The sequence below is a fragment of the Oncorhynchus kisutch genome, unplaced genomic scaffold (assembly GCF_002021735.2).
Source record: "Oncorhynchus kisutch isolate 150728-3 unplaced genomic scaffold, Okis_V2 Okis06b-Okis10b_hom, whole genome shotgun sequence".
Taxonomy (NCBI): domain Eukaryota; kingdom Metazoa; phylum Chordata; class Actinopteri; order Salmoniformes; family Salmonidae; genus Oncorhynchus; species Oncorhynchus kisutch.
The window spans coordinates 2,785,292-2,846,239 of NW_022261983.1; the positions used below are offsets into that span (position 1 = coordinate 2,785,292).

A 60,948-nucleotide genomic window follows, 5' to 3' on the forward strand; every position below is an offset into this window, starting at 1 on the left:
GGCGAAAGGTACTTGGAGGGAGGGAGGGAACTGGTAGGGAGGCAGGTACGGGGAGGGAGGGATGGATGGAGGGAGGGAGAGAACTGGTAGGGAGAAAGGTACGGGGAAGGAGGGATGGAGGGAGGAAACAGGTTAGGGCGAAAGGTACGGGGAGGGAGGGAGGGATGGAGGGAGGAGAGAACTGTAGGGAGAAAGGTACGGGGAAGGAGGGATGGAGGGAGGAAACAGGTAGGGCGAAGGTACTTGGAGGGAGGGAGGGAACTGGTAGGGAGGCAGGTACGGGGAGGGAGGGATGGATGGAGGGAGGGAGAGAACCTGGTAGGGAGAAAGGTACGGGGAAGGAGGGATGGAGGGAGGAAACAGGTAGGCGAAAGGTACGGGGAGGGAGGGAGGGATGGAGGGAGGGAACTGATTTGATTTGCCGGGGATGGGCAAGAAACACTACAGTTATAGAACACCGGGGTTGAGAAAACAGTAAAAGGGAAACTACAGTTATAGAACACATGAGGTTGAGGAAACACTACAGTTATAGAACACAGAGGTTGAGAAAACACTACAGTTATAGAACACAGAGGTTGAGAAACACTACAGTTATAGAACACAGAGTTGAGAAACACTACAGTTATAGAACACAGAGGTTGAGAAACACTACAGTTATAGAACACAGAGGTTGAGAAACACTACAGTTATAGAACACAGAGGTAGATAAACACTACAGTTATAGAACACTGAGGTTGAGAAACACTACAGTTATAGAACACAGAGGTTGAGAAACACTACAGTTATAGAACACAGAGGTTGAGAAACACTACAGTTATAGAACACAGAGGTTGAGAAACACTACAGTTATAGAACACAGAGGTTGAGAAACACTACAGAGGGAGGGAGGGAGGGAGGGAGGGAGGGAGGGAGGGAGGGAGGGAGGGAGGGAGGGAGGGAGGGAGGAGGGAGGGAGGGAGGGAGGGAGGGAGGGAGGGAGGGAGGGAGGAGGGAGGGAGGGAGGGAGGGAGGGGAGGGAGGGAGAAAGGTACGGGGAGGGAGGGGACTGGTAGGGAGAAAGGTACGGGGAGGGAGGGAGGGAGGGAACTGGTAGGGAGAAAGGTACGGGGAGGGAAGGGGACTGATAGGGAGAAAGGTACGGGGAGGGAGGGAGGGAACTGGTAGGGAGAAAGGTACGGGGAGGGAGGGAGGGAACTGGTAGGGACAAAGGTACGGGGAGGGAGGGGACTGGTAGGGAGAAAGGTATGGGGAGGGAGGAACTGGTAGGGAGAAAGGTACGGGGAGGAAGGGATGAAGGGAGGGAACTGGTAGGGAGAAAGGTACGGGGAAGGAGGGAGGGAGGGATGGAGGGAGGGAGGAAACAGGTAGGGAGAAAGGTACGGGGAAGGAGGAAGGGATGGAGGGAGGGAACTGGTAGGGAGAAAGGTACGGGGAAGGAGGAAGGGAACTGGTAGGAGAAAGGTACGGGGAGGGAGGGAACTGGTAGGGAGAAAGGTACGGGGAGGGAGGGGACTGGTAGGGAGAAAGGTACGGGGAGGGAGGGAACTGGTAGGGAGAAAGGTACGGGGAGGGAGGGAGGGAACTGGTAGGGAGAAAGGTATGGGGAGGGAGGGAGGGATGGAGGGAGGGAACTGGTAGGGAGAAAGGTACGGGGAAGGAGGGAGGGAGGGATGGAGGGAGGGAGGAAACAGGTAGGGAGAAAGGTACGGGGAGGGAGGGAGGGATGGAGGGAGGGAACTGGTAGGGAGAAAGGTACGGGGAGGGAGGGATGGAGGGAGGGAAGGAACTGGTAGGGAGAAAGGTACGGGGAAGGAGGGAGGGAGGGATGGAGGGAGGGAGGGAGGAAACAGGTAGGGCGAAAGGTACGGGGAGGGAGGGAGGGAACTGGTAGGGAGGCAGGTACGGGGAGGGAGGGACGGAGAGAACTGGTAGGGAGAAAGATACGGGGAAGGAGGGATGGAGGGAGGAAATAGGTAGGGCGAAAGGTACGGGGAGGGAGGGAGGGATGGAGGGAGGGAACTGATTTGATTTGCCGGGGATGGGCAAGAAACACTACAGTTATAGAACCCCCTGAGGTTGAGAAACACTACAGTTATTGAACACAGAGGTTGAGAAACACTACAGATATAGAACACAGAGGTTGAGAAACACTACAGTTACAGAACACTGAGGTTGAGAAACACTACAGTTATAGAACACAGAGGTTGAGAAACACTACAGTTATAGAACACAGAGGTTGAGAAAAATTACAGTTATAGAACACAGAGGTTGAGAAACACTACAGTTATAGAACACAGAGGTGGGAAACACTACAGTTATAGAACACAGAGGTTGAGAAACACTACAGTTATAGAACACAGAGGTTGAGAAACATTACAGTTCCAGAACACTGAGGTTGAGAAACACTACTGTTATAGAACACAGAGGTTGAGAAACACTACTGTTATAGAACACAGAGGTTGAGAAACACTACAGTTCCAGAACACTGAGGTTGAGAAACACTACAGTTATAGAACACAGAGGTTGAGAAACACTACTGTTATAGAACACAGAGGTTGAGAAACACTACAGTTATAGAACACAGAGGTTGAGAAACACTACAGTTATAGAACACAGAGGTTGAGAAACATTACAGTTCCAGAACACTGAGGTTGAGAAACACTACAGTTACAGAACACAGAGGTTGAGAAACATTACAGTTCCAGAACACTGAGGTTGAAAAACACTACAGTTATAGAACACAGAGGTTGAGAAACACTACAGTTATAGAACACAGAGGTTGAGAAACACTACAGTTACAGAACACTGAGGTTGAGAAACACTACAGTTATAGAACACTGAGGTTGAGAAACACTACAGTTATAGAACACAGAGGTTGAGAAACATTACAGTTCCAGAACACTGAGGTTGAGAAACACTACTGTTATAGAACACAGAGGTTGAGAAACACTACTGTTATAGAACACAGAGGTTGAGAAACACTACAGTTCCAGAACACTGAGGTTGAGAAACACTACAGTTATAGAACACAGAGGTTGAGAAACACTACTGTTATAGAACACAGAGGTTGAGAAACACTACAGTTATAGAACACAGAGGTTGAGAAACACTACAGTTATAGAACACAGAGGTTGAGAAACATTACAGTTCCAGAACACTGAGGTTGAGAAACACTACAGTTACAGAACACAGAGGTTGAGAAACATTACAGTTCCAGAACACTGAGGTTGAAAAACACTACAGTTATAGAACACAGAGGTTGAGAAACACTACAGTTATAGAACACAGAGGTTGAGAAACACTACAGTTACAGAACACTGAGGTTGAGAAACACTACAGTTATAGAACACTGAGGTTGAGAAACACTACAGTTATAGAACACAGAGGTTGAGAAACACTACAGTTATAGAACACAGAGGTTGAGAAACACTACAGTTATAGAACACAGAGGTTGAGAAACACTACACTTATAGAACACTGAGGTTGAGAAACACTACAGTTATAGAACACTGAGGTTGAGAAACACTACAGTTATAGAACACAGAGGTTGAGAAACACTACAGTTATAGAACACAGAGGTTGAGAAACACTACAGTTATAGAACACAGAGGTTGAGAAACACTACAGTTCCAGAACACAGAGGTTGAGAAACACTACTGTTATAGAACACAGAGGTTGAGAAACACTACAGTTATAGAACACAGAGGTTGAGAAACACTACAGTTATAGAACACAGAGGTTGAGAAACACTACAGTTATAGAACACAGAGGTTGAGAAACACTACAGTTATAGAACACAGAGGTTGAGAAAAATTAGTTACAGAACACAGAGGTTGAGAAACACTACAGTTATAGAACACAGAGGTTGAGAAACACTACAGTTATAGAACACAGAGGTTAAGAAACACTACAGTTATAGAACACAGAGGTTGAGAAACACTACAGTTATAGAACACAGAGGTTGAGAAACACTACAGTTACAGAACACAGAGGTTGAGAAACACTACAGTTATAGAACACAGAGGTTGAGAAACACTACAGTTATAGAACACAGAGGTTGAGAAACACTACAGTTATAGAACACAGAGGTTGAGAAACACTACAGTTACAGAACACAGAGGTTGAGAAACACTACAGTTATAGAACACAGAGGTTGAGAAACACTACAGTTATAGAACACAGAGGTTGAGAAACACTACAGTTATAGAACACAGAGGTTGAGAAACACTACAGTTATAGAACACAGAGGTTGAGAAACACTACAGTTATAGAACACAGAGGTTGAGAAACACTACAGTTATAGAACACAGAGGTTGAGAAACACTACAGTTATAGAACACAGAGGTTGAGAAACACTACAGTTATAGAACACAGAGGTTGAGAAACACTACAGTTACAGAACACAGAGGTTGAGAAACACTACAGTTATAGAACACAGAGGTTGAGAAACACTACAGTTATAGAACACAGAGGTTGAGAAACACTACAGTTATAGAACACAGAGGTTGAGAAACACTACAGTTACAGAACACCGGGGTTGAGAAACTACAGTTTGCACCCATCTCCATTTATCCAGCTGTGTCTCATCCTGAACTAATTTCCTTGCTCAGGGACTCCAAAAATACTACCCTCCTGAGAGTTAAGCCAATAACCATCTGGTCCCTTCCTTCCAAATGAACAGGTAATTCAACTGCCTACTATCTACTGTCTATCTGTCTGTGAGCCACTTACATTCCTCCCAACACACACACACACACACCACACAGAGAAACACACACACACACACACACACACAGAGAGAGAGATAGAGCGAGAGAGAGAGACACAGACAAAGACACACACATGAAACCATCCATCACTCCAACAATATGCCCCTAGTGTTATTTCCTGGCTGACGTGATGGTGGTGTTCATTAAAGTGTCTGTTTGATTTAAAACCAGTCAAGAAGTCATGCGTCATTTATAGGGAAGGCCGTTTTCAAATGTCATCAAGGCATCTTGTTGCGGAAGACAAATGCCTTGTAATTACGGAGGTAAATGACAAAAGTGTACGGCGAACAGGAGTGAACGGAAATGAAGGGTAGCGCATGTCACACGGTGATCAGCTCCAATCGGTTTGGAATGCAAAGCATGTTATTAAGGTGAGTCACCCTGACTCCCACCACGGGTAGACATTTAGGCGTGTATGATCCTGTGGTGTTTTTCACACAATGTAATATTCTTTGCTGGCGCTGCGCTGTGTTGATGTATTCTGCCTCACACCCAACCCCTTTCCAACCCCCAGCCCCAACAGTGTGTCTTAATGAGCAGCTAACACATAACATCAGTTGACTGTGTGGCTGGAAACCTGGATAAATCCCATTATGCCTCACTTTCCTCTGGGTCACTAACAGCCCCTAATCTAACAGGAGGATGAAGAAATGTGGCCTGTCTCCAAGGACGCTTGCTGTGTTCTACAGGAGCACCATCGAGAGCCTACTGCCGGGCTGTATCACAGCCTGATACGGCAACTACACGCAACACACTGGCCAATAGCTTCTAACCCCAGACCTTCACTAGTCAGCTACCTGAATTTCACTGTACCCTGTAATACATCTGTAACCCTGTACATGTGACTATTAAATGAATCTAATCTAACAGTTTAACCACTGATCAAAACATTATGGACTAAATGTTCAATTCCTGTTGCTGCAGGATTATTTTTGCTGTGACAAAATAGGTCAGATTATGATCCTACATCTGTCTGCAGTGAAGTCTATAGCCACCAAACACAACTGGATCCACAATTCCACAGATTGTGGTTGAATGGTATGCAGCAATGCATTGAATGACAGCAATTGTCCCAGTGAATTTCCTCCTTGAACAAGACCATATGGCCATCTAATCGAACACCCATTCACAGGCAGTATTGAGTGAATACTGGCCTGAACATAGTGGAATAGTCACTTCCAACACTGACAATGTTGTAATTATTCAAAGCCAATGCAATCTTTATACTTGCACTTAAAAATAAACGTATTATCACATCCATATCTGTAACCTTGAATTATTTACATAGTAGCACATCCCCATGGCTTCCACAGCTGTATTTAGACAGTTCCCACTCCACAGCTGTACTTAGACAGTTCCCACTCCACAGCTGTATTTAGACAGTTCCCAATTCACAGCTGTATTTAGACAGTTCCCACTCCACAGCTGTATTTAGACAGTTCCCACTCCACAGCTGTATTTAGACAGTTCCCAATCCACAGCTGTATTTAGACAGTTCCCAATCCACAGATGTATTTAGACAGTTCCCACTCCACAGCTGTATTTAGACAGTTCCCACTCCACAGCTGTATTTAGACAGTTCCCACTCCACAGCTGTATTTAGACAGTTCCCAATTCACAGCTGTATTTAGACAGTTCCCACTCCACAGCTGTATTTAGACAGTTCCCAATCCACAGCTGTATTTAGACAGTTCCCACTCCACACCTGTATTTAGACAGTTCCCACTGCCTGTCTTTCACATCCCCATGTCTTCCACACCTGTATTTAGACAGTTCCCACTGCCTGTCTTCCACATCCTCATGGCTTCCACACCTGTATTTAGACAGTTCCCACTGCCTGTCTTCCACATCCCCATGTCTTCCACACCTGTATTTAGACAGTTCCCACTGCCTGTCTTCCACATCCCCATGGCTTCCACACCTGTATTTAGACAGTTCCCACTGCCTGTCTTCCACATCCCCATGTCTTCCACACCTGTATTTAGACAGTTCCCACTCCCTGTCTTCCACATCCCCATGGCTTCCACACCTGTATTTAGACAGTTCCCACTCCCTGTCTTCCACATCCTCATGGCTTCCACACCTGTATTTAGACAGTTCCCACTCCCTGTCTTCCACATCCTCATGGCTTCCACATCTGTATTTAGACAGTTCCCACTGCCTGTCTTCCACATCCTCATGGCTTCCACACCTGTATTTAGACAGTTCCCACTGCCTTTCTTCCAAGTGTGAACGACTGAATGTAGTACATCTAGCACATCCAGTTTAGCGAGTCAATTCACACACCTCTGTTGGACTAGCGAGTCAATTCACACACCTCGGTTGGACTAGCGAGATTCACACACCCCGGTTGGACTAGTGAGTCAATTCACACACCTCGGTTGGACTAGCGAGTCAATTCACACACCTCGGTTGGACTAGCGAGTCAATTCACACACCTCGGTTGGACTAGCGAGTCAATTCACACACCTCGGTTGGACTAGCGAGTCAATTCACACACCTCGGTTGGACTAGCGAGTCAATTCACACACCTCAGTTGGACTAGCGAGTCAATTCACACACCTCGGTTGGACTAGCGAGTCAATTCACACACCACCTCGGTTGGACTAGCGAGTCAATTCACACACCTCGGTTGGACTAGTGAGTCAATTCACACACCTCGGTTGGACTAGCGAGTCAATTCACACACCTCGGTTGGACTAGCGAGTCAATTCAAACACCTCGGTTGGACTAGCGAGTCTGAATTTTTGTTTACGGAAGGCAATTTCCTAAACGGGGGTGCTGTGGAATTATTCAAGATACTCTTTGAAGAGGCGGGATTTCAGATGTTTTTGGAAGACGGGGCAGGGACTCTTCAGGGGGAAGGTGGTTCCACCATTAGGGTGCCAGGAAGGAGAAGAGCTTGGACTGGGCTGAGCGGGTGCTGACCTCCTGTTGGGGTGGGAGGGCCAAGAGACCAGAGGTGGCAGAATGGAGTACTCAGGTTGGAGTGTACGGTTTGAGGAAGGGAGAGACAGTTTCTCTTTCTGCTCCATAGGTAAGTACCATGGTCTGTATTGGATGTGAGCTTCGACTGGAAGCCAATGGGATGGGCTGCGGAGTGGGGTGACATGGGAGAACTTGGGAAGGTTGAACATCAGGCGGGTTGCGGTGTTCTGGATAAATTGCAGGGGTTTGATGGCACAAGCAGGGAGCCCAGCCAACAGCGAGTTGCAGTAGTCCAAACGGGAGATGACAAGGGCCTGGATTAGGACCTGCGCCACTTCCTGTGTGAGGTAGGGTCATACTCTATGGATGTTGTAGAGCATGAACCTGCAATACCATGTCAGTGCTTTTATGTTTGCAGAGAACGACAGGATGTTGTCCAGGGTCACGTAAAGGTTATTTGCACTCTGTGAGGGGGACACTGGAGTTGTCAACCGTGATGGAGATGTTATGGAGCGGGTAGGTCTTCCCCGGGAGGAAGAGCAGCTCTGTCTTGTCCACACTCACACACACAAACCAGCCTCTCTCTCTCTCTCTCTGTGTGTCTCTGTCTCTATCTCTGTCTCTGTCTCTGTCAATTCAATTCAAGGGCTTTATTGGCATGGGAAACATGTGTGTGTGGAAACATGTCAACTTGCCAAAGCAAGTGAGGTAGATAATATATAAAGTGAATATATAAAGTGAAATAAACAATAAAAATTAACTGTAAACATCACACATACAGAAGTTTCAAAACAATAAAGACATTACACATGTCATGTTATATATATACCGTGTTTTAACAATGTACTAATGGTAAAGGACACAAGATAAAATAAATAAGCATAGATATGGGTTGTATTTACAATGGCGTGTGTTCTTCACTGGTTGCCCTTTTCTCGTGGCAACAGGTCACAAATCTGTCTCTGTCTCTCTGTCTCTGTCTCTGTCTCTCTGTCTCTGTCTCTTGTCTCTTGTCTCTGTCTCTCTCTCTCTCTCGCTCTCTGTCTCTGTCTCTGTCTCTCTCTCTCTCTCTCTCTCGCGTGCGCTCTCGCTCTCGCTCTCTCTCTGTCTCTGTCTCTGTCTCTGTCTCTGTCTCTGTCTCTGTCTCTATCTCTCTCTCTCTCTCTCTCTCTCTCTCTCTCTCTCTCTCTCTCTCTCTCTCTCTCTCACCTCTCTGTCTCTCTGTCTCTGTCTCTCCCTCACAGTTAAACCTGTCTCTCTCTCTCTGTCTCTCCCTCACAGTTAAACCTGTCTCTCTCTCTCTCTCAATTTAAAGGGCTTTATTGGCATGGGAAACATATGTTAACATTGCCAAAGCATGTGAAATAGAAAATAAACTAAAGTGAAATAAACAATCAAAATAATAGTAAACATTACACTCACAAAGTTACAACAGAATAAATACATTTCAAATGTCATATAATGTCAATCATATACAGTGTTGTAATGATGTGAAAATAGTTATAAATAAACCTAAATATAGGATGTATTTACAATGGTGTTTGTTCTTCACTGGTCGCCCTTTTCTTGTGGCAACAGGTCACAAATCTGCTGCTGTGATGGCACACTGTGGTATTTCACCCAATAGATATAGAAGTTGATCAAAATTGGATTTGTTTTCTAATTCTTTGTTGGTCTGTGTGATCTGAGGGAAGTATGTATCTCTAAAAAAGTCATACATTTGGCAGGAAGATAGGAAGTGCAGCTCAGTTTCCACCTCATTTTGTGGGCAGTGTGCACATAGAGTGTCTTCTCTTGAGAGCCAGGTCTGCCTTCGGCAGTTTTTTTGTTAATTCTTTCCAATGTGTCAAATAATGATCTTTTTGTTTTTTCATGATGTGGTTGGGTCTAATTGTGTTGCTGTCCTGGGGCTCTGTGTGGTCTGTTTGTGTTTGTGAACTGAGCCTCAGAACCAGCTTACTTAGGGGGTTCTTCTCCAGGTTAATTTCTCTGTAGGTGATGGCTTTGTTATGGAAGGTTTGGGAATCGCTTCCTTTTAGGTGGGTGTAGAATTTAACAGCTCTTTTCTGAATTTTGATAATTAGCAGGTATCGGCCTAAATCCGCTCTGCATACACTATTTGGTATTTTATGTTGTACATAGAGGATGTTTTTGCAGAATTCTGCATGCAGAGTCTCAATTTGGTGTTTGTCCCATTTTGTGAATTCTTGGTTGGTGAGCAGACCCCAGACCTCACAACTATAAAGTGCAATGGATTCTATAACTGATTCAAGTATTTTTAGCCTGAACCTAATTAGTATGTCAAATTTTATGTTCCTTTTTCATGGCAAAGAAAACCCTCTCGCTCTGTCTCTGTCTCTGTCTCTGTCTCTGTCTCTCTCTCTCTCTCTCTCTCTCTCTCTCTCTCTCTCTCTCTCTCTCTCTCTCTCTCTCTCTCTATTCAATTCAATTTCAATTAAGGGCTTTATTGGCATGGGAAACATATGTTTACATTGCCAGAGCAAGTGAAACACACATAGTTAAAACTGCCTCTCTCTCTCTCTCTCTCTCTCTCTCTCTCTCTCTCTCTCTCTCTCTCTCTCTCTCTCTCTCTCTCTCTCTCTCTCTCTCTGTCTGTCTCTCTCACACACACACACACACATGCACACACAGTAACTCTGGGGGGCTGTGTGTGTGTGTGTGTGTGTGTGTGTGTGTGTGTGTGTGTGTGTGTGTGTGTGTGTGTGTGTGTGTGTGTGTGTGTGTGTGTGTGTGTGTGTGTGTGTGTGTGTGTGTGTGAGAGGGAAGTACACTGACACCTCTCAGCTGTCTCTCCTCTACCCTCTGACATCTGCAGAGATGGAAGTGGAGAGGGGCAGGTCTACTGTACGCTCAGACAGAAAAGCAGGGGGAGAGTCTCTGAATCCCTGACAAGTTAGCCAAATTCTAATTGGAAAGCCGCATATTGGTAACGACCCCCACCAGCAACAACAAGCCAGGAGATGAATTTCTGCAGCCCATGTAACCCCTCACCCTTACTGTAGCTCACTAATAGAGACAGATATGGTCAATCGCCCCTTGCCTCTGGGGAGACACTACTAGACAGAGAAAGGGGTTAACCGTGTTCTTTTAGCCTCAGAAGAAACAGGGTTAGAAACAAACACCTTCCTGGCAAGCAGACAGACACAGAGGCAGAAGAGCAAAGAGGCATTTACTGCTCTGCTAGTTATTCATCTCTGTCTGTGTCCCAAATGGCACCCTATTACCTATGTCGTGTCTGGTCAGAAGTAGTATACTGTGTAGTGAATAGGGTTTCATTTGGGAACCAGCCTTACACGAACTGACACAGAGGGTTAGAAACAATCACACTGCACCACCTGCATGTTGGCATTTATTGGGATGACTCATGTACTGGAGGCAGCTCTGCAGGGTGGTCACCAGCTGGCACAGCCACAAAGTCATAAATTCAATTTGAAACCTAACCCTAACCTGAACCACACTGCTAACCTTATGCCTAACCCTAACCTTAAATTTAAAAAAAGAAAGCTCATTATAGTTTTCATACATCTTTACAATATATAGCCAATTTTGACTTGCTGGCCAAACAAGTGGAGATCACTCAGTTCTGCCTCCAGGACAAGATTCATCCCAATAAACGTCGACCTGCGTACCACCTGGAGGATATACAGTAAAGGACCCCTAGCTCTGGGTAGACTCCCTGACCCTAACAGAGACGGAGGGTAGAAGCAGCCCTTACCTCCGGGCAGACTGATGGGGCCACAGCCCTGGCCCTCAGGGTCCTCCTCCACCATGAAGATGGTCTTCATGCAGAGCTTCCAGAGGCCAAAGTGGGCCGTCTCACAGGTGGCGTTGAACTTGTCGAACGGCGGGCTCAGTACAGTCCAGTGGTCCGTCACCATTGCAGCCAGCATGCAGGAGATGCCCACCAGGATGACGAAGAATGTGACCTTCACCTTGGTCTTCTTCTCCTCCAACATGGTGCTGAGAGAGTGTATGAAGTGTGTGTGTGTGGTTGTGTATTATAGTAAAGGTCCCTGTGAGATTGTCTAGCTCCTAGAAAGGAGTATTAAGAATTAGTCTTCTCCAGCAGCCTCAAAAAAGCATGAAATATCTCCTCTCTCTCTCTCTCTCTCTCTCTCTCTCTCTCTCTCTCTCTCTCTCTCTCTCTCTCTCTCTCTCTCTCTCTCTCTCTCTCTCTCTCTCTCTCTCTCTCTCTCTCTCTCTCTCTCTCTCTCTCTCTCTCTCTCTCCAGCTCTCTCCATCCACAGATCTCTGCTTCTGCTGGAAGAAAAGGGGCCAGATAACAGTGCCCTAGATTCCTACTCTCCCTCTCAGGAACATGTTTACAGTGTGTAGCCCGAGTCTATACAGCACTGCTGTGAAGAAGGATGTGAAATATTTACCAACTTCCACCAGTCTGAGCTACTTGGGGTTAGGTGCTGTGATGGGGTACGATCGAACCAGACGGGTTGAGGGCTCGACCTGGTTTAAGCTTTCATACGACATTGACGATTCAGAATATTGTACACATTCTGTAGATATTGTTGTTCTAGATACCCTTGAAATCAAATGTGAATATTTAGAACATGTTCTTTTTAATAGATTCCCGTGTTATTTCTACCTATCAGAAAGGGTCTTGTTGCTCTCTGGCTCCATTTAAGGGGCTCATGGGAGAGTTCCTTTTTTACGAGCTGATCTATTTCTCCACCAATCACTGAGGGGCCTGAGACACGGGGGGCCCCATCTGACTGCTGCACCCAATCCAAATTCGGGAAAAGGAAGGATATATTTAAATTTAACAGAGGACTACAGAGGACTAAAGATAATATATCTTTACACCTTAATAGTTGACAGTGAAGGAATCATGAAAGGATTGTATTTAATCCACTGTCTAGCGATATACATCCTTTGTTATTCAAGTACATCCACTCTGCAGATGAATGGGTTAAGTCCTTGAAATGGCATGTAATTGTATAGCAACAGGTGTCTCCACTTGTTCCTCTGCTGTTTCATATTATTTTGGTTGTTGTGTTTTAAGTGTCTGCTATTCTATATGTATAGCTGCTTGAAGATGCTACTAAATCCATCATTTATACTATACTGGAATATAAATGGAATGAATCCTCAGACTAAATAGTGAAAAAAGGGATTTTCTTGGACTTAATGAATGAAACAGAATCAGAGAGAATGTGTGATGAAATCTTCCTCCACCATGAAAATGGTCTTCATGCAGAGCTTCCAGAGGCCAAAGTGGGCCGTCTCACAGGTGGTGTTGAACTTGTCGAACGGCGGGCTCAGTACAGTCCAGTGGTCCGTCACCATGGCAGCCACCATGCAGGAGATGCCCACCAGGAGGTCGAAGAACGTGATCTTCACCTTGGTCTTCTTCTCCTCCAACATGGTGCTGCGAGAGTGAGTGTGGGGTGGGTGTGTGTGTGTGGGTTCAGCAGGTGTGTGTGGGTTCAGCGGGTGTGTGTGGGTTCAGAGGGTGTGTGTGGGTTCAGAGGGTGTGTGTGGGTTCAGAGGGGGTGTGTGGGTTCAGAGAGTGTATGGGTTCAGGGTGTTTGTGGGTTCAGAGGGTGTGTATGGGTTCAGAGGGTGTGTATGGGTTCAGAGGGTGTGTGTGGGTTCAGAGGGTGTGTGTGGGTACAGAGGTTGTGTGTGGGTTCAGAGGGTGTGTGTGTGGGATGAAACAGAATCAGAGTGTGAAATAGTAGAATTGTCATTATAGACACCTTTCATACTGTATTTCAATGTGTAAGACATGAGGATACAGATGTCTGGACTTTTTCTAAACTACTGTGCCCAACTTTAGGCAGGGCCCATTTTCTGTAGTGTCAAGTCTCTCACAGCCCGCAGTTTTAACACAATAAATGGAGGATGACGATGTGACAAAAGGGGAAAAGGGCACACTCTGCAGTGTGTGTGTGCGTGCAATTGTGTGTGTTTATGTGCACGTGCACGAATGCGCGTGTATGTGCTTAAAAAGCCGCAGAGAATCATAATGTTTCACACTTACAGAAACAGAATGCACTCTGATAGAACTAACGTGCTCTTCAGAAGCACAATCAGAAGCCTACTGAACCAGCAGATGGACAGTAATCAGCAACACTGGAAGACAAACTAAGGCCCATGGAGTTGAATCAAGACCTTTGTGTTCATTAGCACTTTTGTTCACCTGGATTCATTCTCTGTGAAACCTCTCTCTTTCTCAACCCAACCCCAAACCTCCTCCCACCCTTCTTGAGAGAAAGATTAGCAATTTCTCTCTCTCTCTTTTGAGCTCTCTCCCTTTCCTCCTCTCACTTTCGCTCTCTTTCTCTCCCTTTCTCTCCCTCCCTCCCTCTCTCTCACTCTCTCTCTCTCTATCTCTGATGACATGTCAGTTGGGAGACCTTTCTATATTTGTAATAATGGTATATTTCCGTGCCGCCTGTCTCCCCAACTAACCTCCTATCTGTTTCCGGTGTAGAATCAAACACCATCCACCTGCGGCGTCGCCAAGCAACAGCCAACAGCGACAACACATGTCCCCAGCATCCCTGGCAATGATGATCAACATCATCACACCACAGAACCTCTGTCAACCTGTGAAGGATGAGAAACAGTGAATAGGCTCAACACCGTCCGGCAAGCTAAATTAGATTAGCCCGGCCCCAGGCCATTTCTAGGAGGGTCATGTTAATACTCAGCTATCACACAATGAATCAACAAGCGTATATAGTGCTAGTTTACACTAATGTGCCTGTTGTTATGCTAACGTTGCGCTAGCTTCGACCATCAGAACAGAACAGAATTCAAAACGGGAACATTATGAGGTGCAATTATGCAATCATGAGGGCTGGCAGTTAATGAGTGCAATATCATACAAAAACTCAATTAAATGTAAATGTTCAAGGGCTCGCATCGCCTTGGTAGTCTGGTATCAGATATTCATATCCAAGGATCATTTCCCCTGCTAGATCAATTGTGCTGATGCCTCTTTATTATAAATTACATTCTACAACATCAGTAAATGTGAACTAGACAGTGAGGAAGATGTCGCTTTTGCAGTGAGTGTCAATCCACTATGGTGTTTATACAGTTTCTACATCTATTGCAGTGAGTGTCAATCCACTATGGTGTTCATACAGTTTCTACATCTATTGCAGTGAGTGTCAATCCACTATGGTGTTCATACAGTTTCTACATCTATTGCAGTGAGTGTCAATCCACTATGGTGTTCATACAGTTTCTACATCTATTGCAGTGAGTGTCAATCCACTATGGTGTTCATACAGTTTCTACATCTATTGCAGTGAGTGTCAATCCACTATGGGGTTCATACAGTTTCTACATCTATTGCAGTGAGTGTCAATCCACTATGGTGTTCATACAGTTTCTACATATATTGCAGTGAGTGTCAATCCACTATGGTGTTCATACAGTTTCTACATCTATTGCAGTGAGTGTCAATCCACTATGGTGTTCATACAGTTTCTACATCTATTGCAGTGAGTGTCAATCCACTATGGGGTTCATACAGTTTCTACGTCTATTGCAGTGAGTGTCAATCCACTATGGTGTTCATACAGTTTCTACATCTATTGCAGTGAGTGTCAATCCACTATGGTGTTCATACAGTTTCTACATCTATTGCAGTGAGTGTCAATCCACTATGGGGTTCATACAGTTTCTACATCTATTGCAGTGAGTGTCAATCCACTATGGTGTTCATACAGTTTCTACATCTATTGCAGTGAGTGTCAATCCACTATGGTGTTCATACAGTTTCTACATCTATTGCAGTGAGTGTCAATCCACTATGGTGTTCATACAGTTTCTACATCTATTGCAGTGAGTGTCAATCCACTATGGTGTTCATACAGTTTCTACATCTATTGCAGTGAGTGTCAATCCACTATGGTGTTCATACAGTTTCTACATCTATTGCAGTGAGTGTCAATCCACTATGGGGTTCATACAGTTTCTACGTCTATTGCAGTGAGTGTCAATCCACTATGGTGTTCATACAGTTTCTACATCTATTGCAGTGAGTGTCAATCCACTATGGTGTTCATACAGTTTCTACGTCTACCTGTGTTTACCCTTTTAGAACAGTTAAAGGTTGATTAGAATCTTAGATAACAGGATTTTTCCACTGGAGTAATGGAACTGTAAGCATTTTTCTCCAAATAAAGTATTTTCAGTTGATTTATTGGCTATAGATTTGATGCACAGATCCTTCACTTTATGTATGAATAGGCATTTCAAAGACCACATCACGCCTCTGAACGTCTCCTTCTATTGTGAAAGGTCAATTACAAAGTGATGGGATTGCATCATCATGTGGTGTGAATGGCCTCCCAACAGAAGTTGGTCATTCGACACGCTGCTTTTTCAACCACTGGTGATTGGCTAGTTTCAGAGGCAGGTCTGTCGTCACAACTGAGGTCATCTAAACCCACTGCCTCTGTCTCCATCTGCAGCCTGTGACTTCTCTCATTCTTCAATCTCTCCTCTCATTCTTTAACCTCTCCTCTCATTCTTCAACCTCTCCTCTCATTCTTTAACCTCTCCTCTCATTCTTTAACCTCTCCTCTCATTCTTCAACCTCTCCTCTCATTCTTCAACCTCTCCTCTCATTCTTCAACCTCTCCTCTCATTCTTCAACCTCTCCTCTCATTCTTCAACCTCTCCTCTCATTCTTCAACCTCTCCTCTCATTCTTCAACCTCTCCTCTCATTCTTCAACCTCTCCTCTCATTCTACCACTGTTATTTTATTCATGCTTTTATAGAACAATGTAGGGAAGGACAGAAGGGGAAATGGTTCAATTGATTGATTGGTCCAATGTGGTTGGTATGTTGATTGAGTGAGTCCAACCACCACATCACTTTCCTTCGTATGACACTGCCCACCGAGCAAAAACTGGTTGAATCAACGTTGTTTCCACATCATTTAAAAACAAAATCTATGTGATGACATTGAACCGATGTGGAAAACTGATTGAATTTGCAAAAAGGAATTTCATATTTTTTTCACCAAACTTTTAACCTAAATCCAATGACATCGTGAAATATTTTGTTGATTTCACATTGAAATCACATTAGTTGAAATGTAAATCAAAATTAGACTTTGAACTGACGTCTGACGTCTGTGCCCAGTGGGTGACTGATCTGAAACCAATCAGTTGATTGGTGGAAATGGAGCCACTCTCTGTTAGTTTCTGTCTGTGGGCCAAGGTGACTGTGTTTTAATATTTAGATCTAAGAGCAGTGTCATTCCTCAAAAACAGGTATATCCATGTACCTCTGCAAACAATGTCTCAGAGCAGAGGCCAAAGTGAGTCATATTTCACTCTAAAATTACAGAGTTCGGTTCTGAACAAACCAAGTAAAAAGACTATAAAAAGTGTCTTCAACCCACTGGGTGCCTCAGCTGCAAGCACACTCTGCATATGATCAAACAACCATTTATATGTCAGAACAAGAGTAGGGGTACTCCACTTCTTGGAAATCCTTATCTGTTGCCCAACATTGCCTAACTGTTGTGCTGTTGTCTTTGGGTCGGGCAGTCTGGTAGCAGTTGTTCTTTCTCTAGTCACTTCTCCATAATGTTTATCAGTGACCTGTTCACCTTCATATACTCATATACTCTGTTCCCCTTTTCTCTCACAGTAACTTTCCATTCATAAAGTTCTGCTTCACCCTTCATTGGCCTCTAACATGTTTATTTCTTGTTCATGTACCATAATCAATCAGTTCTAATGTGGTGACAGGAAGAAGCAGACGCAATAAGGCACAAGGGGGTGTGGTATGTGGCCAATATACCACACCCACCCGAGGAGCTTTATTGTTATTATAAACTGGTTACCAACGTAATTAGAGCAGTAAAAATAAATGTTTTGTTATACCCGTGGTATATGGCCTGAAATACCAGAGCTGTCAGCCAATCAGCGTTTAGGGCTTGAACCACCCAGTTTATAATTCAAGTTAGAACCCAACAATCACATGAAGTAGAGTTAAAGGGGCACTTCAGATTCTTTAAGGAGCACAGTTCCGTGTCGTGTTCAGTTACGGATCCTTCTGGAAGACATATATTGTGAAGAGCAGACATGTCTTTCTTGTGGAATCTATCAGCTCCATTACATCTATCCTGTTAAAAACATTATACCTGCATTATTTTCTTGGATTGATTATATTTCCCCTGACAGTGTGATCGATGGACATATTGTTAGCATGTGCACTGCTGCTTGTATTGAAAGCAATGTGACTGATGGATATTTGTTAGCATGTGCACTGCTGCTTGTATTGAAAGCAATGTGACTGATGGATATTTGTTAGCATGTGCAATGCTGCTTGTATTGAAAGCAATGTGAATGATGGATATTTTGTTAGCATGTGCACTGCTGCTTGTATTGAAAGCAATGTGACTGATGGATATTTTGTTAGCATGGGCACTGCTGCTTGTATTGAAAGCAATGTGACTGATGGATATTTTGTTAGCATGTGCACTGCTACTTGTATTGAAAGCAATGTGACTGATGGATATTTTGTTAGCATGTGCACTGCTGCTTGTATTGAAAGCAATGTGACTGATGGATATTTGTTAGCATGTGCACTGCTGCTTGTATTGAAAGCAATAAGTAAAAACAGAAAAAGAAAGCATTATGACAGTCCTTTTTATCCACTGCTTCTGTTCTAAGAAGGATATATTCCACCTCATCTAAAGCAACTACATGTTACATGTAAACAAATATTACCTTCAGCCTCTAAGCAAAACTGTATCTAGTTTGAAATATGCTTCACTATCAGTGTAGCCTGGGTACCAGTCTGTTTATCTAACATTCCACTACTTGTACTGCATGTCATTGCCAAATATGTTTTTTTTTTATTAGAAGTTGTGCACAAATATGTAATTGTTAAAGCCTGCTATTTTAAATGAATGCCCTTCAATAAAGACCAAATGGAACATTCAGTAAATCAGTTTTTTATATGAATAAAGTCTTGTTAAAACTGCCATTGCTTTTTACTTGGCCATTATCTGCTGTTTTGTGGTGGGAAACTGAGCGGGTCGAGCATAACATGACATCCCTGTTCCCCACTGAACGACCGGCTTGAAATACTTGTTTTATTTAACCTCTTGAGATGGGAAACTGAGCGGGTCGAGCATAACATGACATCCCTGTTCCCCACTGAACGACCGGCTTGAAATACTTGTTTTATTTTACCTCTTGAGATGGGAAACTGAGCGGGTCGAGCATAACATGACATCCCTGTTCCCCACTGAACGACCGGCTTGAAATACTTGTTTTATTTAACCTCTTGAGATGGGAAACTGAGCGGGTCGAGCATAACATGACATCCCTGTTCCCCACTGAACGACCGGCTTGAAATACTTGTTTTATTTTACCTCTTGAGATGGGAAACTGAGCGGGTCGAGCATAACATGACATCCCTGTTCCCCACTGAACGACCGGCTTGAAATACTTGTTTTATTTTACCTCTTGAGATGGGAAACTGAGCGGGTCGAGCATAACATGACATCCCTGTTCCCCACTGAACGACCGGCTTGAAATACTTGTTTTATTTAACCTCTTGAGATGGGAAACTGAGCGGGTCGAGCATAACATGACATCCCTGTTCCCCACTGAACGACCGGCTTGAAATACTTGTTTTATTTTACCTCTTGAGATGGGAAACTGAGCGGGTCGAGCATAACATGACATCCCTGTTCCCCACTGAACGACCGGCTTGAAATACTTGTTTTATTTTACCTCTTGAGATGGGAAACTGAGCGGGTCGAGCATAACATGACATCCCTGTTACCCACTGAACGACCGGCTTGAAATACTTGTTTTATTTAACCTCTTGAGATGGGAAACTGAGCGGGTCGAGCATAACATGACATCCCTGTTCCCCACTGAACGACCGGCTTGAAATACTTGTTTTATTTTACCTCTTGAGATGGGAAACTGAGCGGGTCGAGCATAACATGACATCCCTGTTCCCCACTGAACGACCGGCTTGAAATACTTGTTTTATTTAACCTCTTGAGATGGGAAACTGAGCGGGTCGAGCATAACATGACATCCCTGTTCCCCACTGAACGACCGGCTTGAAATACTTGTTTTATTTAACCTCTTGAGATGGGAAACTGAGCGGGTCGAGCATAACATGACATCCCTGTTCCCCACTGAACGACCGGCTTGAAATACTTGTTTTATTTAACCTCTTGAGATGGGAAACTGAGCGGGTCGAGCATAACATGACATCCCTGTTCCCCACTGAACGACCGGCTTGAAATACTTGTTTTATTTAACCTCTTGAGATGGGAAACTGAGCGGGTCGAGCATAACATGACATCCCTGTTCCCCACTGAACGACCGGCTTGAAATACTTGTTTTATTTAACCTCTTGAGATGGGAAACTGAGCGGGTCGAGCATAACATGACATCCCTGTTCCCCACTGAACGACCGGCTTGAAATACTTGTTTTATTTAACCTCTTGAGATGGGAAACTGAGCGGGTCGAGCATAACATGACATCCCTGTTCCCCACTGAACGACCGGCTTGAAATACTTGTTTTATTTAACCTCTTGAGATGGGAAACTGAGCGGGTCGAGCATAACATGACATCCCTGTTCCCCACTGAACGACCGGCTTGAAATACTTGTTTTATTTAACCTCTTGAGATGGGAAACTGAGCGGGTCGAGCATAACATGACATCCCTGTTCCCCACTGAACGACCGGCTTGAAATACTTGTTTTATTTAACCTCTTGAGATGGGAAACTGAGCGGGTCGAGCATAACATGACATCCCTGTTCCCCACTGAACGACCGGCTTGAAATACTTGTTTTATTTAACCTCTTGAGATGGGAAACTGAGCGGGTCGAGCATAACATGACATCCCTGTTCCCCACTGAACGACCGGCTTGAAATACTTGTTTTATTTAACCTCTTGAGATGGGAAACTGAGCGGGTCGAGCATAACATGACATCCCTGTTCCCCACTGAACGACCGGCTTGAAATACTTGTTTTATTTAACCTCTTGAGATGGGAAACTGAGCGGGTCGAGCATAACATGACATCCCTGTTCCCCACTGAACGACCGGCTTGAAATACTTGTTTTATTTAACCTCTTGAGATGGGAAACTGAGCGGGTCGAGCATAACATGACATCCCTGTTACCCACTGAACGACCGGCTTGAAATACTTGTTTTATTTAACCTCTTGAGATGGGAAACTGAGCGGGTCGAGCATAACATGACATCCCTGTTCCCCACTGAACGACCGGCTTGAAATACTTGTTTTATTTAACCTCTTGAGATGGGAAACTGAGCGGGTCGAGCATAACATGACATCCCTGTTCCCCACTGAACGACCGGCTTGAAATACTTGTTTTATTTTACCTCTTGAGATGGGAAACTGAGCGGGTCGAGCATAACATGACATCCCTGTTCCCCACTGAACGACCGGCTTGAAATACTTGTTTTATTTTACCTCTTGAGATGGGAAACTGAGCGGGTCGAGCATAACATGACATCCCTGTTCCCCACTGAACGACCGGCTTGAAATACTTGTTTTATTTTACCTCTTGAGATGGGAAACTGAGCGGGTCGAGCATAACATGACATCCCTGTTCCCCACTGAACGACCGGCTTGAAATACTTGTTTTATTTAACCTCTTGAGATGGGAAACTGAGCGGGTCGAGCATAACATGACATCCCTGTTCCCCACTGAACGACCGGCTTGAAATACTTGTTTTATTTAACCTCTTGAGATGGGAAACTGAGCGGGTCGAGCATAACATGACATCCCTGTTCCCCACTGAACGACCGGCTTGAAATACTTGTTTTATTTTACCTCTTGAGATGGGAAACTGAGCGGGTCGAGCATAACATGACATCCCTGTTACCCACTGAACGACCGGCTTGAAATACTTGTTTTATTTTACCTCTTGAGATGGGAAACTGAGCGGGTCGAGCATAACATGACATCCCTGTTACCCACTGAACGACCGGCTTGAAATACTTGTTTTATTTTACCTCTTGAGATGGGAAACTGAGCGGGTCGAGCATAACATGACATCCCTGTTCCCCACTGAACGACCGGCTTGAAATACTTGTTTTATTTTACCTCTTGAGATGGGAAACTGAGCGGGTCGAGCATAACATGACATCCCTGTTCCCCACTGAACGACCGGCTTGAAATACTTGTTTTATTTAACCTCTTGAGATGGGAAACTGAGCGGGTCGAGCATAACATGACATCCCTGTTACCCACTGAACGACTGGCTTGAAATACTTGTTTTATTTAACCTCTTGAGATGGGAAACTGAGCGGGTCGAGCATAACATGACATCCCTGTTCCCCACTGAACGACCGGCTTGAAATACTTGTTTTATTTAACCTCTTGAGATGGGAAACTGAGCGGGTCGAGCATAACATGACATCCCTGTTACCCACTGAACGACCGGCTTGAAATACTTGTTTTATTTTACCTCTTGAGATGGGAAACTGAGCGGGTCGAGCATAACATGACATCCCTGTTACCCACTGAACGACCGGCTTGAAATACTTGTTTTATTTAACCTCTTGAGATGGGAAACTGAGCGGGTCGAGCATAACATGACATCCCTGTTACCCACTGAACGACCGGCTTGAAATACTTGTTTTATTTTACCTCTTGAGATGGGAAACTGAGCGGGTCGAGCATAACATGACATCCCTGTTACCCACTGAACGACCGGCTTGAAATACTTGTTTTATTTAACCTCTTGAGATGGGAAACTGAGCGGGTCGAGCATAACATGACATCCCTGTTACCCACTGAACGACCGGCTTGAAATACTTGTTTTATTTTACCTCTTGAGATGGGAAACTGAGCGGGTCGAGCATAACATGACATCCCTGTTACCCACTGAACGACCGGCTTGAAATACTTGTTTTATTTTACCTCTTGAGATGGGAAACTGAGCGGGTCGAGCATAACATGACATCCCTGTTACCCACTGAACGACCGGCTTGAAATACTTGTTTTATTTTACCTCTTGAGATGGGAAACGTTTTTTTATTAAGTTGAACATGTCTTTATGAAAGAATGTTACATTTATGTGAAATCTGGAGGAAAACATCTGGAAGTTACATACTGTAACAACAATCATAACGTTAAACATTTACCAAACTGAGAGAGAAAGTAACTTTTGAGGAGTCGTTATACCGCAAAGAGCCAGGACAAGTGACGAGGGTTAGGTCAGCGTGTGGAAGAAAGATTTCTTATCTTATATTATCATATCTTACCTTTTCATGTCCATAACGTCCTTGTCAATGTAACTAAAACATACAAATGATTGACCATTTACTGGTATATAGAATACAAAGAGTTTCACTGCAGAGATTCAAACATCTCGTGTCAACCTTCAGTACAGGTCAGTGATTCACTATTTGACAGGCTGTGCGTTTGTATGCCTGTCTTTGGACCAGGCTTAGTAAGACCTAGATCCTTTTTTTTCACCTTTATTTAACCAGGTAGGCTAGTTGAGAACACCTTTATTTAACCAGGTAGGCTAGTTGAGAACACCTTTATTTAACCAGGTAGGCTAGTTGAGAACACCTTTATTTAACCAGGTAGGCTAGTTGAGAACAAGTTCTCATTTGCAACTGCGACCTGGCCAAGATAAAGCATAGCAGTGTGAGCATACAACAAAGAGTTACACATGGAGTAAACAATTAACAAGTCAATAACACAGTGGAAAACAAAGGGGGAGTCTATATACAATGTGTGCAAAAGGCATGAGGAGGTAGGCAAATAATTACAATTTTGCAGATTAACACTGGAGTGATGAATGATCAGATGGTCATGTACAGGTGGAGATATTGGTGTGCAAAAGAGCAGAAAAGTAAATAAATAAAAACAGTATGGGGATGAGGTAGGTGAAAAAGGGTGGGCTATTTACCAATAGACTATGTACAGCTGCAGCGATCGGTTAGCTGCTCAGATAGCTGATGTTTGAAGTTGGTGAGGGAGATAAAAGTCTCCAACTTCAGCGATTTTTGCAATTCGTTCCAGTCACAGGCAGCAGAGTACTGGAACGAAAGGCGGCCAAATGAGGTGTTGGCTTTAGGGATGATCAGTGAGATACACCTGCTGGAGCGCGTGCTACTCTCAATCTGATTTGTGCTTTTAAAAAGGTACAGCTCTCAGATCAATAGTAAAAGCCTGTTGAAACCTGCATTGCTTGCTCAGTTAAGATTGGTGTTTTATGTTCCTGACATTGTACAGTTCATCTGTGGATAGAAAAAAGAACGAGGCTGAACATGAATTGCAGCTTCTATTGAAACCAATAAATAAAACATAGAGAATGAATACATGAATACTGACACTTTGTATGTGCTATTATGCCTATGCATTAGATTTGAGATGTGATACGTTTTACACTTGTCTTGCCTGAAAGAGAATAAACAATAGGGAAGTTGAAGGGAATCAGACACACAATAGAACGACAGACAAAACATGCACAAGCCAATGAACAAGAGGTTTTACCCCAATTTTATTTATTCTCATTCATATTAACAACTTTATGTTGACTGTTGGATGGAGACTGAAAGAAATATAGAGAACAGAGTACAGGTGTGTGTATGTGTGTGTGTGTGTGTGTGTGTGTGTGTGTGTGTGTGTGTGTGTGTGTGTGTGTGTGTGTGTGTGTGTGTGTGTGTGTGTGTGTGTGTGTGTGTGTGTGTGTGTGTGTGTGTGTTTTATTGTTATTACAGCAAGGCTCAATAGTAGTCCTGTTTAGAACATTGAAAGCACATTAAAGCTGTTGAGTCATAGAAAAGATGTGTTCCTCTCCCTCTACGTTCATCACTCTACAGAAAGAAACAGGAATGTGTTTTCAGTTGTCACGAATATTACCGAAGGTGGCTCCCCTTCTTGTTCGGGTGGCGCTCGGCGGTCGTCGTCGCCGGTCTACTAGCTGCCACCGATCCTTTGTTCTGTGTTCGTTTGGTTTTGTCTAATTGGTTTGACCTGTTTATTGTTTGGTTGTTAGGGTGGGGTTATTTAAGTTCATTTAGCCCGCTTCTGTTTGTGCGGGCTTGTTCTCCTGTATGTCTGAGAGGTGTTAGTGGTTTTTGTTGGGTTTTCTCGCTGTCCTAGTATTTCACATCAGGGGACTATTTTGTTTTATAGTTACACCTGTTTTGGGTATACTATTTTTGTTCCTGTTAATTTTTGGACATTAAAGCGTGTTTTTCCCGAATCCTTTGCTCTCTGGGCCTGACTCCACACCCATTCACTCATTGACTGTTACATCAGTGTATTAAATGGTATCCCAGACAGGAACAATGGTATCCACCTCCATGAGTAAAAAGCATCACCGATGCAACAAACTATCAAAGTATTTTTCCATCATCACATCTTGTTTGATATATTATTCTATTAAAATATGTGATGTGAATTCAGCAATACTCTCTCTATAAATGGTTTGTGTTGACTTTTGTATATACATTTTCACATTTCAAACCACCACACGTTTGTTTCCAACTGTAACAGATGAGTAAGAACAGAGTTAGAACTACTCTCAATGGTGCCACAATGATATCAGCATTTCCTGTTTACGGTGGCCCCTCAGGGACAAACATCCACTTTGAAATCCCCCGCCCATAGTCCAGTTCTCTTCCTCACAACAATGGCAATAAAGCAGTGAATCCTTGAATCTCCAAACCTCAAGGGGTTGAACTGTAGAAACTATAATGGAATATTTCCTGAGAAATCAAAATGGAAGAGAAGTTTGGAGGACAATGATGCCATGTATGACTGGAGCTCCAGGTTACAGATGTGGATTGTCACAAGGCCTCTCGAGAGATGGCTCACTTTCTTTTCTCCCAACCTTCAGATCAACTTCTCTGTTCTGCACTGGATGGTGGAGATCTAGAAAACATCTACCCAGACAGAGAGCAGAAAGACAGGTAGGCAGGCAGACAGACAGACTTTCAGCCAATTCATTCTCTGTTGGTCCTCGATCCTTATCCAACCAGCTGCCTGGCTGTTGAAAAGATGAAAGACGTCCTGTGCTCTCTCAATTCCTGGGCGAGTCGGCTTTTGTTAGCTGCTCTTTTGCTGTGACCAGTGCCCCCACAATGTCAAATCTCAGTAGGGTTTTTGATTAGAACACTGAAGGAAGGGGACTGACATAGAAATAAATAAAGATTGCAGAATGTCCATAGGTGTTCCACTGACATCATCAGGTCGGCCATATTGGACTGGACTCTATGGGGACTGAGCAGTAGGAATGATCTTTGACCCAGAGATGTCATGAGATGAGATGGGGATGAATTGAGGTTGCTATAGGATGAAGGGTATCAGAGATAAGTTTTAAGACAGCTGGTTAGACTTAGCAGTTATGGATGAAATGTCATCAATCCAGTATCAATTTAAAAAATAATTAAACATACACTAAGTTTACCAAATATTAGTAACACCTTCCTAATATCAAGCTCCACCCCCTTTTGTCCTTTTGAACAGCCTCAATTCGTCAGGGCATGGACTCTATAAGGTGTCGAAAGCATTCCACAGGGATGCTGGCTCATGTTGACTCCAATGCTTCCCACAGGTGTCAAGTTGCCTGGCTGGTGGACCATTCTTGATACACACTGGAAACTGTTGAGCATGAAAAACCCAGCAGCATTGCAGTTCTTGACACAAACCGGTGTGCCTGGCACCTACTACCATCAAAGACACTTTTGTCTTGCACATTCCCCCTCTGAGTGGCACACATACACAATCCATGTCTCATTTGTCTCAAGGTATAAAAATCATTCTTTAACCTGCCTCCCCCCTTCATCTACACTGATTGAAGTAGATTTAACAGGTGACATCAATAAAGGATCATATCTTTCACCTGGATTCACCTGGTCAGTCTATGTCATGGAAAGAGCAGGTGTTCTTAAAGTTTTGTACATTCAGTGTATGCACATTCAAAGGTGCTATTTCCCTTCTAAACTTGAAAATGTACAACAACACATTCTTAATCCGGAAATTAGCAGTTGTTTGGATGTGTTTTTTTATTTTTATAACAGATGGTCATTTAACAATAGAAGTGTCTAGAATTAAATGACTATGGTTGCAGGAAAAAAAGGGGCATGATATAACATAACTCTAACCCCTAACCTTAACCCTCACCTTAACCAAACCTCTAACCTAACCCCTTACCCTAACTACAACCAATTAAGTTTAACATGGGTTCGCTGGTCAGTCATGTCCCTTTAGTTTTTCCCAGATACAAAAGAATGGCTTTGTTGAGAACTCAATCCTCAATCCTTATTTCTCTATTAAACTGACAGTGACACACAGTAGCTACTAACAGATAACACAGAGACACAGAGCTCTACTCCAGTAGGCTATACAGTAGCATGCAAAGGTGACAGAGGGCTTCAGGTTGGACAATACATTTAGCTGAACTACGTTCGATACCTAAAGCAGGTAAAATAGTGTGAAATGTTGTACATTGAACAATTCACTCAACAGTTTCCCAACACACATTGGCAATAAAAATCCATCAACATTCCACTCTCTTCTCTTTTACGCGGTTCAAGGACACATTTTAAAGGGAATGGTTTTCTTGTATGTAGTGTACGACACAAACAATGATGGTGACTAGTCTGTTGCAGTCAAAAAGCACAAAGGAACACCAGGAAAGAAGCAAGCACTCTTTATGTCCAGTGACCCTTAGAAACCATGTCACGGGCAACATTTTCTAACCTTATATCTCTGTCCATGTCCTCAGTCCTCGTCCTCATGTTGTTTTTCACTGAGGAGGGGCTTTGTCTTTTCACTGGCTCCGTCTTTCCCTGGAACTACGGACTCTGACTCTGATTCTCCAGTGTGACAGGCTACCATGGGGTCCCCTATCCCCAAAGGCCCACCTCCATCCTCCATCCACATCAGGGGGGCCTCCTCACTCCACCGGCCCGTCTAAAGCTCTTCTCACACTGGCGTGGTGCGCCGGTTGACCCCGTCCTTCAGGTCATTGGGGAAGCAGTTGTGCAACTGCAGGAAATCGCCTGAGCCGTGCTCGGGGCTGTATGCGTTCTCCGTCACGCCCCCTTTCAGACCCCCCTCACGGGTCAACGTGTACATGGTCAATTCTCCCAACGGCCCCGTTGCTGAGGTCCCACCCTTCAGCCTCGCCGGCGAGTGCTCCTGCGAAGCGTCAGAGGAGCGGGAGCTGGAGTGGGGCGTCCGCCGGCGGAAGCGGTAACTGGGTATGCGTGAGTAGGGTGAGGAGGAGGACATGGAGCGGATGAAGTCGCGGTGAGCGTGGAAACGGACCTCCTTGTTCTTCTCGATGTAGATGTTGACAGCCAGGACGGCCACCATCTCGGCCACAATGAAGGACAGAGCTCCGAAGTAGAAGGACCAGCCGTAGCTGTAGGTGTTCTTCTTGTCCTCATCCCGCTTGTCACTGGGGTCGCCGGCGTTGCTAGAGATGTAGACAATGATGCCAATGATGTTACTCAGGCCTGAGAGAGTTATAGAAAGACCGAAACACAGAGAGAGAGTGTATATGAGGGAGACACCGAAACAGAGACAGAGAGAGACAGAACATCAGATAATCTCTCAGCCCCATTGGTTTTCCTATCAGACTTCAGCCCTGACTTGAGGAATGTGTAATCAGGCCTCTGGATAATACTAGTCATCAGTCAGAGATCCCAGAACACATCTTCTCTCTGGTCTGATAAGTAATGAACAGTCTTAATGATCGGTGCCACTGACCTCCCCAGCCCTAACACACTGCTCTAATGTACGTAGAGGACAGCTCATGGCCTTCTCAGCCTGCGCTGTGAATGGACTTCACAATTCAGACCGAGCACAGGTAACTGATGAGGGTGTGTGTGTGTGTGTCAGGCCCTGAAGGGTGTGTGTGTGTCAGGCCCTGAAGGGGGCGTGGCTTACCTGCGGCTACGAACAGGATGCCGGCACTAAGCAGGATGCTGTTCCTGTTGCTATAGATACGTCCCACGGCCAAACACAGCCCCCCCAGCATCAACAGACAGGTGCTGAGGATAGGAAACACACTGGACGCCCGCACAATACCTGGAATAGAGAGAGGTATGGTTAGTCACACACACATGCCCACACACACACTCACACATGGACACACACACTCACACACACTCAGGCACGATTAACAGTCAGAGGAAAAACTCCCTGCAGCTTTTTTCTGTACACACTGAGTGCTACTGTGGGTTTTAGATATTGAATAAAATCACTCTTTAAAGTCTATTGTCTTGGGGGAATATAAGAAAAAATACCCATAACTTTAAATGACGAGCAGTAACAACAGTTAGGATTACTACACACACAGTTACGAGGTCTGAACATTTATTAGAAGAGAAGTGAAGAAGAGAAGAGAAGAGAAGAGAAGAGAGGAGAGGAGAGGAGAGGAGAGGAGAGGAGAGGAGAGGAGAGAAGAGAAGAGAAGAGAAGAGAAGAGAAGAGAAGAGAAGAGAAGAGAAGAGAAGAGAAGAGAAGAGAAGAGAAGAGAAGAGAAGAGAAGAGAAGAGAAGAGAAGAGAAGAGAAGAGAAGAGAAAAGAAAAGAGAAGAGAGGAGAAGAGAGGAGAAGAGGAGAAGAGAGAAGAGAAGAGAAGAGAAGAGAAGAGAAGAGAAGAGAAGAGAAGAGAAGAGAAGAGAAGAGAAGAGAAGAGAAGAGAAGAGAAGAGAAGGACAGGAGAAAAGAGAAGGACAGGAGAAAAGAGAAGAGAGGAGAAGAGGAGAAGAGAGAAGAGAAGAGAAGATAGGAGACAAAAGGAGAAGAGAGAAGAGAAGAGAAGATAGGAGACAAAAGGAGAAGAGAAGAGATGAGACGAGACGAGAAAAGAAGTGAAGAGGAGAGGAGAGAAGTCAAGAAGAGAAGAGACAATGACCACTCACGCAGGAGGTATTCTGAGCTGTCTGTGTCATAGTCGTTATCATCTGGGAAGTGGTTGATACGGTAACAGCTCCCTACGTTAATCCCTGCAGGACATTGGAAGAAACATTGCATTGCATTTACACACAGTGACTGAAACAGCTGAGGAACAGACCTCAGTTATTAACTTACATCGTCGATCAAATCAAATCAAATGTATTCATAAAGCCCTTTTTACATCAGCAGATGTCACAAAATGCTTATACAGAAACCCAGCCTAAAACCCCAAACAGCAAGCAAAGCAGATGTAGAAGCATGGTGGCTAGGAAAAACGCCCTAGAAGGCAGGAACCTAGTAAGAAACCTAAAGAGGAACCAGGCTCTGAGGGGTAAACAGTCCTCTTCGGGCTGTGCCGGGTGGAGATTATAAGAGTGAATGGCAATTAAGGCTAGATCGTTCTTCAGTCACAATGGTTGTAGATGGTGCAACAGGTCAGCACATCTTCAGTAAATGTCAGTTGGATTTTCCTAGCCGAGCATTCTGAGGTCAAGACAGTAGGTGCGGTAGAGAGAGAGTGAAAGAGGGAGGGAGGGCACTAGAGAGCGTGAGAGAGGGTCGAAAACAGTAGGTCCGGGACAAGGTAGCACGGCTGGTGAACAGGTCAGGGTTTCATAGCCACGGGCAAAAAGGCAGAAACTGGAGCAGCAGCACAACTAGGTGGACTGGGACCGCCAGGAGTCATCAGGCCTGGTAGACCTGAGGCATGGTTCTAGGACTCAGGTCCTCAGAGAGAGGGAGAGTGAGAGTGAGAGGGAGAGTGAGAGGGAGAGGGAGAGGGAGAGAGAGAGGGAGAGGGAGAGGGAGTGGGCGAGGGAGAGGGAAAGAGACACACACAGAGAGAGAGAGATACAGAGAGAGAGAGACAGAGAAAGACAGACACAGACAGACACAGAGAGCCAGAGACAGACAGAGAGAGGGAGAGAGAGAGGGAGAGGGAAAGAGAGAGACACACACAGAGACAGAGAGAGATACAGAGAGAGAGACAGACACAGACAGACACAGAGAGCCAGAGACAGACAGAGAGAGAGAGAGATACAGAGAGAGAGACAGAGAGAGACAGAGAGAGACAGACACAGACAGACACAGAGAGCCAGAGACAGACAGAGAGAGACAGACACAGACAGACACAGAGAGACAGAGACAGACAGAGAGAGGGAGAGAGAGATGTAAGAATTAGAAGGATCATACTTATTAAGTTCACACAGGAAACCAGACAAGACAGGAGAATTTTACCAGATAGGACAGACTGACCCTAGCACCCCAGCACATAGACTATTGCAGAATATACACAGGAGGCTGAGACAGGGGGGTCAGTGAATATGATCAAATTGGGGTTCTAGTCAGGATTCTAGCAGTTGTGTTTAGCACTAACTGAAGTTTATTTAGTGCTTTATCCTGGTAGAGTACAGCATTGCAGTAGTCTAGTGAAAACAAAAGTGGTCCTACAATGGAACCTTGACGAATATTGAAACCTACAATTGATTTGTCAGAGGACAAACCATCCACAGAGACGAACTAATATCTTTCTGACAGATAAGATCTAAAGCAGGTAAGAACTTGGCCGTGTAGAGAAGGTTTCCAACCTCTCCAAAGGAATGTGGTGATCGATGGTGTCAAAACATGGTACTACAGTCTAGAAGCACGAGGACAGAGGCAGAGCCTTGGTCTGACGTCATTAAAAGGTCCTTTACCACCTTCACAAGTGCAGTCTCAGAACTATGATGGGGTCTAAAATCAGACTGGAGCATTTCGTATACATTATTTGTCTTCAGGAAGGCAGCTTTTATTTTAAATGCTTGAGAGGAATGAATGGGAGATTCGATATAGGCCGTTAGTGGGGGGGGGGGGGTCAGGCTTTGGCATTTTCAGGAGAGGCTTCGTTACTGCCACTTGTATTGAGTTTGATACAAATTATGTTCAACATAGGAGGGCCAAGCACAGGAAGTAGCTCTTTCAGTGGTTTAGTTGGAATAGGGTCCAGTACAGTGACGTGTATTCATGGCTGCCATTTTATTCTTTCAATTTGCAACAGGCTGAATGTATCTCACAAGAGAAAGCCTCTGAGCGACACAGAGTCTCTCTGTTTCTCTACGTGTAGGTCGACTATCTGATGCTGTCTGGTCCAAGACAGCAAGCATCTGGCCTCCATTGGCAAAAATAGTATACAAAACTAGCCAATCATTGTTGAGCTGAACTGAGCGACCTCAGCTGTGCATGGTCCAGGTGCATTAAAAAAGTGTTAACTCCTATCAAATACCATTGAGAGCATACGTCACTGACAGAAACACTTTAATTGTTGCATTTTGTTGTGTTGTTTTCCTCCGGTAGCTAGCTAGCCAGCTAGCTAAAATTGGCCCTTTCCTAAATTAGCCATGGATGGAGACAGGGATTTGGAGTTTGTTTTTACTTAATTCTCCGTACTGGCTAATGATTAAAAGGATGGAATTTCAATATGTAGCTAGATGTAGAAGGCTAATGTTAACTAGCTAATGTTGCCCACAAATGGAAGTTAGGCTAGCGAGCAAGTATTTTAGCCAGGTAGCCTAGGACAAGAAATAATAGTGTGTACTGTATGACAGAGCACTAAGCTGTTTCGTGAACATTAAAGAGAGCAGGATGGCATTGGAGTTTCTCTACAAGTAGGGTGAGTCAACATGTTTTTCTACTTGCACGAACACAGAAATCAGAACCATGGACAGCCACATCATATTCAGATTACGTTGATTGGACTAAATCGTTTTTGGTGTCTTTTAGTTGTCTCTGTATTAGACTAAGCAGAGGTGATTTGATGGTGTTGAAATGTTGAAGTGTAAATGGTGCTGGAATAGTGGAGCTTCTGTTTCCTTTGTGACTTGCAGTAACTCTCTTTGGTTCTAAATCAATAGTTGTTTAGTGGTCCGAAAATGTCAGAAACATTAACTTGCTTGACCATGCTGTAGGTCATGTAACTATCTGTTACTGTACATGGAATATACTTTGTGGACTTCACTGGACAGAGGTGGCTTCCTTAGTGATTTTACCCACACACTGCTTCTGGTCCAGTCAGCAGCTGGAAGGTTTAGAGGCCATGACTATTTTCGTGAATGTGTCGAGAGATACAGGATAAAATAACTTGAGTGTCTCCATTGATCCGAGGTCCTGGCAGTTCTGTGCAGACAGAACAACTGAGTTTTGGAGAAATAGGCAGATTCAAAGAGGAGTCCGTAATATACTTTCTAATGATCATGATCTTTTCATCTAAGAAGTTAATGAATTCATCACTGCTGAAGTGAAGGCCACCCTCTCTTGGGGAATGCTGCGATTTAGTTAGCTTTGCAACAATATCAAAAATACATGTTGGATGGTTTTTATTCTCCTCCATCAGGTTGGAAAAGTAGGCTGATTGAGCAGCAATGAGGGCTCTTCAATATTGCACAGTACTTTTTATATTTACACACAGTGTGTGAAAAATCTGAGGAACTGACCCCGGTTCATTTCTTACACATTAGACTAATACAGTACTTGAAGATAAGGGCCCCAGGGGGACAATATAAGAGAATAGAAAATGGCATCTCATTTAAAAAATGTATTGCCTTCCTCCTATTGAAAAGCTCTAGATTCTCATAACTTAGTGATGAATAGCACTGTAGGACACATATTTTATTCACCCACTATAACAAGCTGGTTAACACTGAGATATTAATCCACTATAGCAAGCTGGTTAACACTGAGATATTCATCCACTATAACAAGCTGGTTAACACTGAGATATTAATCCACTATAGCAAGCTGGTTAACACTGAGATATGAAGCTCATGGAGAGCTTGTTCAACTGAACTTCATCTTCTCCTCGGAGGCAGAATACATTATTCCATTACTCCCCCTCTTGGTTCGTTACACTGGTGTCAGAAGTGGGTTTGGGAGGAAATGGAAAAGAATATGAGGAATGGTTTGTCCTCAGATCTAGATGGACCCATATATGTGTTCAACACGACAAGGTGATGTTTGTCTCACCTCAACCCATTATCTTCTCCCTATATTGGCTTTAGATAAAGCAGCAAGCAGCCGATGAGAACCTCATCTAAGGTGAGGTGAGGCAATGGTTATTGGTTATGACTTTCAAAAAGGTGCAGTCAATGCCCTGCGTCTCTCTGGGGCTTGCAAATTAAGATTCCAGCTCATTGCACAACACATAAATCGTGGGCCACCACAAAGCCAATTTGAGTTAGATGCTGGAGGAACAACACACACACACTGATATTACACCACAGTGTGATTAAGAATGCATTACCCAGAGGTATTTCGTGCATTTCAGTGCATGTCCAAATTCATCTGAGGTGAATCCCTGATTGGTTGAGCTCAGGGAAAACAACCACCTTACTGGAACAACAAAGGAGTGGGCTCTCTGATGGCTTTAAGTACCTGTCTGAGGGTGAGGGTGTGTGTGTGTGTGTGTGTGTGTGTGTGTGTGTGTGTGTGTGTGTGTGTGTGTGTGTGTGTGTGTGTGTGTGTGTGTGTGTGTGTGTGTGTGTGTGTGTGTGTGCGCGTGTGTGTGTGTGTGTGTGTGTGTGTGTGTGTGTGTGTGTGTGTGTGTGTGTGTGTGTGTGTGTGTGTGTGTGTGTGTGTGTGTGTGTGTGTGTGTGTGTGTTGGGTAGGGGAGAGACCTATTGCTGTAATATTGTACACACTCAGGGGAGGGAGGGAGGGAGGGAGGGAGGGAGGGAGGGAGGGAGGGAGGGAGGGAGGGAGGGAGGGAGGGAGGGAGGGAGGGAGGGAGGGAGGGAGGGAGGGAGGGAGGGAGGGAGGGAGGGAGGGAGGGAGGGAGGGAGGGAGGGAGAGGAGGAGGGGGAGGGAGGGAAGATGAGGAGGAGGGAAGAGGAAGGGAGGGAAGAGGATGAGAAGGTTCATGGATACATAATGTTGTTGTGGTATTGCTGTTCAGCCAACCAGCCACTTACCATCTCTGCCTTGGGCTGGGCTGGACTGTACCTGAGTTTATTTGCAGTGTTGAGCACAGCCAGCACTCAGCATTGTCACTGTCAACAGTTACTGTGGTGTGTGTGTTAGTGTGTTTGTGCTTGTGTGCTTGCTACATGTGTGCACTTGTGTCTTGAACGAATGTTGTAAGATTCCATGGACAACCCCTTTAACCATAGTGTTGTTGTGGTATTAACCATCTATTTCCTCACTCAGATCCCTAATGGCTGAACACCTGTGACAGGGTTGACGCAGTTTCCTCCCGACTGTATAAAAGCCTTATTACGTGAGTAACCACCAAGAAGGAACCTAACAGCTAGTCAGAGACCCAGGAGACCCTCTCTGTACACTCAGGGTGACTCACAGAGCAGGGGCCTTGAGACACACACATAGCCATTAACTGGGTCTGCTGTTTAATAAGGACCGTAAAATCACACAGTCTGTCTGTATGTTTATATGCCAAATAAACACCTCATGTAACTGATAATTGTCCCGAAGAAGAGCATCATTACCCAGTAGTGGTGCGTGGGTAAAATCCCGGGGGAAGCCAATCCCCCCAGAAAAGCCAGATTTCCACATATACTGTATGTTGTGATAATTGCAATGTTTGCTCTATAACCTGTTAGTTAATGTGCCTTGCCACCGTGATACACTATACTGTATATACAAGAGTATGTGGACACCCCTTCAAATGACTGGATTCAGCTATTTCAGCCACACCTGTTGCTGACATTTTGTAAAATGTTGTAAAATATCTGCCCTGCTAGAGCTGACCCGGTCAACTGTAAGTAATGTTATTGTAAAGTGGAAACGTCTAGGAACAACAATGGCTCAAGCGCGAAGTGGTAGGCCACATAAGCTCACAGAACGGGACCGCCGAGTGCTGAAGCACGCAGCCCTGGCCTGCACAGAGCCCTCACCTTTGGGAAGAATTGAAACACCGACTGTGAGCCAGGTCTAATCACCCAACATCAGTGACCAACCCCACTAATGCTTGTGTTGCTGAATGGAAGCAAGTCCTCACAGCAATGTTCCAGCATCTAGTGGAAAGCCTTCCCAGAAGAGTGGAGGCTGTTAAACCAGCAAAAGGGGGACCAACTCCATATTAATGCCAATGATTTTGGAATGAGATGTTCGACAAGCATGTGTCCACATACTTTTGGTCATAAAGGTTTAAAGGCAGAGACAATAAGAAGACAGAGGAGCAGAATAAATTCAACCACACCTTCGTTTCATCACAAAACCAGACAGTAACCTCTGTCCAGTGAAGTCCACAAAGCATATTGCATGTAACAAACAGTTACATGACCTACAGCATAGTCAAGAAAGTTCATGTTTCTGACATTTTCAGACTTCTAAATAACTATTGATTTAGAACCACAGAGAGTTACTGCAAGTTGCAAAGAAACAGGAGCTCCACTATTCTAGGACCATTTCAACTTCAACATTTCAACATCATCAAATCACCTCTGCTTAGTCTAATACAGTGACAACTAAAAGATTCCAAAAACAATTTAGTACAATCAACGTAAGCTAAATTAGATGTCGCAGTCCATGGTTCTAATTTCTCGCTGTGTGTGTGTGTGTGTGTGTGTGTGTGTGTGTGAGTGTCTATTTAAGTGGAAAAAACATGTTGACACAGCCTACTTGTAGAGAAATGCCATCCTCCTCTCTTTCATGTTGATGAAACGGTCTATGACTCTGTCATACAGTACACATTTTTAGTTTTAGTTTTCCTAGGCTACTTGGCAACGTTAGCTAGTTAACATTAGCCTTCTACATCTAGCTACATATTGAACTTCCATCCTCTCAGGCCGGGGCACAACAATGTATGAATTAATGGTTGGATCAGAATCACCGTTATAATCATTGGCCAGTACGGAGAATTAAGCAAAAATTAAGTAATCCTTATCTCCGCTCATGGTTAATTTAGGATATGGACAACGTTAGCTAGCTAGCCACTGAAGGACAACAACACAATGAGATGCAACAATTAAAGATGTTTCTGTCAGTGACGTATGCACTCAATGCGATTTGATAGGAGTGAAGCCAAATCCAAACTGGCTTCTTTTGACACTCAGTTTAGCTCAACGCTGATTGACTATTTTATCCTTTTTTTGTCAAGGGAGGCCAGATGATTGCTGGCTTCCCTTGTCTTTAATGCTACAGGTGGTAACAATGTCATCCTCTTTATGACCAGACCGCATCAGATAGATGGCCTACACGTAGAGAAACAGAAAGGCATTGTTTTACTCGCTCAGATGCTTTCTCTGGTGAGATATATTCAGCCTCTTTTGAATTGAAGGGAAACTACAAAAACACAGAGAGACGAAAGATAAATAATTTAATGTTTTCTTAATTTTGGGGGAAGCCTGGCTTCTCTTGGCATCCATGAAAACACACCACTGTCGTTACCAAGACAGTGTTTTGTTCTTTCTAACAGAAGATATGTTTGGACATGACAATGACATTACTAGAATGGACGTAATGGGTGAGCAGTCATTTATTTATGTCCAGCATTTCCCCTCTCTTGCCTCTTCCCTCCTCACCCATTTCATCTCATCCCATCCCCCGTCCCTCCTCCAGAGCGTCTCACTCAGACTCCAGCTCCAACCTCCCCAGTCTGTCTGCCGCCATGGCCCCTTCCACCTGTGTGTGTGTGTGTGTGTGTGTGTGTGTGTGTGTGTGTGTGTGTGTGTGTGTGTGTGTGCCGGTCTGTCTAGGGGAAGAGGGAAAGAGAATATTGCATCTGATTTGTAATCCGATTAGAGACTGAGGCTCCTGGGCTTGTGATTTACGAGCGGTGGTTATCAGTCTAATGTCTAAGGTATGTGTGTGTGTGTGTGTGTGTGTGTGTGTGTGTGTGTGTGTGTGTGTGTGTGTGTGTGTGTGTGTGTGTGTGTGTGTGTGTGTGTGTGTGTGTGTGTGTGTGTGTGTGTGTGTGTGTGTGTGTGTGTGTGTGTGTGTGTGTGTGTGTGATCGAGAGAGCAAGAAAGAGACAGACAGACAGACAGACAGAGAGTGTGAGAGAGAGACCAGTCCCTGAGCCCTTCCTGGGAGACCACCGCTGGGCACATCCTCTCCATGGCAACCCCAGTTCTGTTTCAACAGTCTGATTTCCATAATGTCTCTAAGGATGCCTTTGACATCTTCATTGGCAACCACCGACAGACAGCCTGTCACATGGCTCCCTATCAACAGCCCCCTAACCCCTCAAGAAATATATCCCCCAACACACACACATCTGTCTATACCTGTTGTTTACGAAGCATGTGTCAAATACCTTTTGATTTGAAACACAAAACACAGATATGACATAATGTACCCCCACACACACATGCATGCCCTGTGAGTGAAACAGCTATCACAGCACAGCATTGCTGTGGGTGACAGGGTGATGTACTTTGCCATTATTGTGAATTAACTCAGCTCAGCCAATAACGCGAGAGCCTCAATGGAATAGACCAATCGCATTACAGTATCACAGCATCATATCCTATACTCTCTCAGCTCTCCCTGGTGTCTACCCTGCCTTTTTCCTATCCTCAAGACATATCATCTCTCCAGTTTAATATTTTAATGGGAAGATTAATTAAGGATACCCTCCAAATGAACATCAATACATATATCTGTAATATATAGCATCATTAATACAGCCTGGGGGCAATAATGCAATGGTACATGAGGTGGCTGCATAGTACAGTCAGTGAATGTAAGGCAGAGTCCCACATGTTATCTTATTTCCATTATAGTACACTACTACGCTACTTTCAACCAGGGACCATATGGCTCTAGTCCAAAGCAATGCACTATATAGGGAATAGGGTGCAATTTGGGACTCAGCCTTACATTCACTGACTGTACTATACAGCCGCATAGTATACCATTACATCATCAAAAGGGGCCAGTGAGGCTGTGGGTTGGAGTCTATATCAGGGGGAGTAATCTGGTTTTATATAGCTGTAAACAGATAGGACACTGTTCCCCAGCCTATAAAACAACCAGACACTGTTCCCTGGTCCTCTCAGGTGGCAGCATAGAAATGTAATTGCTAGAAGGGACAATTATTCTGTGATGGGTGGTCCAGCTCCCAGCGGCCATATTAATCTGTTTCTATGGTAGTATAGGCAGCTGGGAGTGCTGAAGGCTGGGATCGCTAGGGGTGCAACTTAATAGTCCAGACTGGCTTCCTCTCCTTGTCTCCTTTCCTTCATCTTCACCAATGTGAATACCGGGGTGCATCTCAATAGGCTAAAGTGGCTTTCTCTCCTTGTCTCCTTACAATGTTATAAAACTGGATAGGTTAAATTCAAGTCACCGGTAAGGATCCTCCAATTCACATTCAAACCTGTGTTTTCAGATCAGTACAACTGAATGAGAGCAGGTAAGGATGAGGTGAGGAAGCCACTTTAGACTATTGCGATGCACCCAGCATCTCCATAGATGCAGCCCACCCACATAATAAGCTGGCTCTTTGGTTTGGGCTTCACAACTAAATATAGGAATAAATTAATCATTCAGTAATGATAGAGTTTGAGTGGCAGTTCACCGATTGAAATGTCACCCGAGTGTAATTTGTAACACATGTAACCAAGCAGCGCTCCGCCTGATTTTGTACTCCATTGGCCTATAGTTAGTCATCAGGGTTCAAATGTTATGGCGTTGTCCCCTTATTGGCTCAATAGACCCCCATATAAACTCAGCAAAAAAAAGAAACGTCCCCTTTTCAGGACCCTGTCTTTCAAAGATAATTCGTACAAATCCAAATAACTTCACAGATCTTCATTGTAAAGGGTTTAAACACTGTTTCCCATGCTTCGGTACATCCGATCGGTACATCCGAACATCACACCTGCGGGACAGGTACAGGATGGCAACAACAACTGCCCGAGATACACCTGGAATGCACAATCCCTCCATCAGTGCTCAGACTGTCCGCAATAGGCTGAGAGAGGCTGGACTGGGGGCTTGTAGGCCTGTTGTAAGACAGGTCCTCACCAGACATCACCGGCAACAACGCCGTCTATGGGCACAAACCCACCATCACTGGACCAGACAGGACTGGAAAAAAGTTATCTTCACTGATGAGTTGCGGTTTTGTCTCACCAGGGGTGATGGTCGGATTCGCGTTCATCGTCGAAGGACTGAGCGTTACACAGAGGCCTGTACTCTGGAGCAGGATCAATTTGGAGGTAGAGAGTCTGTCATGGTTTGGGGCGTCATCGGACTGATCTTGTTGTCATTGCAGGCAATCTCAATGCTGCGCATTACAGGGAAGACATCCTACTCCCTCATGTGGTACCCTTCCTGTAGGCTCATCCTGACATGACCCTCCAGCATGACAATGCCACCAGCCATACTGCTCGTTCTGTGCGTAATTTCCTGCAAGACAGGAATGTCCGTGTTCTGCCATGACCAGCGAAGAGCCCGGATGTCTGAGACCTGTTGGATTGGAGGGTGAGGCCTAGAGCCATCCCCCCCCCCCCCCAGAAATATATGGGAACTTGCAGGTGCCTTGGTGGCAGAGTGGGGTAACATCTCACAGCAAGAACTGGCACATCTGGTGCAGTCCATGAGTAGATGCACTGCAGTACTTAATGTAGCTGGTGGCCACACCAGATACTGACTGTTACTTTTGACCCCCCTTTGTTCGATGACACATTTGTGCATTTCTGTTAGTCACATGTCTGTGGAACTTTCATTTTCATTTTATGTCTCAGTTGTTGAATCTTGTTATGTTCATACAAATACTTACACATGTTTGATGAAAATAAAAGCAGTTGACAGTGAGAGGACATTTCTTTTTTTGCTGAGTTTAGAAGGACAGAAGAAGAGAAGAGAGGTGTAAAAGAGAGAAGAGTATGAGTGAGTGAAGCAAAGAGAAGAGAATAGAAGGAGATGGGTGAGGAGGGGCAGCGCTGAGGGCAGCATGCAAGAGGAGAGGAGAGGAGAGGAGAGGAGAGGAGAGGAGAGGAGAGGAGAGGAGAGGAGAGGAGAGGAGAGGAGAGGAGAGGAGAGGAGAGGAGAGGAGAGGAGAGGAGAGGAGAGGAGAGGAGAGGAGAGGAGAGGAGAGGAGAGGAGAGGAGAGGAGAGGAGAGGAGAGGAGAGGAGAGGAAAACAGAGGAGAGTAGAAAAGTAGCAGAGCTGGTGGAAGTGTGAGCCCGGTGGCTAATTAGCACCCTTGTGGCCTTTCGGCTGACACATTTTAATTACAGACCTGTGGAACATGCTGAGAATGCCAAGCGAGATTCAAAATAAGCTAATTATGAGTGCAATAGTAAGAAAGGAGCTGTCCAGTGCTGAAATTAAACTAACAAAAGACAAGGGTTTGATTTCAGCACCGGACAGCTTCTTACTCTCTGCTACAGCTTATAGCATAGATGGCGGGATGCTGATGGGCGGGGATGCTGGACAAAAGGGATTCTTCTTCTGCTGACAAATGTATTCAAAGACTTACGGCACCACACACAGTGGACAGCCCTCAAGCTCTCTGCTCTGTCTGCGAATGGAACCAGTGATTGGAACACAAAGTGCTTGTGGAATAGTGATTTCCAGAGCACTAAATTATGAATTTCTGAAATTACAATCACAACGGAATAGAATTAAAGATGGCCATTGACCAATCTGAAGATAGAATTTGTTAAACAAGCCGCTAGGCTAAATGCTGCTTTTACATTTTTATCCCATGAATCTACATGTCAAAAGAATGAACACTTCCTGAGAAGAACACTGAGAAATGAGCTGTCCAGTGCTGAAATGAAACTAGCACAGAGGCTAATATGAACACATTAGTGGGCTGTGTTCATGCTAATAGGGCTTGCTTATGTGCTACTTTAATTTCAACACTGGACAGCTCAAGATTCACTCTGCTCAACAAGTGCTTACTGTCCCCATGTTTTAGATGTGTTACAATGTGTTTCGACTGTCTGGTGTCACAGCCGCTGACTCCCAGAGAGGCTACATATCTCACACTTAATGTACGGACCTTGAAGTTGGATTGTGAGGTCAGGTGACAAACAGCTTTTTGCACTGACTACACTATCAATTTCAAGTTTCAAGTTTTCATCACAGATAGAACTAGGAAGCCATATATTTCACCAGATGTATAAATGTGAAGCATCCGGTTGCCATTTTCACTCACTACCAAATATGGTGATGAGAGGAAGCCCAGTGGCCCACATTCTGCTAATTCTCTCATTGATGAAACATTTGATCTTCATACAGTTTTCTTTTTCCAAACTACAATCTATAACAATCAGAGTGGACTGCATATTGTAGATGTTACCCATTCCCAAAGTTTCAAAAAATTCCATTGTTTAGATTTAGAAGTAGTGCAAGGGCGAATTGCACACACGAACTTCACCGAGTAGGCATTCCCTAGCAAAATATGCAAATAAATATTGGAAAGGGCCAATAGGATCTCACTAACTCGTCCTTGGCTCTGCCCACCGCCTTGCTTGTTCTGCCCACTATGATTAATTTGCTCCAATGAAAACGACAGACTTTGGTCTATCTTGGGTTAGTAATAAAAACTCTTAGTTTATATTGTCACAAGTAGGCCTACAGTGAAATACTTTTCATGCTTTCCTTTCCCAACAATGCAGCAATCAAGAAGTAGTGTAAAAAATAAATACAAAGTCAAGTAGAACCAAAACACATGAGAATTAGAAACAAGTTCAACACGAGAAAGTGAGTAAGCTATATACTGTACAGTGTCAGTTCCAGGGTCAGTTCCAATACCATATTTACAATGTGCAGGGATACTGGAGTGAAAGGGGTAGATATGTATAGAGAGAGGTAAGGTGACTAGGCATCAGGATATATGATAAACGGAGTAGCAGCAGAGTATATGATGGCTATTTTAAGTTATGTTTTTATTGTCATGTGCACTAGTACAGTGAATTGGACTTTCTTGCTTGCTCTAAGATCTGGCCATGCGTCAACAACGCCTGGGCACAGTCTCATCCTCTTATGTTCTTATCTACTGATGATTGTCCCCATGACAACCGTGGGACACTTGTCCACTCAAATGGCGTCTGGTGTGTATGCTCTCTCTAATTCTCTCTTTCTCTCTTTCTTTCTCTCTCTCGGAGGACCTGAGCCCTAGGACCATGCCTCAGGACTACCTGACATGATGACTCCTTGCTGTCCCCAGTCCACCTGGCCGTGCTGCTGCTGCTCCAGTTTCAACTGTTCTGCCTGTGATTATTATTATTTGACCATGGTGGTCATTTATGAACATTTGAACATCTTGGCCATGATCTGTTATAATCTCCCTGTTTTCTTTAGGCTATTTATAGATCTAGCTGCATACTGCTCCATTCAGCTTTCAGCTATATAATAAAAATGAAACGTGGCTAAGCTAAACTATCCTAAATAAAAAAGACATACAGACTGGATTCTCTTTTCAGACTTTTATTTTGCTACATGTGTAAAAATAAAGGTTACAACTAAATCTTGTAAGGAAAAAAAAGTGTCTGTCTTGCTTGTCTTTAGGTGACAGAGGTGTACTGGCTGGACATCTCCCAGCTGTATGTGTTATAGTACACCTGTGGTGGCGCATAGCAGCCGCAGCAATAGGCCATGGGCTGTACAGTCGCCCATGTGTATGTCATCTGGATCTGCTCGCTGATATCATAACCCGATGTCTGCACCGACCCGGAGTCGGTTGCACGCGCTCCAGGGGTCTCAATGATCTCGAGGGTCTCTGAGATCTTGTTAGCTGCTGCGGCGGTGCCACGGTTACCAGAAGACGAGGCGATGGCCGTGGCGAGTCCATTAGCAATGGTTGTACCAATGGCAGCAGCGGCGAGGTCACAGTTGATGGCCGAAGCAGTAGTCACGCGGAAATCACCTGAGCCCAGCCGGGTCATGAGGTTCTGGATGGCTTTTGGAGCGAGTTTCTCCGCGGGGCTAGTATTGGGAATGGGGCTCCAATCCCCGGCCTCAGGTCGAAGGCTCAGTCCTTGGGCGGTCGCCACGGCTCGTTTCAAAAGCTCAGTTAATTGTCGAGACTTCACTCTCTTGTCCATTTCAATTGCCATCTTGATTGACAGGGTCACGGTGTCAACTAAGTCGATGTGGGTGTCCATGTCTGATGGATTTATGATGGTTGATGGACGATGCAGCTCTTTTTTAGGTTTTGGAACGTGGCGTCATAATGGATGCGAACATTTCGTCACACGTTTACATCATTCATACACATCAAGCACTGTTATCTTATTTGATGTCTTAGATTTTTTTGTTCCTGTTATGTTTACTACCGTGCTGTATGTTTACACTGAATATATAGGCTATTTGCAGAGCTGAAAGAAACGCCAGGGAATAGGATGTTGAAAAACGACGGGGATATATTAAAAAATCAACTAGGTTGTCCTAATTAGACTATCATGGCCTGTAATATATTTGATAGCCTACAAAACCACGGATGTGGTTTTCCACTTCCTCGGCCTTTCCTTTTCCAGCTGTTATTTTCCTATAGAAAGCAGTGCAATAAAACACTCATGCAATGACAGCACTGCGTGATAACCACATCAGATACTGCACTCCGGCTGCCAAGCCATTTGTTTTCTCTGATGGGCCTGTCCAAGCCACGCGAAGGGGGCCGAGCCACGCCTGACTTTCAAAAAATTACCTGCACCATGCGCTCGTGGATGTCTGTAGTGTGGAGCTGACATGGATAGATCAGGAAAGATTACTCATTTGTGTTGGAATAGGTGCTGAACACACAGAAACAGACATAGGCCTACCTTTTGGATTACATAAATGGATTATGCCACCGAAGCCTCGTGTAAAATAACCTGGCTAATCTTGGAAACTTTTCTAGTTTTTTCAAATTGATAGTGTGTTAAACTGTTGTCCATATTTATAATTTCAACAGTGTTGCTTATTAGCAAATACAATCACTATCAGGAGGCCAATATCTTGTAAAATGATGAGTTCTGGCTTTAGTCTACGTCAAACATTCTGGCCGCGCAGTTCAGCACCACCGACAGCTGCTCGAGCGCTATGCTCCGTCTGCGACTGGAACACAACAAAGTGCTTCTAGAATAGTGTCTTCCCGCGCACTAAATTATACATGTCTACTTGCTAGTGATATCCACAACCCTCAGCACACGTATTCTCAAACCATTACTGACAGGATTGAGGTCAGGAGTGACTGTGGGTTGACTGAAGGTACACTTGACTTGCAAATTGGGGTGGTAAGCCCTAAGGTCCCACGAAGATAAGACAACCTTGTCATATAGGCTAGGATAAATCCCAAAGCCTTGGAAAAAAACAAAACAAGTACAGGTTAAAGTCAGTGATTTGTTGGACAGCAATGCCAGCAGCTTTGTTTCACCCACTTAAGCTAAACCACCTCAAACTGTTACGGAACATTATGTTATTCAAGTAGAGTTTGATACAAGAACCTAAACCTTGAAAACGTCTTAATTCCAACGATTCTAAAAGGCTAACAGCAGTGGATGAATGGTAATATATTGTTGCCATTGCCTCCGCCTCTGACCAATTAGACTACGAGCCATGTAGGCCTATTGGGGGCTCTGGTCTATACACGACATATTATCAAAATACTTCACATAAAACTACATTAAGCAAGCATGTCTAGCTATACCTATAAAAAATATATGCATTTGTACATCTTTAATGGCATAAGAACATCATATTTGACTTTGCTTGGACAATGAGATCTCAGTACAGATTCCTTTTTATTTTTATAACCTAGTCTCTCATGTTTCCATAGCAATTAGAGAGACGTTGCCAAGCAACACCCTCAAATACAATAAAGACGTGAATGAAGGCAGAGCTCGTCCTGAAGGCAGGACTCATAAAGGTCCTCAGAGCGTCTTTAAGTTTAGGAAACAGCAACAGTATAGTGAAAATATCAACCAACTTCACTCTGTCAGTGATTTATAAACTTTTTAAACAAGTGTGTTGATTTACTTGTTTTCTCCATAATCCACTCATAGAATTATAGCGCCGCTTCAGATAGAAACATATTCCCTGTATTTAAACTAGATCATTCTTACGGCCAACACCTGCTGCGTTTAATGTATTTGTCATGCTCATATCACTGCCAAACAGTCCTTATTAAAGACTACCCTATTTACTCTCACCTTGTTTGGAGCGCGTAAAAACGCACCCTTTGACGGCGTTAAGTCTCTTCCTCTCTCTTAGCGAAGAGAAGCCAATACAGTTGACAGTAGAAACAAAACAGCCCCTCTATGAGACAGACAATTACCTTCTTCCTCCAAATATGTAACATGAAGCCAAATACTTCCCTTTTCAATATATTAGGCTACCCATAAGCACCCGTTCTCCACATGAACTCAACATGACTTCACATTACCAAAGTATAATAGAAAGAGTAACCTATTTCAGCTTGCCTTACCTTCAATACAACATATTCTCCACAGCCCAGAGTGCGTAAGATCTCCCCTTGCCTTCTTGGGTTGTGACTGGGTGTCATCCGTACTGGCATTGGTTGCGTTGCATATGTATGCCCGTGAGTACAGCCAGTAGTCCGTCCCGATGGCTATGGTCATGAGGCTGAAAGCGGCGAAAGCCCCCACGGTAGCCAGCAGTGTCTGAACCCCACGGTCACACCACGCCATGGCGCTTCATATTATTCAACAGAGCCCGGTCTACACACACCTGGAGAGCGTCACGGCGCGGCGGGTCATCTGGTCATACCGCATGTCCACTGCGCTTTGCTCGCCCCTCTCTCCTCTCCAAGGATCTGAGACGTGGGCTACGTGTTGACTATGGGTGACACCGGATCACAATGTTCACTTGGAGCTGTAGCGCTCACTCCGTGTGACAGCCAGCTTGAGTGATCCGAACGGGAGAGAAATCGGTGTCCACACTGATCTGACGCGCGCAGACAGCCCACATGTTTGGCCATTCATAGTTTCTGAATTGCCTGATATTTAACCCCAGGTTGATTCTATGTTCCTGGTTTGCTCCTGCCCTATATACCAACTTTTATTGGAATCAGAACCTGTCAATATCACTGATCTATGGAGAGATGTCACTAGGAAGGGAGGGGCTGCAGAGAAATAATGACAGTCAGGTATTGACATCTCTCTCTGTGGTCTACCTCTCAAGCCAGCTCAAGCCTGGTTCATGTGTCAAAGACATGGAGACCTGAATTATCATCCTAAACCCCAGATATCTGGCCCAAGATATCACCCAGATACGTGGTGCTTACCAGTATTGTCTTAGACCTACTCTCACTACTTACTGCTGCCCTCAATGCCACTGTAAAACGAAAATGGCAACAGTCACTCATTTTATTCTTGATTATAATTTAAGCTAAACAGACTGGCAATCAGGATAGCCCAAGCTCTCTGTACAGGCTGATAAAAATGCACTTAGATTTACTGAGTACATGTTACTGTCAAGCACACTATAAATCACAGCAGGCAGTAGGACACCACTGTTCTTCACATGTAGCCTGAGGCCTATATGCTATTATAGGTATTGATGAAACAATATTACAACCTCATGCCACATTAACCTTTGGAGAAGACTAGAGACAAGCCAATAAGACACAGCCTGCATCTCAAACGGCACACTATTCCCTTTTTAATTGCACTACTTTTGACCAGGACCCATAGGGCTCTGGTCAAAAGTAGTGCACTATATAGGGAATATGGTGCCATTTGAGATGCACAAAGAGCTACCTGCCTGTGCTAGCCAGCCTGTGACAATGAATGATACTGTATGTAGGCACAGCATATAACAAGAGGCAGTAAAAGTGACAGTGGCCAGAATTTACAAGCTATTGTCCCTCTGTGAAGGAGCTACAGGAAGCACCATCCACCCCTGAAGTCATGCTGGGCTTCTAATTGGTTGACTTCCACCAGGCCCAGTAGATGTAGTCTGGGGGTCAATAGTTTGTTTGTGTGTGTGTGTGCCTGACACGATGGTCGATCACTTACTGGAGTCTGAAGAGAGCCGAGAACAACTACCCATTGCAGCTGATGAGCGTTTACTATAGTCAATATGGAAGCAAACCCTGTGGCAACAGAGAGTCAGTTAATTGTGTGGCTGGCTGTAAGCTTTACAGCAAATTATTAAGGCCAGGAGTCTTTTATGACCATGTGACCTGATCAAGAAAAACTCCTGGGTCCTTATTCAAAAAGTGTCTCCGAGTAGGAGTGCTGATCTAGAAACAATTCCCCTGTCTGTGATAAGTAGATGGTTTTGTGTCTTTATGTCACTGTTGTCACACTCATAAGCATGTTCCCTCTAGGGTAAGTGTCCTAAATGGCACCCTATTCCCTTAATAGTGCACTACTTTTCACCAGGGCCCATAGCGCTTTATTGGGAATATGCTGCCATTTCAGAGTCTAATTCACCTTGGAGAATTGTTCAACTGAGCATCGCTTTTCATATAATCTATCCATTTATCCTCCACTCTTTCCTTCATTCTTTCCCATGTAGTTCTGTCCACCACACTCCCCAACATCTACTGTTCTATCCTCCTCCCTCCACCTCTCTCTGCTGTTGTTCTGTTCTTCAGTCGACCCCTCCCTAACTCAACCATACTCTCTGCTGTTGTTCTGTTCTTCAGTCGACCCCTCCCTAACTCAACCATACTCTCTGCTGTTGTTCTGTTCTTCAGTCGACCCCTCCCTAATTCAACCATACTCTCTGCTGTTGCTTCATACCACGTCACCCCCCTCCCACAACCATACACCCTGGTGTTGCTTCAAACCATACTCCCTGATGTTGCTTCATACCACGTCACCCCCCCTCCCACAACCATACTCCCTGATGTTGCTTCAAACCATACTCCCTGATGTTGCTTCATACCCCATCGCTCCCCCTCCCACAACCATACTCCCTGATGTTGCTTCAAACCATACTCCCTGATGTTGCTTCATACCCCATCACTCCCCCTCCCACAACCATACTCCCTGATGTTGCTTCAAACCATACTCCCTGATGTTGCTTCATACACCATCACTCCCCTCCCACAACCATACTCCCTGATGTTGCTTCATACCCCATCGCTCCCCCTCCCACAACCATACTCCCTGATGTTGCTTCATACCACATCACCCCCCCCTCCCACAACCATACTCCCTGATGCTGCTTCATACCACATCGCTCCCCCTCCCACAACCATACTCCCTGATGTTGCTTCATACCACATCACCCCCCTTCCCACAACCATACTCCCTGTTGTTGCTTCATACCACATCACCCCCCCTCCCACAACCATACTCCCTGTTGTTGCTTCATACCACATCACCCCCCCTCCCACAACCATACTCCCTGTTGTTGCTTCATACCACATCACCCCCCCTCCCACAACCATACTCCCTGTTGTTGCTTCATACCACATCACCCCCCCTCCCACAACCATACTCCCTGATGTTGCTTCATACCCCATCGCTCCCTCCCATACTCCCTGATGTTGCTTCATACCACATCACTCCCCCTCCCACAACCATACTCCCTGATGTTGCTTCATACCACATCACCCCCCTCCCACAACCATACTCCCTGATGTTGCTTCATACCCCATCGCTCCCCCTCCCACAACCATACTCCCTGGTGTTGCTTCATACCACGTCACCCCCCTTCCACAACCATACTCCCTGGTGTTGCTTCATACCACGTCACCCCCCTCCCACAACCATACTCCCTGGTGTTGCTTCAAACCATACTCCCTGATGTTGCTTCATACCACATCACTCCCCCTCCCACAACCATACTCCCTGATGTTGCTTCATACCACGTCACCCCCCTCCCACAACCATACTCCCTGGTGTTGCTTCAAACCATACTCCCTGATGTTGCTTCATACCACATCACTCCCCCTCCCACAATCATACTCCCTGATGTTGCTTCATACCACACCACCCCCCTCCCACAACCATACTCCCTGGTGTTGCTTCATACCCCATCGCTCCCCCTCCCACAACCATACTCCCTGCTGTTGCTTCAAACCATACTCCCTGATGTTGCTTCATACCACGTCACCCCCCTCCCACAACCATACTCCCTGGTGTTGCTTCAAACCATACTCCCTGATGTTGCTTCATACCACATCACCCCCCCACACACAACCATACTCCCTGGTGTTGCTTCATACCACGTCACCTTCCTCTCTCAACCATACATCTTTTCCCTCCTTATACACTCTCACCCAATTCTTGGTGTTCTCCCTCCATCTACACACCCCCACTGCCATCTTCCACCAGCGAACCCTCCCCCTCTCCTATACAGCCTGATTCCCCAAAGCCCATCACCCACACTCCACAGTGAGTGTGATCATACAGCTGACAAATAGCTTTAGTAAACATAGAACAGCAATATCCATGGCTGTATGAACACCGTTAAATTCCGGTTTCAAGACTGAGGAACACAAAGATAAAAATATGAATGGAATCATAACTTTATATGACAGGCAGTAAATCAAGTTATTTTCTTCTCATATCCCCCCCAAGCCAGACTATACAGAGTGATTTCATTCAAGACCTAAAACCCACAGTAGTGTGTACAGAAGAACCTCAGCAGCAGGGAGTCTTTCCTCTGACTGCCGATCGTGCCAGTGTGTGTGTGACTGCCTTCAGTGTCTCCTCAGTGTATTCTGAGCCTCACAGCAAAGCTGACAGACAGGAGGTTTGGTCTTTTCAGGCGGTCGCCAAGAGACTCCCTGCACTTTCCTGACTTCCTGTTCAATTTGAATGCCCAGTCAGACAGAGGCAGATAGACAGAAGGCAGGCAGACAAAGACAGACGGGTGGGCAGATAGACAGATGGACAGACGAACAAATCACCTTTATTCTGCAAATATATTCACATTCTGTTAAAGGTCCCCAAAGCACACACATCCCTGGGTCGCTCCTCTTTTCAGTTCACTGCAGCTAGCGCCTGGAACGAGCTGCAACCAGCACTCAAACTGGACAGTTTTATCTCCATCTCTTCATTCAGACTCAATCATAGACACTCTTCTGACAGTTGTGGCTGCTTTGTATAATGTATTGTCGTCTCTTCCTTCTTGACCTTTGTGCTGTTGACTTTGCCCAATGTTTGTACCATGTTTTTGTGCTGCTACCATGTTGTCATGTTGCTACCATGCTGTGTTGTCATGTGTTGCTGCCTTGCTATGTTGTCTAAGGTCTCTATGCAGGGTTGTGTCTCTCTTCTTGTGATGTGTGTTTTGTTCTATATTTATATGGTTTGTTTTTTTAAATCCCAGGCTCCTGTCCCTGCAGGAGACCTTTTGGTAGGCAGTCATTTTAAATAAGAATTTGTTCTTAACTGACCTGCCTAGTTAAACAAAGGTTAAATCAAATACAAATATTTGCATGTACAGGAATATGACTCGGTGAAATGGTGCTGCCACAATCAACAAACAGGATGTACAGACAACCTACAGTATCAGCCAAAGGTTTGGACACACCTACTCATTCAAGGGTTTTTCTTTATTTTGACTATTTTCTACATTGTAGAATAATAGTGAAGACATCAAAACTATGAAATAACACACATGCAATCATGTAGTAACAAAAAAAGTGTTAAAAAAATTATTCAAAGTAGCCACCCTTTGCCTTGATGACAGCTTTGCACACACTTGGCATTCTCTCAATCAGCTTCATGAGGTAGTCACCTGGAATGCATTTAAATTAACAGGTGTGCCTTGTTAAAAGTTAATTTGTGGAATTTCTTTCCTTCATGCGTTTGAGCCAATCTGTTGTGACAAGGTAGGGGTGGTATACAGAAGATAGCCCTATTTGGTAAAACACCAAGTCCATATGATGTCAAGAACAGCTCAAATAAGCCAAGAGAAACGACAGTCCAACATTACATTAAGACATGAAGGTCAGTCAATCCGGAAGATTAAGAACTTTGAAAGTTTCAAGTGCAGTCGCAAAAACCATCAAGCACTATGATGAAACTGTCTCTCATGAGGACCGCCACAGGAAAGGAAGACCCAGAGTTACCTCTGATGCAGAGGATACATTCATTAGTAACCAGACTCAGATTGCAGCCCAAATAAATGCTTCAGAGTTCAAGTAACAGACACATCTCAACATCAACTGTTCAGAGGACTGTGTGAATCAGGCCTTCATGGTCGAATTGCTGCAATGAAACCACCACTAAAGTACACCAATAATAAGAAGAGACTTGCTTGGGCCAAGAAACACGAAATCTGTCCTTTGGTCCAATGAGCCCAAATTTGAGATTTTTTGGTTCCGACCAATCTTGTGTCTTTCACAGTGTCTTTGTGAGATGAAGAGTAGGTGAACGGATGATCTCTGCATGTGTTGTTCACATTGTGAAGCACGGAGGTGGTGTGATGGTGCTTTGCTGGTGACACTGTCTGTGATTTATTTTGAATTCAATGCACGCTTAACCAGCATGGCTACCACAGCATTCTGGAGCGATACTCCATCCCATCTGGTTTGTGCTTAGTGGGACTATAATTAGTTTTTCAACAGGACAATGACCCAACACACCTCCAGGCTGTTTAAGGGCTATTTTACCAAGAAGGAGAGCGATGGAGTGCTGCGTCAAATGACCTGGCCTCCACAATCACCCGACCTCAACCCAAATGAGATTGTTTGGGTTGAGTTGGACCGCAGAGTGAAGGAAAAACAGCCAACAAGTGCTCAGCATATGTGGGAACTCCTTCAAGACATGGAAAAGCATTTCAGGTGAAGCTGGTTGAGAGAATGCCAAGAGTGTGTAAAACTGTTATCAAGGCAAAGGGTGGCTAATTTGAAGAATATTTTGATTTGTTTAACATTTTTTGGTTACTACATGATTCCATATGTGGCATTTCATAGTTTTGATTTCTTCATAAATTATTCTACAATGTAGAAAATAGTATAAAATAAAGAAAAACCCTTGAATGTGTAGGTGTGTCCAAACTTCTGACTGGTCCTGAATGTAAACTCTGAATGTAAAAGAAAGGCCCCTGTCTTTCAAAGATAATTAGTAAAATCCAAATAACTTCACAGATCTTCATTATAAAGGGTTTAAACACGGTTTCCCATGCTTTTCAATGAACCATAAACAATTAATGAACATGCACCTGTGGAACGGTCATTAAGACACTAACAGCTTACAGACGGTAGGCAATTAAGGTCACAGTTATGAAAACTTAGGACACTAAAGAGGCTACTGACACTGAAAAACACCAAACGAAAGATGCCCAGGGTCCCTGCTCATCTGTGTGAATGTGGTTTAGGCATGCTGGACTGCAGATGTGCAGATGTGGCCAGGGCGAAGCCTAAGACAGCGCTACAGGGAGACAGGACGGACAGCTGATCGTCCTCGCAGTTGCAGACCACGTGTAACACCTGCACAGGATCAGTACATCCAAACATCACACCTGCGGGACAGGTACAGGATGGCAACAACAACTGACCGAGTTACACCAGGAAGGCACAATCCCTCCATTTATTTTTTATTTTACCTTTATTTTACTAGGCAAGTCAGTTAAGAACATATTCTTATTTTCAATGGCGGCCTAGGAACAGTGGGTTAACTGCCTGTTCAGGGGCAGATTGACATATTTGTACCTTGTCAGCTCAGGGATTCGAACTTGCAACCTTACGGTTACTAGTCCAACGCTCTAACCACTAGGCTACCCTGCCGCCCCATCAGTGCTGACTGTCCGCAATAGGCTGAGAGAGGCTGGACTGAGGGCTTGTAGGCCTGTTGTAAGACGGGTCCTCACCAGACATCACCGGCAATGACGTCACCTAAGGGCACAAACCCACCGTTGCTGGACCAGACAGGACTGGCAAAAAGTGATCTTCACTTACGAGTCGCAGTTTTGTCTCACCAGGGGTGATGGTCGGATTCACGTTTATCGTCAAAGGATGGAGCGTTATACCGAGGCCTGTACTCTGGAGCAGGATGGATTTGGAGGGTCCGTCATAGTCTGGGCCTAGGGCCATTCCCCCTAGAAATGTCCGGGACCTTGCAGGTGCCTTGGTGGAAGAGTGGGGTAACACACACAGCAAGAACTGGCAAATCTGGTGCAGTCCATGAGGAGGAGATGCATGGCAGTACTTAATGCAGCTGGTGGCCACACCAGATACTGACTGTTACTTTTGATTTTGACCCCCTTTGTTCAGGGACACATTATTCCATTTCTGTTAGTCACATGACTGTGGAACTTGTTCAGTTTATGTCTCAGTTGTTGAATCTTGTTATGTTCATACAAATATTTACACATGTTAAGTTTGCTGAAAATAAACGCAGTTGACAGTGAAGAGGTTTCTTTTTTTGCTGAGTTTACATGAATGTTTACTGAAAAGTGTCTACAGTAGAAACCTGCTGGATTATTCTGTTCCCACCTCTTGACATACTGCGTTATATGAACTGATCTGTGAAAAGCCTGGAAGGGCAAAAAGATTAGTTTGTCAAGCCATAGTAAATGACTCACCTGCCACCTATTGGACAGATGGGTTACTACTGAATAATTCACACTTTTTTTTAGCAATCCAGATTCATTTGGTTTAAATCAGTGGTGCACTTAAGTACTTAAATTGGTTTTTGGGGTATCTGACAACTTTTACTTCACTTCCTTTCTAATGAAAATAATGTACTTCACATACATTTTCCTTCACACCCAAAAGTACTAGTCAGTGGTGGAAAAAGTACCCAATTGTCATACTCAAGTAAAAGTAAAGATACCTTCATAGAAAATGACTCAAGTAAAAGTTACCCAGTAAAATACTACTTGAGTAAAAGTTAATATAGTTCAGCATCAAAAGTAAATGTAATTGCAAAAATATACTTAAGTATCAATAGTAATGATACAAAAGTATTTACTTAATAAGGAATTTGAAATGAGTTATAACTTTACTTTTGATAATTAAGTACATTTAACCAATTACATTTACATTTGATACTTAAGTATATTCAAAACCAAATATTCAAAACCCATTTAAAAGCTTTTACTTAAGTAATATTCTTCTGGGTGACTTTCACTTGAGTCATTTTCTATTAAGGTATCATTACTTTTACTCAAATATGACAATTGGGTACTTTTTCCACCACTGGGTTTAATATTGAACAACGTAATATAGAAAATAACATTAAGAGTCTAGGAAGAATATAGAAATACCATTATGTGATGACATAACAAGTGTTTCAGCCAGACAGTGCATTCTGTTCCTCTTCTTAGCGTTTGTCACACCATCTGTGAAACCCCAGACAACCTACTGCAGTAGTTAGTGCTTGCTTTACCAAACTAATTTACAATAGATCAGATGTGGCATTAAGTTCATATTGATCTCAATCTAAAATTGATTGTGTAGCTCAATTAAGTTACTTTAAGATGATGCAGACATGAAGCACAAAAAAAAACTAATATATGGGATGTTGACTTGCATTGGATTTGTGCCAGAGACAGTGACCAGGTAAACCACAGCATAGATTGATGTCTGACCTTGTCCATAGACTGCTGGTATGGTAAGAAAACCAGGGGCGCAACTTTTACAGGGGGGGGCAACGACATGGCCCCCAAAACATTCTGAAATAGCATTTTTGCCCCCCCCCCCCCCAGTTTTATAATTGGAAAGTGATACAAAAACGAGGCCTGGAGGAAACCAAGAGGTCATTTTATAATGTGGGTGAAGTATCCCTTCAAGGTCATTCTGTGTGTAACACAAACACCGAGTGTACAAAACATTAGGAACACCTTCCTAATATTGACTTAGCCCCTCTTCTGCTCTTAGAACAGCCTCATTTCATCAGGGCATGGACTCTACGAGGTGTCGAAAGCCTTCCACAGGGATGCTGACCCATTTTGACTCCAGTTGGCTGGATGTCCTTTGGGTGGTGGACCATTCTTGATACACACGGGAGACTTGAGCATGAAAAACCCAGCAGTGTTGCAGTTCTTGACACAAACAGGTGAGCCTGCCACCTACTACCATATCCTGTTCAAAGGCACTTAAATATTTTTGTCTTGCCCATTCACACTCTGAGTGACACACATACACAATCCATGTCTAATTGTCTCAAAACTTAATCATCCTTCTTTAACCTGGCTCCTCCCCTTCATATACACTGATTGAATTGGATTTAACAAGTGACATTTCACCTGGATTCACCTGGTCAGTCTATCATGGAAAGAGCAGGTGTTTCTTATGTTTTGTACAGCTATACTCATTGATGTCACAAAGTAACAGTCTCATTCTTTCTCAGGTTATATAAGTGAAGTAGGGTTCAAGCGATGAACGAAAGCTGAAACTAACCATACATACTGACAAAAGAAACAGGGGAAACCACAGTTCAAAGTTTGATCCAAAGTGGACATTTTAGTGATTTAAGAACAAAAACGCTACAAAGTTTTACTTTTCATACTGTAGATACCACATCAGTAGGTCCTGTTGCGTCACATTTTTCAACCGCTTCTTTAGTTAAACAGCAAGTCACACCCCATTACCACGCCCCCACACACACACCCATTAGTGTAGATCATCTTGTTAGGCACGAGGGAGGGAGAACTGTGTTTACAGCTATCTATATCTGTTCAGTCATTGCAAAGCTTAGATACACAAGTAAGGGAGTAAGGGAGCATTTCTAGAGTATTGGGATGTGACAGGTGTATTCAATTATTCCCTTTTCGTTCTGAACACAGTGCAGAGATACAGTTAAACCCCATAGGCTGGGCCCTGGTGGCGCTCCAGCTAGAAGTCACCCGTACACAGATCTAGGGTCAGACTACTACTTCACCCCAAAACCTCTATTCCCAACAAGGGGACTGGGGCAATATCTGACTCTGGATCAATGGCTAGTGGGTATCTTCTACCTACTCCATGGAAGCACCCTGAGATCTGCTAGGCAGCTGTGGTCACTGCAGTAGAGGGTTGGCGGGGCCAAAGTGGCCCAGGTTCTCACACGCTTTAAGCCAGCGCTGGACGTTGGCCGGAGAGGAGGCGGCAGGGCCTGTCTGGAGGACGCAGCAGTAACAGGCGATGTCAGCCAGCGAGAGCTCGGGACCGGCCAGCCAGGGGTCGCGACCCAAAGCGCCGTTGAGGGCGCGGAGGACTGCCGACCGCTCCTTAGCGCTGCCCTCAGCCAGCTGGAAGAAGGCTGTGTCCACCCAACTGTCCACCAGTGTAGCCAAGGCGGGGTCGCTGGGGTAAGGGGCAACGAGGCGGAACAAGAAGCGCGCCACGTTGGCCTCGCCCTCGATGGGGCACATGTTCTGAATGCTGAACTTCATCTGCAGCTTGGAGACTAGAGATATAGAGATACAGAGAGGGAGGGAGATGACGAGAGAGAGATGGCGAGAGAGAGGGGGGAGACGACGAGAGAGAGACGGCGAGACGGAGCGAGAGAGAGGGGGGAGACGGAGCGAGAGAGAGGGGGGAGACGGAGCGAGAGAGGGGGGGAGACGGAGCGAGAGAGAGGGGGGAGACGGAGCGAGAGAGAGGGGGGAGACGGAGCGAGAGAGAGGGGGGAGACGGAGCGAGAGAGGGGGGGAGACGGAGCGAGAGAGAGGGGGGGGAGACGAGCGAGAGAGAGGGGGAGACGGAGCGAGAGAGAGAGGGGGGAGACGAGCGAGAGAGAGAGGGGGGAGACGAGCGAGAGAGAGAGGGGGGAGACGAGCGAGAGAGAGAGGGGGGAGACGAGAGAGAGAGAGAGGGGGGAGACGAGCGAGAGAGAGAGGGGGGAGACGAGCGAGAGAGAGAGGGGGGGGGAGACGAGCGAGAGAGAGAGGGGGGAGACGAGCGAGAGAGAGAGGGGGGAGACGAGCGAGAGAGAGAGGGGGGAGACGAGCGAGAGAGAGAGGGGGAGACGAGCGAGAGAGAGAGGGGGGAGACGAGCGAGAGAGAGAGGGGGGAGACGAGCGAGAGAGAGAGGGGGGAGACGAGCGAGAGAGAGAGGGGGGAGACGAGCGAGAGAGAGAGGGGGGAGACGGAGAGAGAGAGGGGGGAGACGGAGAGAGAGAGGGGGGAGACGGAGAGAGAGAGGGGGGAGACGGAGAGAGAGGGGGGAGACGGAGAGAGAGAGGGGGGAGACGGAGAGAGCGAGGGGGGAGACGGAGAGAGAGAGGTGGGGAGACGGAGAGAGAGGGGGGGAGACGGAGAGAGAGAGGGGGGAGACGGAGAGAGGGGGGGGGGGGACGGCGAGAGAGGGGGGAGACAGCGAGAGAGAGGGGGGGAGACGGCGAGAGAGAGGGGGGGAGACGGCGAGAGAGGGGGGGGGAGATGGAAGAGAGGGCGGGGGGAGATGGAAGAGAGGGCGGGGGGGAGACGGAAGAGAGAGAGAGGGGGAGACAGAAGAGAGAGGGGGGGAGACGGCAAGAGAGAGAGAGGGGGGAGACGGAAGAGAGGGCAAGGGATGAGAGGAGAAAGGTACATTTACTCCAGAGATAATCTAAATAGGTGTTAAAAATGTTGAAAGCAGCTAACAATGAAAGGACACATTGTCTATACATATGAATCGTAAATGGTGAGCGATACTAGTACGTCTGACATCACATCTCCCTAACCCAGACCAGTCACGTCAGTTCAAAGCTAGGTGACATTCCTAGCCATACCCTATCTCTCACTCCACTACTCTTTCTACCCCCCCCTCTCCCAACATTACCCTCTTTTTCTACCCAGTCTCTCCACCCCCTTCACTTAACCCAATCTGCCCACCCACTGTTCCCAATCTAAACTTTCTACTCTTTTACTACCCTGTCTCTGACTACCCCCAACCCTCACCATCTTTCCATATTAGGGTGAAGCCCAGCTGGAAACGCTGGCGGACGTAGCTGTCTGCGTGGCGCGGCCCCAGGCAGGAGAGCAGCTGCGCGGGCACACCGGACACTGATGAGTGGACATGCACACTGGAGAGCACCCGGTAGCGCTGGCACAGCATTGCGTGGAGCACCAGCAGGGTGAGGGGTGGTCGTGCCGGATTGGCGTTGATCACAATGTCCCGGAGGGCACCAAGGTCCTAATGGGTACAGGACAAATTATGATGATACCCTCATAAGGCGTTTCCACCAAACTTGAGTCGTGGCACAGCCGAAATAGACAAATTATGTGGCGTATTGACGAAACTCAACTTAATGAATTGCTATTCCTATAAGATCTCTAACAGACAAGAGCTCTATTCCTATCAGATCTCTAACAGACAAGAGCTCTATTCCTATAAGATATTCAACAGACAAGAGCTCTATTCCTCACCTTGCCCAGGAGGGAGTCCAGGTCTGCAGTGCCTCTAAAGGATGTGGCTGTGGGACTCTGGGAGAGAGAGGTCACAGTCTGGTCCAGGTCAGCGTCGGGTGTGGTCACGGTCTTGGCCAGGCCATCCACGGCTGCCTTCAGTTCATAGAGCCTGCGCATAATCTTATCCTGACGTACCTCCAGGTCTCTGAACGCAGGGTCCACCACCTCTGTCCCATTCTACGGGGGTGGAGAGCTATGGTTAACACATATATAGTACATTAAGACAAACACTTGATTTTATGCTGACGCAGCTCCAAAGCCTGTACTGCAGGGTCCACCTGTCTGACAAAAAGAGAAAGTAAACACACCCTGCCACAAACAAACACACCCATGCTGCCCTCAGGGCCCTGTGAAGGAAATGTGTTAACACAATACACACACATTACATGATCCTTCATGTTAAGCCCAATGTTCCCTCCAAGCTGCAGGCACGCAACTCCCCCGGGACTGCCGCTAGATTGAACGTCTCAACTTTCTAGAGTTTTCCCTGTTAGTTAACACTATCAACGTTTCCCTTTACTGTGGCGATTGTCATCGAATCAACACAATATTAGCAACTTTCAGTGCAACATTGGCTAGGCCTTTGTCACACTGAGGGACTATGTAGTCAGGCAGATAATTGTTTGAGGGGGACTGAATACTGAGGGAGGTGAAGGGATTGATTGCCAAGAAAGAATTTCCTGAGGAAATCTTTAGGTGAGCTGTCAACAAAACACCAAACATGAAAACAGAAATGTGTCATTGACTCATTCTTATAAAGTAGCTAGATCATTTGGTCGGATGATTGTAAACAGGGAGTCATTTTTGAGAAGGATGAATTCAGAGCCATTCCTATAGCCAGCTAGCAACATTATAATATTAGGCTCGGCTATGGCTGAATCCATTAGCCTACATACCATCACATAGAAAAAGGCTACTAGAAATGACAGCACGTCTATATAACCTAGTTGTTCATTATACTGTATAATGACATGTTTTTGTTGCTGTCTCGCTAACGTTAAGTAGCTACAGTAGTAAATTACTGGCAGTCAGTTACACCCACCCATATCATCCATTCAGTCTAGCACACAAAATGTCTGACTTGGGCCAATCATATGCTGGCTGCTAAAATCTAACTAACTCTGTAGAGGAAAATATACGTTCGGAGTAGTGTACTGGTAACGTCCTGTCACAAATTCTGGGGGGCACAACCAAAACATCTAGCTACAGTAGTTAACTCAAATTACGTTAGTCAGCCACACATCATTGCATCAGCCGAATAGGAGATTGGTAGGGTTGAAGCTAGGCTAACGTTAGCTAATTTTCTGGCAAATGATCTAACTGTTGTTGTTGTGGGGCTATGTAACGTTAGCTCATTTTGACGGCAAAATGTCACATTTATTAGCTGGTTTGTTAATTCATGACATTAGTGAGATTAGCTTGTCCATTTATGGTCGGATTTCAAATAACGTTAGTTACCTGAAGCGCATGTTCCGAGCAGCCACTTGCACTTCTCTGCGCGTGGATATTCGGCAACTTGTACATGCAGGTTGGCAAATCAGTCTTTATGTCATCCCCAAAGACGGGCTTTACCTGGTACATGGGCATATTGTTGGGTGGTTAGTGCCCTCCAAAAGAACCAATAACAACCGATATTCCAGCAACAGCTGACTTCTGGGGACGTTACTTATCAGACCGCTGCAGCTACGTGCAGCCTGCGACCGAAAGGAAGGATGCCCGACTCAGTGTCTTACGTCACATCCGGTGAAAGTGATTCGCTCAGAGAGGAGTTATGTTAGTTGTTACCGACATCTTTGATTTGATAAGGTCCATCCGGACCAGGTATGATTTTGTGTGTGTAAAGAAAACTTTCTCCCTATGCAGCTAATGACTAGTCCTGGTCTAATATGCTGTAGCTTCTGCAGTTATTGCTTAATATCAGCAATGGTGGCGACGCGTCATTCAGGGCAGGTGGGAAGACAACCAGTTTAGCTTAAAAAAAATTATATAATAATATATATTAAAGTCCCCGAGCTTTTCATATGAAGAGAAATTATAGATAAAAACGTATTGGTGCTCATCGGCCATTCAACATAAACATTACACAGCAAGTTGGAAATCCGAAATTCAACAATAAGTGCTAAGGGGAT

General features: G+C 44.9%; 3 protein-coding genes across 4 annotated transcripts in view; all 3 read right to left on the reverse strand.

The window, feature by feature from the left end:
• Positions 1 to 11,804, reverse strand: part of LOC116359841 (voltage-dependent calcium channel gamma-1 subunit-like) — a 47,135-nt gene extending 35,331 nt beyond the window's left edge. Inside the window, exon 1 of the mRNA XM_031813699.1 lies at positions 11,434 to 11,804. Coding sequence (XP_031669559.1) covers positions 11,434 to 11,674 — 241 coding nt within the window. The 5' untranslated portion in view covers positions 11,675 to 11,804. The remainder of the gene's footprint in view (positions 1 to 11,433) is intronic.
• Positions 11,805 to 23,757: 11,953 nt separating this feature from the next.
• On the reverse strand, positions 23,758 to 46,483 carry cacng4b (calcium channel, voltage-dependent, gamma subunit 4b). Its single transcript, XM_031813700.1, has 4 exons — positions 46,001 to 46,483; positions 29,616 to 29,699; positions 28,637 to 28,777; positions 23,758 to 28,203 (listed from the first exon to the last, which is right to left on the reverse strand). Exons 1-4 carry the CDS (start codon positions 46,221 to 46,223, stop codon positions 27,668 to 27,670), a joined length of 984 nt encoding a protein of 327 aa, XP_031669560.1. The 5' UTR covers positions 46,224 to 46,483; the 3' UTR covers positions 23,758 to 27,667.
• Positions 46,484 to 55,882: 9,399 nt separating this feature from the next.
• On the reverse strand, positions 55,883 to 60,559 carry LOC109882679 (aminoacyl tRNA synthase complex-interacting multifunctional protein 2). Of its 2 annotated transcripts, none has more exons than XM_020474775.2 (4): positions 60,278 to 60,559; positions 58,778 to 58,996; positions 58,310 to 58,544; positions 55,883 to 56,834 (listed from the first exon to the last, which is right to left on the reverse strand). In XM_020474775.2, the coding sequence occupies exons 1-4, from the start codon at positions 60,404 to 60,406 to the stop codon at positions 56,446 to 56,448; spliced, it is 972 nt and encodes a 323-aa protein (XP_020330364.2). In that variant the 5' UTR covers positions 60,407 to 60,559; the 3' UTR covers positions 55,883 to 56,445. The 2 variants fall into 2 exon arrangements, with proteins under 2 accessions (XP_020330364.2, XP_031670089.1); XM_031814229.1 differs by having other exon boundaries at positions 60,392 to 60,545.
• Positions 60,560 to 60,948: the final 389 nt, after the last annotated feature.

What these genes read in the sequence shown, in the direction of transcription:
- cacng4b (XM_031813700.1), bottom strand. Translation starts at nt 46,223, where the DNA reads ATGGCGTGGTGTGACCGTGGGGTTCAGACACTGCTGGCTACCGTGGGG. An exon ending in CAGCTCAGAATACCTCCTGC is followed by an intron (nt 28,778 to 29,615) that starts GTGAGTGGTCAT and finishes TCTCTATTCCAG; the next exon opens with GTATTGTGCGGGCGTCCAGT. An exon ending in CATCCTGTTCGTAGCCGCAG is followed by an intron (nt 28,204 to 28,636) that starts GTAAGCCACGCC and finishes TAACTCTCTCAG; the next exon opens with GCCTGAGTAACATCATTGGC.
- LOC109882679 (XM_020474775.2), bottom strand. Translation starts at nt 60,406, where the DNA reads ATGCCCATGTACCAGGTAAAGCCCGTCTTTGGGGATGACATAAAGACT. An exon ending in GCTCGGAACATGCGCTTCAG is followed by an intron (nt 58,997 to 60,277) that starts GTAACTAACGTT and finishes CCACCCCCGTAG; the next exon opens with AATGGGACAGAGGTGGTGGA. An exon ending in TGGACTCCCTCCTGGGCAAG is followed by an intron (nt 58,545 to 58,777) that starts GTGAGGAATAGA and finishes TGTACCCATTAG; the next exon opens with GACCTTGGTGCCCTCCGGGA.